The sequence below is a fragment of the Pistacia vera genome, unplaced genomic scaffold, assembly GCF_008641045.1.
Source record: "Pistacia vera cultivar Batoury unplaced genomic scaffold, PisVer_v2 Contig487, whole genome shotgun sequence".
Classification (NCBI taxonomy): Eukaryota; Viridiplantae; Streptophyta; class Magnoliopsida; order Sapindales; family Anacardiaceae; genus Pistacia; species Pistacia vera.
This window is the reverse complement of record NW_022196320.1, coordinates 1,108,753-1,180,428: the sequence shown is the minus strand read 5'-3', so window position 1 is coordinate 1,180,428 and position 71,676 is coordinate 1,108,753. Positions and strand designations below refer to the sequence as shown.

The 71,676-nt window shown below is 34.8% G+C and overlaps 4 protein-coding genes and 2 long non-coding RNA genes across 13 annotated transcripts; 1 reads left to right on the top strand and 5 right to left on the bottom strand.

Annotated features, from left to right (window-relative positions):
- Positions 1-2,025: 2,025 nt before the first annotated feature.
- Positions 2,026-5,722, bottom strand: LOC116104898 (E3 ubiquitin-protein ligase At3g02290-like). Of its 4 annotated transcripts, none has more exons than XM_031391337.1 (6): positions 5,473-5,720; positions 5,330-5,392; positions 4,718-4,950; positions 2,841-3,279; positions 2,522-2,631; positions 2,026-2,354 (listed from the first exon to the last, which is right to left on the bottom strand). In XM_031391337.1, exons 3-6 carry the CDS (start codon positions 4,835-4,837, stop codon positions 2,328-2,330), a joined length of 696 nt encoding a protein of 231 aa, XP_031247197.1. In that variant the 5' UTR covers positions 4,838-4,950; positions 5,330-5,392; positions 5,473-5,720; the 3' UTR covers positions 2,026-2,327. The 4 variants fall into 4 exon arrangements, with proteins under 4 accessions (XP_031247197.1, XP_031247195.1, XP_031247199.1 ...); XM_031391335.1 differs by having other exon boundaries at positions 4,718-4,871; XM_031391339.1 differs by lacking the exon at positions 5,330-5,392 and having other exon boundaries at positions 4,718-4,871; positions 5,473-5,722.
- Positions 5,723-27,627: 21,905 nt separating this feature from the next.
- LOC116147007 lies at positions 27,628-32,882 on the bottom strand. 5 transcript variants are annotated; one of them, XR_004130604.1, is made up of 5 exons: positions 32,378-32,882; positions 32,213-32,281; positions 31,996-32,125; positions 31,499-31,571; positions 27,803-27,999 (listed from the first exon to the last, which is right to left on the bottom strand). It is a non-coding gene; the product is annotated as an uncharacterized LOC116147007 (long non-coding RNA). The 5 variants fall into 5 exon arrangements; XR_004130607.1 differs by lacking the exons at positions 27,803-27,999; positions 31,499-31,571 and adding an exon at positions 27,628-27,780 and having other exon boundaries at positions 32,004-32,125; XR_004130603.1 differs by lacking the exons at positions 27,803-27,999; positions 31,499-31,571 and adding an exon at positions 27,632-27,780.
- A 1,299-nt stretch (positions 32,883-34,181) lies between these two features.
- Positions 34,182-35,410, bottom strand: LOC116104891 (uncharacterized protein At4g14100-like). The gene is made up of 2 exons (XM_031391332.1): positions 34,895-35,410; positions 34,182-34,409 (listed from the first exon to the last, which is right to left on the bottom strand). Exons 1-2 carry the CDS (start codon positions 35,364-35,366, stop codon positions 34,225-34,227), a joined length of 657 nt encoding a protein of 218 aa, XP_031247192.1. The 5' UTR covers positions 35,367-35,410; the 3' UTR covers positions 34,182-34,224.
- A 2,895-nt stretch (positions 35,411-38,305) lies between these two features.
- Positions 38,306-44,757, bottom strand: LOC116104897. Its single transcript, XR_004123971.1, has 3 exons — positions 44,734-44,757; positions 38,720-38,770; positions 38,306-38,338 (listed from the first exon to the last, which is right to left on the bottom strand). It is a non-coding gene; the product is annotated as an uncharacterized LOC116104897 (long non-coding RNA).
- A 13,441-nt stretch (positions 44,758-58,198) lies between these two features.
- On the bottom strand, positions 58,199-65,882 carry LOC116147018 (DNA-directed RNA polymerase II subunit RPB2). The gene is made up of 25 exons (XM_031432449.1): positions 65,527-65,882; positions 65,073-65,294; positions 64,704-64,994; positions 64,352-64,549; positions 63,699-63,763; positions 63,510-63,596; positions 63,314-63,434; positions 63,163-63,207; positions 62,949-63,086; positions 62,752-62,824; positions 62,487-62,563; positions 62,282-62,389; positions 62,081-62,197; positions 61,282-61,437; positions 61,087-61,191; positions 60,844-60,969; positions 60,681-60,758; positions 60,485-60,580; positions 60,290-60,405; positions 60,123-60,192; positions 59,989-60,042; positions 59,744-59,887; positions 59,236-59,535; positions 58,712-59,134; positions 58,199-58,618 (listed from the first exon to the last, which is right to left on the bottom strand). The coding sequence occupies exons 1-25, from the start codon at positions 65,773-65,775 to the stop codon at positions 58,496-58,498; spliced, it is 3,582 nt and encodes a 1,193-aa protein (XP_031288309.1). The 5' UTR covers positions 65,776-65,882; the 3' UTR covers positions 58,199-58,495.
- A 4,525-nt stretch (positions 65,883-70,407) lies between these two features.
- LOC116104900 (CASP-like protein 1C3) lies at positions 70,408-71,394 on the top strand. The gene is made up of 3 exons (XM_031391340.1): positions 70,408-70,733; positions 70,820-70,922; positions 71,023-71,394. Exons 1-3 carry the CDS (start codon positions 70,576-70,578, stop codon positions 71,254-71,256), a joined length of 495 nt encoding a protein of 164 aa, XP_031247200.1. The 5' UTR covers positions 70,408-70,575; the 3' UTR covers positions 71,257-71,394.
- Positions 71,395-71,676: the final 282 nt, after the last annotated feature.

Sequence of the window (71,676 nt, the reverse complement as noted above, 5' to 3'; positions counted from 1 at the left end):
TCAATATGGTTTAATTGTTGTCGATTTGGTAAATGATTATATGATTATATGTCTAATATAATATCACATTATATGATTGTATGTCTAAAATAATATCACGTTATTTGAAGTGCAAGACTTAGAACATGAATTTAGAATGAGTAATACTACACTTACAAAGAAATCTTCATACAAAGTGATGTGGCAAAAAATGAATGGAAGAGTAAATTTAATGAGTTTGATTTTTTGTTTCACTCTTCCATTTATTTTTTGTCATCTCACTTTGTATGAAAATCTTTATAAGATTTCTTTGTAAGTATAATATTATTGATTTAGAATGTACATTACTTACTCGTTTGCAAAAGCTTGTCAAATGAGTCAATTAGTACCATTTTTTTTTTTCCTTTTATTTTTTTAAGAAGCCAGTCATTAAATAAAATCTACCAACTCGATAAATTTATTGAAAATAAAATTACTTTAGATTGGGACCATAGGGTTGATGAATTTGGTTTGAATCTGACAAAAAAAAAAAAAATTGCTGCTTCATGTGGAGTTTTAAAAGTAACCCCACATAGAAGAGTTGTAAATTCAATTGCATGCTTCAATAGCAGAGAAATCTGCAAGCTTCAACTGCCATTGACTCGTACTCCTTTCATGTGTTTTATATTAAACAATTCCACATAGTATATAATTGATATAAACCCCTAAAATTTATATTCAAATTAAAAAAAAAAAAAAGAATTTCTATTTACTGCTCAAATCTAGTTAACTTGTTAGCAAATAGGTGGAAAATATCCAATTTGGCAAAAGAGCAAAAGTACAAGGCTGAGCAATCACCTTCATAGTTTCTTTCACCTCCATAATTTTAGGAAGAAAAGTCTTAAATAGGACAATGAATACTCATTTTCATGGAGGTTAGAAGTCACACTTAGCTGCCAAGTACACAACTTGATAAAAGTGATTAAAATCAATCTATATGTGACATTGAAGTTATATTCAATTTTTTCATATAAGATAAAGATAGAGGAAACGAAATATTATGTCACTTGAGTAACTTTATCTCTATTTGGTCCCCTGGTAAGATGACTGTAATACTTTGAATTAGGAGGAATCTATTATGTTATTGGTTGTGTATAGTTCTTGATCCAATATCCATTTTTTGAACCAAGAGGAATATACTATGTTATTGGTTTGGTATAATTATCAACTCTTTGAACAAAGAGGAATATACTATGTTACTAGTTCGATATAATATCCTATTCAATATCAACTCTTTAAAAGAAGAATCTATTATTTTACTGGTTGAGTATACTTGTTGGATTAATCTTGGATATTATGCATAGTTTCTTTTGCTTAAACTTATTAAGGTTGATTAATCTTTCCCTAAAATTGAAAATGAAGGGCATTACTATCCCTATAACAATATCGAGTAGGTAAGATTTAGACAATAATCCAAAATAACATAAAAGATGGTAACCTTATCTCTATTGGTTGCCCGGTGACGTAGTTCAAGGGTATTTAATGACCTAATAACTAGTTGATAAGATAGTCCAGATCTAAGCGTATTTAGCATAGGAAAATGACAGATTTCTGCTACGGATAAACATTAAAGAGGCGGTTACAGTTATTGTCAATGAAAGCATTTATTGAAAAGGGCCAATGGGGTCTAATTGCCATCCAAAGAAGGTAAGGAAAGCCAACTCTCTTCATTTTCTTGTCAGGTTGCTATCTAAGTCTAACTAGCTCAATGCAGCACCAAGAAATTAAAATTCAGAAGCATAAAGATAAACCCATATTAGTTAATCTCATGCACGAGGATAAAACCTAAAACACCCCTTATCATTCAAACATAAAATTCTCTACAAGATAAAATCTACTAGTGAGGTTTGAATTTGATTCGTACTTTCTTCCTCACATTGAGTTCGATTTCCATACTATCTGTTACAAGATCAATGCATTTAACTCAATCTTTCTTATAAACGCGTAGATCCTTGTACACTTTCCAATATGAGACTCAAGGGTAGATAGCATAGAAACAAAATGAACTGCAAACTTGAAAGACTACTGTTTTCGAGCATCATCAATATGATTCCAATGCGATTACGTTACAATCAGTTGATATAGGATGACCTTCATTGATAAGTTCTAAACTAAAAGATAGGATGTACATAAAACCACTACATACAGAACAGAGGAATAATTATTAAGAAGTAGGAGCTAGTACAAAGAAAAATTGCTTTCCTCTGCACGAGTATGTTTAGAACGAGAACCGACTTTTTATTTACAGATTCTACTGGCCTCTCTATATATGTAGTAGCTCCATAGCTTTGAAATCACGTAAACAAAGGTTAAGGGCTTTCGCAGAACTCCATTTCCTGACATTTTTATAAAAAGCAGCTCAAGTGAGATGCATATCATGAAGCCTAATATTAATAAATAAAAGAAAAACACGGATGCAAAGCCAAGTAATATGTGCAGCAAAGATCTATAAAGTTAAGCAAAAACAGATTTTTCGGAAGTGGGAGGAGCAATCATTTCCTACCTTGCCACATATTGGACAGCTTTCACTCCTTTCCAGCCACTCGTATATACAACCCAGATGAAAATGGTGGGAACACCTTGTTGTGATTTTAGGATTTTCAGGAGTATATTCTGCAGGATTTAAATGACCCACATCAAGATAACTTAAACCATGGGTGCACACTGCCTTCCACCATTTAGCTCTTTTGCTACTAATGTAAATTTATCGTAATAAAGATTGCTTGAAGAAATTATCGAGCAAATGAGTATAAGGATAGATAAAAAAAAATTGTTCATGTAAGCTAATCAGAATGTTTTTTTATATAAGCACATCAAATTACCATCAAGACAAGTAGGACAGACATCTTCATCTTCAGCAGATGTTTGTAGATAATCGCCAAACACAAATTTAGTTGCTAAAGCTTTCTCTGAGGACTCAGAATGGATAAGTTTAGAATCTTCTTCAAAATCAACTCCATTCTGTTTCTTCCCAAAACCCAACGATTCTGTACCAGAACTGCTCATATTTCTTCTTGGTGGTTGTGTATCTTCTTGAAAATGAATCATTGACTTGTCACGCCTAGAGACCAAGCCATCACGCTGCAAGCGAGTGTATCTCTGTTCACTATCATAGGGAATTGATCTTGACAATGAGAGCTGAGAATCATTGGGAGAATTATCAGGTAAAGCGGCTGCAATCCCTGATGACGCCAAAGATGTAGCTCCTTGGTTTGATGATGGTATAGATCGACCTTCAAGTCTATGAAACACTGCACCATACTGCACATGCATGGGAAAAGATAAACAAAGAATGGATTAAATTTGAAAATACAGAGAGTAAACTGTAGCAAACAGTATGGGGGTTACTGTTACAGGGAACAAAGAACCCATAGAGGGTAAGGAATCAGCTAAAATTCTGCAGGGACCTTTGTAATTAGCCCGTCTATATGATCAAGTATAAGGTGACCGACAATCCATGACCATAAAAACCATCCAAGGCATAGAGTTATCACGAAAAATACACTAAGATAACAAGTATATAAATGGTTGAAAAGTAAGCATGAACTCCATTTCTCTTGGATCACAAAAGCAGAAGTAAAGATACAACCTCACAAATTGAAAGGTTGACATTATCAATTTTATGTTCTAGATTGTTAAAATTCGTTACCTTAAACAATACCCTTCCTGTTTATGGAAAAACCTTGCTTTCTATTTTCAAATTACTTTCTATATCATGTCCTTTCCTTGAAGATTCTTTGCAACGTAGTAGGATATTCAATCAACAGTATGGCTATTTTGTTAATTAACTTCACTTGAAAAAGAGGACCACATAAAATGTTCTTGCATTATAATTCATGATAAGAAAAAAAGAACAAAAAATAATGGAGTTATTAATGACAAATGAGGCAGTGATTTAGATTTGGTTCAATAAATTTATCATGCTCAATTATAATTCAAACATCAAAGCTTAACATGGTCCCCTATTCAAACCAAGAATTGGCGGAAATTAGTTACGAAGTTAGAAAGGGAAGTGAATAAGTTCATATTTAACAATGACATTTGTAATTAGCCTCTCTATATGTTCAAGCATGGGAAGATTAACAATTCATGACTATATAACCATCTATTGCACATAGTTATTTAAGAAATACAAGTATATCAGATGGTCTGAAACTATGAATCACTATTCATCTCTCTTGGATCACAAACCAGAAGACACACGTCCTTGCAAATTGAAAGGCACAATAATTACATCAGCACTTACAAATAAAACAAGAAAGAACATAATTCTTTTTTTTTTTTTTTAAGGCAATAAGCCATCTAAGGAATCTGATTTAATTATAATCAGATTCAGTTTTAGAAAGTATTAACTAAGAAAAATATTTTACATTCCCCATTTAGTGTTCACTGAAGACTTTATTGGGAAAATTTTGAGAATGCTTCTATATTTTTTTAACCAAAATGTAGTATTTATGGTGTTTATTGTTTACTTGGGTGAAAACCTTGGTAAGATAGGGCATTGAAGCCCGGTCGCACCCATATGCCTAGGTGTCAAGAAACTGACAATTTGAACTCGAGGTCCGGAACTCACGTTATAAACAAGAACCACCAGCACCAACACAGAAACTAACGTGATTGAAACTAATGAAGACATTTCCGTGCTGATTATAAAGATAAGAGATGACTAAAAGTTGAAATGTGTAACTTCAAAACGTACCCCATTGAATAGCTGGTGGAAGAAAAACCTTAGGCATATGCAGTGACGATATAATGAACCGCTCGGAATAGTGTACTCTTCTAATTCATCAATACATGGACAGCAGCAAAAAGAACCCATCTTTGTACTTTCAAATATCTCCAGAAAAATCGGTCTTCAAGCAACCAAACAGCACCAGACAAAAACTTTAGATTATCAGAAACAGATCCTCCTCTAAATGTGAAATCAAACCTCTGATGAAATGCCACATAAAACCACAAATGAGGTCGAAATTGCAGCAAAATCAAATCCAACAAGCAGCCTAACTGATCGAAGATTAATTCATCAAACAAGTCTAATCCTTCATTACCAAGTCAATGTCAATATGTTGAGTTATTCCTAAAGTTCTAATTTTTCAAGCAAACTTATACTTAACAAATCACAATTTGACAAAATCAAGACAAAAGTCAGAAGAAAAGAAAAAACCCTAAAAATCAAACACAAAAACACCAACATTAACTCATGAACTTGAAACTAAGCATCATAAACTGAAGAATTAAGACACAAAGTCAAAATTAAAAAAATGAAAACCAAAGAAAAACACATAAAAATTGAAGAATCGTGAGAACCCACCTCAATTTTTTTCTAGAAGATGAAATTCAACAAGTTTCATGATCATTTCCACACCACAACAGGCTGAAAAATCAAGTCTTCAACACATAAACAAGCAACAAGTAATCAAAACTGAAAAAAGAACAAAACTTTCATCTGCGTACCTGAACTTTGAGAGTAAAATCAAAGTAGATCCACTCAGAATCCAAGCTAAACCATGAAAAACAAGGACTTAAAGAGTCTGAAGAAAAAACCAAAGTGGGAACAGCAAAGAAAGAAGAGTTGAGTTGAAAGAAAGAAGAGAATAATAACACAAAAATATGAATTTGGTAAGGGTGTGGCCCAGCTTACAGGAATCATATTATATAATTAATGATTAATTGATTAAATTAATTATCTTATCTACATTATTAGAAATGAGAATCTGTGTATCTGGTAATGTGTTGGGTTCTTGGGAATCATGATTAAGGTAAATAATTAATATAAATATTATAGGTTAATGGGCTAAGAACTTGGATGTCACACGTACAAAAACGTTGTTTTTTAAGATTTATATTATCTTATCTATGTGGGTTTCTAAAAATGCAATTGTGATTTTCAGAAAGTATAATATATTTCAATTAATAGAAATTTTTGGCTAATTGGATGATTTTAAATTTATGATAATTTAAATAAATTATAATGAATAATATGTCATTATTACATCAATTTGTAGAAAATAATTTGTGTAATTAGTTTGTATATGTAGCTTACTCTTTCTAATAATAAAGAGTAGATCGTCAAAAAAAAAAAAAAAAAAAAAAATTGAATCAAAGAGTCAAACCGAACCAAATCAAAACCTAAACGGTATGGTTTGGGTTTTAAGATACGAAAATATGAAGTTTTTGCGTATATATAATTTATAGATAATGGGTAAAAATGTGCAAATATATAAAGCCGAAAACTCAAACTGAACAAAAAAAAATTTTAATGGATTGGTTTGCGTTTATTCTTTTAACTCGAAAAAACTATATGAACCTTGTTATATACATGTTATATATTTTTTAAATAATTTTATCATAAAAAGTCTATCATTGTTTATATGTAAATTAAAGTCAAGGCTCAAGAAATGAATTATTAGGTATTATAATCAAAATTAGACAAATTTTTAATTAGAAAATTAATTGTAGTGAAAATAAAATTACTAAATGGTTTGTAATATAAGCATTACAAAGGAAAAAAAAAGTTATTTTATGTAAACTTAAATCGATTAATCCAAACCCAACCAACCCAACCCAATTTAAATTGGTTTGATTTGTCTGCATTTCTAATACATACAGTTTGGTTTGGGTTCGTCTTCTCAAACTCGAAAATATTTGGTTCTGTTTGGGCTTCGCAAAACCCAAACCAAGCTAGGCCATACACAACCCTAATAATAACTTAAATTTAGAATGCACTTACAATTATCATAAAATATAGTATAACTTTATTAGTAGGGATTTTTAGATATAATATTATTTTCTAATAATAATAGATACATTTCAAATTATAAGAGGGCACATAAGTATATAGAGATTATAACTTCAAAATTTGAAGTTAAAAGTCTCAAACATTTTCTTTTTTTATTTATAATTGTTATTGTATATCCCTGTAAAATAATAAAACTAGGTGGTAGGATATCGTAAATTTATAATTTCTTTTTTCCAAATATTTGTTTAACACTTTAAAATTTCGTATCAATAATATTTATGCTCAATGTTACCAATCTATTATCTATTATTTTAAAAGTTTCACGTCTGATATTATATATCTATGTTAAATTTTGGAGTTAAATCATTTTGTTCTATAAGGTATGGCCCAAAAAACAGGTCCCATTGAATCTGATAGTAACATTTAGGTCTTTGTTTGTTAGTGTTAGATATCAATTTTTTGAAATTATTTTGTTAATATCTAAAATACCCTTAATATGTTGAGTTTTATTTTCTTAATCAATGGAATTGTTCTAAATTTTTACTAGCATTCTCAGTTGGCAGCTGTCTATTTTTAATTTCATTTACATAAGAAAAGATTTACATTATTAATTTAAATTTAAAAATTTATTTCAGACTTTTACCCAAAAAAAAAAAAAAAGTTTTATGGTTAGATTCTATTGGACCTTATGTTACGTAGGCCAAACCTCAAGGACCAAAATGTATTTAACTTTTAAATTATGTGGATATTATGGATACTATATACCAAATACGCTTATTTGAGTAGTAAAAATCACAACTACTGAAATAAGAAAAAAGAAAAGCAACTGCCGACAACCCATTTGAGTAAAAAAAAAAAAAAAAACATAACTAATCTCTGCTTTTAGTGATAAATTAAGTAGAAGTGTGTTTAATTTAATTAAGTTGAGTTGGAGTCATCCAATTAACTCCTGTCTTAGGTGCTCCTTTTCGATCTATTTTAAGATTTGAAAGTGACTTCTCAACAATGGAGGAAACAATCAACCATCTACACACACTAGAATGTGAATGTGATATTACACAACCTTGTGCCACAAACATATGCCAAATTTTGCCCTAATTTTCGCATCACAACTTCAAAAGGGGGTTCTTTTATTGCTCTCAAAACTCAAAAGTATAAAATGATTAAGGAGTTATTACGTTGTAATAGTAATGATTTTTTTTGGTTCCGAAATGGATCAATAAAAGATTAAGGGAGTAGTTATATTGCTAATGTAACGTTTCTTTTTAAACAGGATCAACATATATGTTCAATGATTCAATGATTTATGTTAAAGATAATGTTAATTGTAACATTACAACTTTGTTGTTTCTTTTTTATTGTTCAAAGCACTGTTTTAAAAGTCGGACCAGACCGGCCGATCCAACCTGTTGGACTGTGAACCGGTCACGTGTCTGATTCGAGTCAACCTTAGACTCGGTATTATGCAATAAACCGCTTTAACCCGTAATGGATCGTGTGAACAATATTGGACCCCCGGTCCAACCAGACCGCAAGAAAAACCAGTCCAACTGAAAAATGAAAAAAACCCTAATTTCTCCCTTTGAGCTGCGCGGTTTCTTCTTCCTTAGTTCCTCTACGCGCAAAAAACTCTGAAAAAATTTGAATGAAGTCGCGAAAATCTGAAAAAGATCACAAATCAAAACTCAATCTTGACGATGGGTGCCAATCGCAACCATCCCTTGTTGAAACCGCAACTCCAGTCTCTGAAATCGCGACGACGCGTTCCTCCCTCGCCGGAAATCGACGACGTGTTCCTCCCTCGCAAGAAATCGACGCACTTGGCTAGATTTGTTTCCACTATTTTTGTTTTCAATATTTTCCTGTTATGTAGTTAACGTTCTCAAATACTCGAAAAGGGTCCTCAAAGTTTGCTGTTTACTTGTGAATTCACAAATCTAAGCCCTCTTTCTCTCTGTTGGAGCTTGAATGATCTTCAAGGTGACATCTTTTCTCTTCTTTATTTGTATCTCTACATGGGTTATTGATTCTAGTTGTGTTTTAAATTAGCAGCAATAAGTTTTTGTATTTTTATTTCTGTATTGCAACCCTAGATTTCGTTTCATTGTAAGCTCTAAAAGGACCAAGCTTTTTATTGCTTAATCAATTTCAAGACTTTCTTATGATGGATTGTAGAGGGTTTCATTTGTTAATCTGGGTTGTGTCAGTCTTGTGTTTAGCATGTTTTGGTTGTTGTCAATTTGCTCCTAGAGACAATTACCTCATAGACTGTGGATCACTCACCAATACTACAGTGGATGGTCGTGTGTTCATGGCTGATAAATTGGCTGATAAATTGCTTTCTTCTCCACAAGATATTACCGTCAATACTTCAAAACCCGTGACCTCCTCCAATGATTCGTCGTTGTATCAAACAGCTAGAATTTTTACTGGATCCTCGAAGTACACCTCTTCTATTAGCCAAACTGGTACGCACCGGATTCGGCTTTACTTCAATCCATTTGATTAGGGGAATTTCATTATGAGCAAGGCTACGTTTTTAGTTTCCAGCCAAAAGTATGGCCTCCTTAGCAATTTCACTACAAACTCTAAAGTAGTTAAAGAGTTTTCAGTGAATGTAACCACTGATAACCTTGTTATCACTTTCAGTCCATCAAACAATTCATTCGCATTCATAAATGCCATTGAAGTTGTTTCAGTTCCTGACCAGCTCATCACTGATGATGCTATCCTCATTAGCCCATAAGAGAAATTCCAAGGCCTGATGTGGCAGGCGTTGGAGACAGTTTATAGAGTAAACATGGGTGGACCGACAGTTACCCCTCTGAATGATACCCTTAGGCGGACTTGGGTTCTTGATCAAAGTTTCCTTCTTCAAGCAAATGTTGCCAAAGTTGTATCTAAGATTTCTGCTGTCAAGTATGTTTCAGGTGGGGCTACTCGTCAAATTGCTCCAGAATCTGTCACTACCACCTGCATGAACTCGAATAACAATCCTACAGCAATTTCAATACTTAAATTATGTTAGGATTGTTGTTGAATTTGAACTTTGAATCATGTTAGACAGTAATTAAGTTGTTATTATCTTATTAAAAAATAGAAATCTTAAAAAAAAAAAGGTTTTTTTTTTTTAAATGGGCTGATGTCATCATGACGTGTGATAACATCATCGATCCAACCGATTGTACCTTTTGAACCATGACCCAGGCAGCAGAGCGGGTTGCCTTCCGATCCGACTTTTAAAACAATGGTTCAAAGGATAGACCAATCCCGTTCTATTTTCATGGTTCTAACTTCTCAATTCTCATTGTAAAAAAAAATTGAAAATTAAGAAATCAATCAATAAATTTCTTCATCTAGTTATTTTCCAATATTGGTAGTTTGGTACAAAATCATGTGAGAGAATTAACATCATTTGATAATTACTTATTCCCCATCCAATGTTTCACATAGATAAGCGATATTTAAAAATTTTCAACAATTTTTTTGTTGGAATTTATGATGATTGTCATAAATCTCTTTTAAAATTGGGTTAATGAATTAATCCCCAAAGAAATAATAAAATAAGAAAAATCTCTTTAAAGTTTCAAAAATGATATGAATCCTACTGCCGTTAAGTTCCAACCATAAATTCCAACTATTACAATAAACAGTAAGAAGACAATTTTAATAATATTTATTAACTTATGATAGAGTAAATTTTAATGATTCACTAACAATTTGTTAATAGTATAAGAATTTTTGTTATTTCAGTTTGATAATATCGTAACTCGAATGGGTCTATGTCTTTCACTCTTTAAAATTTATCAAAAATCTTCCCCAAGTTTTACAAAATTTGTTAAAGTTTTACAAAATATGTTAAAATCTCTTTAATAGGAAGTATTAACAAACTAAAAACCATTGTTTTAAAAGCCGGACCGGACCAACTGGTCCAACCGGTTGGACCAGAACCCGATCATGTGTCCAGTTCGAGCCAACATAAAACCCGACATTAATAAATAAACCGTTAATAAACCGCATGAACAGTGTAAACCGCCGGTCGGACCGAACCGATTGAAAAACTGGTCCAGCGTCTGAAAAGGGGAAAAAATCCCTAATTTCTCAGTTTCTCTGATATCTCCTTTCTCTACGCAAAATCCTCTAAAAAAATGTTAACACAAATATGAAAATCTGAAATCCCACACAAATCGCCACTCAATCTCAACGAAATCCATTCTCAAAGTCTGAAATCGTTGCTGAAATCGATTGCAACTCAAGCCTCTAAAATCGCGATGACGCCTTTCTCCCTCGCCCAGAAATCGATCAACACAATACACAAACGATTTTAAGATTTCTCTTACCTAGGGCAGTTGAATCAGTGATTGACTGGACTGAAGTGGAGTCGTGCTTAGTTACTGCATAATATTGAATCGAAAATAAATAGGGAATTGGAGAGTAGAGACAAAGGATTTAAACGGAATTTGAAATGTCATGGTGGTGATTAGGCCAGAAAATGGAGTTATGGAGATGCCGAGATAGATCAGACGGTGTCACGGTGGTGTTTCAGCCTTTGGGAGTTGGAGACGGAGAGGATTCAAAGCAAACGGGATTTGAAATGTCGATAGATTTTACATTTAGGATTTTTAGAGATATTAAGGTTTTTACTTTTAGGAAAACTTGTTTACAAAATCGGTTTGGTTAATTGGTTTAAAATTACCTTTGAACCATTACCCGAACTAGTTATCCGGTTTGGTTAATTTTGAAAATTGAAACTGAACCAATTACTTTGAAAAATCGGTTTTTGGGATTGGTTTACGTTCAGTTTGGTTCGATTTTTTATTTTACTTCTGGGGCTGCTATTTGGGTTTTATTGCGTTTTGAATTTGTATTGAAGTGGTTAAGTTCCTGGTTTTCGTATGGGTTTTATTTATTCTTTTGGGTTGAATGATGTTTGTTGTTTCTAGGATTTAGCAATTTGTAGGGTTAATTGAGTTTGTGATTTGTGGGGTTTAGAATAAGTTTCGATTCTATTGATTATTAAAGTATCGACAAAACTGAAGGTTAGATAGTTGACGATGAATAAGAGGTCAATGAACTTAATTATAAGGAGTTGGAACAAATGTTATATGGAGAATGATTTATTCTTACTGGAGTTTCTAATCACCCTTCTTATTATGATTCAACCGATGGTTCAAAAGATTGGTTTCAAATATTTACGTAACTTAATATCTATTTAAATTAAATTACAAGTTTTAGCTTATGATTTCTATTTTTTACTGAAATTTACATAGATGATGGTGATGAATTTTGATGTTAGTGTGTGAAGCTCAATCAACATGGAGACGGATCAAAGAAAAAACACTCGCACAAAATGTTTTGTTATTAATTATTATGTATTTTATCATTTAATATGTAATGGATGAATACAACATCATATTTGGATTTGGACTTTGAATTGTTGTTAAATATTTAAATTATGTTAGGATTGTTATTGAATTTGAACTTTGAATCATGTTAGACAATAATTAAGTTGTTATTGTCTTATTAAAAAATGGAAATCTTAAAAAAAAAAAAAGGTTTTTTTTAATGTGCTGACATCATCATGCGATGTGATGACATCACTGGTCCAACCAATTGGACCGATTGAACCATGACCCAAGCAGCAAAGTGGGTCGCCCTCTGGTCCGGGTTTTAAAACAATGCTAAAAACTACATCAAATTAGTAAAATGAAACAAATATTTTTTTAAGAAAACTCTTTTGAGTACCTTTTTAGAATACTTTTTAAATTGTTTCTTTTAAATTTTATTTTATTTTTTGCTCAAAAACAGTGTTTTGAAAACCAGACCGAACCGACCGATCGGACCGTTCGGATTGGTGACCGACACCCTCTCCAATCCGGTTTAAATTGTAAGGGTATTTTTGTTAAATTTCAAACATGTAGGGACTAATTGAAATTTTAAGGGTGTTCTGTGAAATTCAAACCTACAAGAAGTAATTGTAAACTTGGCAAAACAGACGGTTGGGCTGGGTACAGGTCCAAAACTAGTCAAGAATATTGGATCCGAACCTTACCCTATGCGGGTACAGGTAGACCCGTGGATACATGTATTGTTCACTCTAATTTCCACTTTTTACAGTTACACCCCCAAAATTCTTACGGTTTTCATTTTTTACAATTATTCCCGTTACTAGTCACTACAATTCTCTATTAAAATCACACGATGTGTCCTTCCCCTTGGATGCATCTTCAGAGCAAATTGCGTATATGAAATAAGCAATTAAATCTCTGATCTCAATAATGGAAATGTCAATATACATAAAGATATATCAGAACTAATCATCAAAAGGACAAAAGTATATCTAATTTAAAACACCTATGAGCATCTGTTGAACTAATTAAATAATCATCAACAAAATTTAAACATGAATCCATTTACCAACTAGAATCAGCTAGAATCAACTCATATTCATTCCACATATCTCAATTTACTATAAATCCACAAACACCACTGAATTGAGAAGTGTAACAAATAAAAAGTTAGGATAACCGAAATGAGCAATTAATCCTCTAATCTTGGTTATGGAAAATATGTACAGACAGATATAGAACCGATTAAAGCATATAAGTAAAGTTAATTTGAAACACTAGTGAACATCTATTTAATTAATTAAATAATTATAAAAAAAAAACACAAATCTACCCACTAAATTAAAATCAATTCATATTCATTCCACATTTATGTCAAAATAAATGAAAAATCTAACAAATAAGTAAATAAAGTTAAGATAACTAAAAGCTCACACAAATGAAACTGTTCTCCTGAGTTTGGTTGCCGTCCTCCAACATTGTAACAAAATGAAAAAGTAGTTTCAAAAAACATTTCACAGAAACAAAAACAAGCTGAGTTCGAGATAGAAAGGAGAACCTTCAGATGCGTCGACGTCAATGGAAGGAACAATAGGAGGGATGAGCATGAACAAGAATCTACAGATAGCGTAAGCGAAAGCGAGGACGATCAACGGCCACCAAAACGCCCTCGTCTGGATGGTTCTTGTCAAGGACGATCTGTGCTCTTAATTTCCTCAGAAGCATTAGATCCAGATCCATCTCTTTTTACTTCATACAGCGAAATAATTTGCCTAAAGAGTTTTATATCTATCATTTGTCTCTCTCAAAAGATATGTAGCTATTGGAGACAAAAGAAAGGCATTGTTGTGGGCACGTGTTTTACAACCATGTTTGGGGTTTTGTAGTTAAAAAGAAACGAGGGAAATTCTTTACAATTTAGGAGAAATAATTTTCATCTTTATGGGAATAAAGTATATAATTCCTCAGAGTTCAAAGAAGTTCTCCTTTTCCTTTATTCATCAAACTTGGAAGCTTCAATAGCCTAGTCAAGGGCCTTTTTCAGATTTTCCAACTTGGGGACTTCTCTTGCATATAGATTCAGAGCTAATTTGTCTTTTTGAATCAGCTTTGGCACCCTAAAAGGTTTTTATGACAGCTTGTCTTTTTTCTTTTTTCTTTTTTCCTGGTGGGCATCATGTTGTTTCTCTAATAATTTCCTTGTAGTTTACTGCATGGACTCTTCTTTGTTTCTTAGCATACAAGAGGATGGAAGAACTCAGAAGCATGGGCATAAGATGTAGACGTCTTTCCACCCAACATGAAGACCATAAATGAAAAATAAATACTACAGTAAACTAAAACAAATAAATCCATCTGCTTTCCCTGTTTAAAGCAAAAATGCATTGCTTTCCTTCATACAAAGGATTCATAGTAAAGCAGCTTTCCATTTGTTTCAATAAACATTACTGATGTTAAAAACAATGCTAGAGATGTGACAACTTCAAATAAAAGTTTGAGGAATGCCTATAAATCATTTCATCATGCCAAAACTGTAGCCTTTGCAATGAGAAAAGGATGAGAACTTCTTAAAATGCATGAAAAGAATTGGTTCTAAACCCCACCTTATGTCACTTCCAAGTAGTCAACCACTATAATCTTCTAGATGAACATGGTTCACAAAAATTCTTTTATTTATTTTTCTTATAAAAATTCATGTGTATGCACCCACACACATGGATCATATCCTGTTCCTCGACGCTCCTAGTAAAACTCCTTTGCTCACAAGAAAGTTGAAATAAAATAATAATGGTAGTGAAAATAATTAAAAACAAAAAATTTGTTCTCTAGAAATAATAAGAATAATAATTATAAACTGAAAAGAGACAAAAGAACCTAAGGAAATTTCAATCCTTTGGGTGCTTCAATGAATTACCTTGCCATCCATTGCATCCTTATTAACATTGCCTCCATCATCCTTCTTAACATTATCGCAGCATATATACATTTTGGACAAAATTAATATTATGCCACCTACATAGTAAAAACAAATTGTGAAAAACTATCAAAGTTGGAAAGTTTCTTCCAATTTAAAATAATTACAACAGAACCAACAGGAACATTAGCAAGAAATAAATCTCGAAAGATTGCCAAGGCTCTCCCTTCCTATTAAAAACATCAAGATAGATAATGTTTGATAAATCCTATTTTCATTTAATTTTTTACAGGATTTATCGTTTAAGTCTTTCAATTTTACATAAATTGGATATTTATTTGAGATTTTCCTTTTTTTTTGGCAAGATTAAAAGGAGAAGAAAAAAAAAAAAAGAATTTCTCTAGGAGAGACGTCCAAGATGAATAGGAGATTAAAAGGGGAGCACTTTTGGAAGATAAGAAAAATCTCCTATTTTTGTGTAAAGGAAAAAATCNACACGAAATCAAACTCTTTACCAATGAAACAAAACAACCAAGCAAAAACCCTTCTGCGTAACCCTCTGTAATCCATTCTTCAAACGGTGTTCAGAACTTAAGGAACGTCTTTGAAAATAGATCTAGGGAGGCCCCAATCATTCGCCAACTTCCTATTGCTGTTGGATGTTGTGACATTCCTAAGGTCCATAGCTTTATCTCTCACAACACTTTTGATAGCATCAATTATGGTGAAAGAATCCTTATGGTCACCCCTAAAACTTCGCGAATTCTATTTTCTTGTGAATTCTTTGAATACAAGTGAGGCAAAGAGTTCTGGTGGGGTGTTTAAGAGGCAGCAAGTTGGGGATTGAAGAATGATTGATAAGGTTGGCGTCGAAATTTGTGATGGGAATTTGCTAGTTGATTCAAAGGTGCCTCCAATTATGATGCATGGCGAGAAAGCAGTGAGTGGAGGTGGGACTTTTGGGGAAAAGGTGAATGTGAAATTAAAGCCAGTCGGTATTGCATCCTGGAGAAAACTTTTTTTTTCGAAATCCAGTGCTTCAATGGAATATTTTGCACCGGAAGTCCTTGATGATGGGAGGAGGATAAGGGTTATACCTCCTAAATAGGTTGCTGATTTGGGGAAGGATAAATGGGGAAATTTTCTCATTGGTTTCGTCCTTGGTAGAAGGTTGCCATTCTCTCTTGTGAAGGGTTTTATCGATAGGAATCGGAAGTGCTTCGGCAAGGCTGGTGTTGTCTCAAATGGGGTTGGGGGCATTATTCTGAAATTTGATAATGATAGCTCCAGGAATGAGGCCTTGGAAGGGGGCCCTTGGCATATTGGGGGCCAGCCGCTTTTCCTCAAAAAATGGCGTCCGAATTTAAAAATGGCAGGTGAAGGCATCTGTAGTGTGCCGATTTGGGTAAAATTTAGTGGAGTTCCATTGGAGTTTTAGACTGCTAAAGGGTTGAGCTATGTTGCGAGCGCTATTGGAAAACCTCTCTTCATGGATAACATCACGGATGCAGGAGATAGGTTGGAGTATGCAAGAGGTTGTGTTGAAATTGACACAGCTTCTTCATTCCCGAATTCAGTGGAACTAGGCCTCCCGAATGGTGATTATGTGAACATAGGGGTTGAGTATTCTTGGAAACCGAGGGCCTGCCCTTTGTGTAGAACTTTTGGGCAAAATTGAGGAATGTCACCTAGCCCTTAGAATTGAGAAGGAAAGTGCCGAGAACAAGAACTTGAATCTCACTCAAGAATGGCAAATGGTGACTAAGAAGAAGGATAATGTGTTAAAGGACGGGTTGTGCAAGGGAGAAGTGGGTGAGAGCTCTAGCCGCAAAAAAGAACAGCCCATTAATGAGTCGAGAGACACGGTTAGTAAAACAAAAACCCTCCACTAATCCTTTGTGGTTCTTAGTTCGAGAAATAGGCTGGATATGGGGAACTGATGGCAAAGGGTAGTGAAAATGTTGAAGATAGGTTTGGGAAAGATAAGGATGAAATGAGTGGGGTAAATGTCCCTAGCGGGTGATCTAACAGGGTTTATAATCGAGGTGCGTGTGATGATAGGGATAAGTGTGTTAAGGGGAATGAATATGGGGTGAGTGTTCCTAACATAGAAGAGAGAGATTGGAAGTGAGCAAAAGGTTGAATGCTTTGACATCTGGTGACAATAGCGGAGAAGTAACCCCACCTAGGGTCCTTTGGTGGAAACCATGAGGGATGTGAAATGGGGTCTACTTCACCGGCTATTGTGAGGTTCGAAAATTTGATTCGAGTAGATAAAAAGGATGGTCTTACGGAGGGGGACAGAAGTCTTTCTAAAAGCCAAATAAGGAGATTAGCCAAGAAGGCGGAGAGAAGTTCCTAACGCCCAACCGTCCTATGATTAAGCTTGCTTCGTGGAAGTAAGGGGTTAATTCCCCTTTGAAACAAAAAGAGGTTAGACATCTAATCTCTTCCAGTAAAATTGAATTTGTGGTATTTTGGAAACTAGAGTTCGTGAACCAAATTTGAGGTTACTAAGTCCTTGACGTTTGGGGGATAGGATGTAATCCAAACTATGTGTGCTGCCCTAATGGAGAATTTGGGTTGCTGGAATCCTAGTTTAGGTGAGTTTGAAATCATACAATCTACGAATCAAGCCATCCATGGTAAGGTTGTTATTTGGAGTCTAATTACTCATTTGTTTGCTCATTTGTCTATGGCTCTAATGGTCCGCTGGAAAGGAAAGAATGGAGAGACTTAATGGGTAAAGCTCAAGTTTTGAAGAAATACCATGGGTGATATGGGTGATTTTAATGCGTTGAGATTTGGGCATGAGAAAATAAGGGGTCTTATAGGTGGAGAAAATACATTTCAGACTTGAATAATATGTTTATGAGACTAGGCTTGAGGACCTTCGGTTTATGGGGACTTTTTCAATTGGAGTAATATGAAAGAAGGAGAACAAGGATTACCACTAAGATTGATGAGCTCTTGTGAATGAAAATGGGGCAGTGTGTTTGGTAATTCCATAGCCAATTTCCTTCCCCGAGCATCTCGGATCATTCTTCTTGTATTGTGAATGTGGGGTATGTCTTCCTTTAGGAAAATCTCATTTCGGTCTTCAACTTTTGGGCTCACCATGAAATTTTATTAGCATTGTTAGTAAGGCTTGGGAAGAAGAAGTTATCAATTGGTTACTAAACTGAAGAGAGTCAAAGAAGCATTAAAAGTGTTTAACAAGAGGGAGTTTGGGAATATCTCGGCAAGAGTTATTGAAGCTAGAGAAAACCTTCTAAGGGTCCAGCATGCTCTTGCTTCTAATCCTTGAAGAGAACCTTATTCTTGAGGAAAAAGCCAGCTTTTAATTTAATTCTTTAAGTCGAGCTGAGGAGGTCGCTAGGCAAAAATCTAGGAGTGCAATGGCTTAGAGAGGGTGACCAGACAACAAGCTATTTCAAGTGTGTGAATGGCCGAAAGAATAGAAATAGAATCCACAAGCTAAGTGTGATAACGGCATGGTTATTGAAGACCCTTTGAGCATTAAGGAGGAAATTGTCAGCCACTTTAAAAGAGTTTTAAAGAGCCGAGGGGTGTGAGAGACTTTCGGGGTTTAGAGGAAATTATTGAACCTTGCATCACTAGTGATATGGCTAATGGGATGATTGCCTAAGTGTCGGATGAGGAAATCAAGAGCACTTGTTTTTTTGTTGGGAAACAACAAAGGTCCTGGACCAGATGGTTGGTGTTTTTCTTCAAGAAAGCTTGGGATGTGGGGGGAAAAGATGATTATGGCTTTTAAAGACTTTCCAGAGGGCAGCTTTTCAGGGAGGTAAATTGTACTTCAATTGCTCTTATTCCAAGTGTGATAATGCTTCTTTGTGTAAGGACTATCGGCTCATTTCTTTGCTGCAACATAATTTATAAAGTTATCACCAAGTCATTGCAAATAGAATCAAGAGTGTTTTACCTCTCTTCATTGACTCGGCACAAGAGCCTTTGTAGGTGATAGGAGAATAGGAGATAATATCCTCTATGCCAAGGTTGGTGCACAACTATAATCGAGCTACGGCAAAGAAAAAGGTGTGCCTTGAAAGTGATTTAATGAAGGCTTAGATTCGGTTAATTGGGAGTTTCTCTTACAAGTCTAAAGAATTTTGGTTTCCCTAGTGTTCTTATCAATTGGATATCCAAATGCATCACACTCTAGGTTCTCGGTGGTTATCAATGGGGAGTTGGTGGGTTTCTTTGGGAGCTCAGAGGGCTGAGACAAGGGGATCTTATCCCTACTTATTTGTTATTGCTATGGAGGTTCTCTCTCGGCTCCTGAATAGAGGGGCGGCTAATCCGAACTTTAGTTTTCATTGGAGATGCAAGAAAATGGAGCTAACTCATCTTTGTTTCGCGGACGATCTCATGCTTTTTGTAAAGCCGAAGGTACTCTCTGTCTCTCTAAGAATGCTTTAATACTTTTAAAAGTTGTCAGGATTGAGTGCAAATCCGATAAGAGCAATATCTTCCTTTCTGGTGTGAGTGACAATGAAAAGATGGAGCTCTTAAGTTGATCGATTTGCGAGGGTAGTTTTCCATCAAATACTTAGGTGTACCCCTTATTACTTAAGCTTACCTTTGGAGATTGTCGACCTTTCTTAGATAAAATTGGCTCGGGTTGCCTCTTGGAGAAGTAGGTTTTTATCCTATGCGGGGAGGATTATTTTGATTAAATCCATTCTTGGAGTGTGCAAATTTATTGGTCGTCCTCTTTACTCTTCCTTCCAAAATTCAAAGAAATTTATGCTAATTTGAGAGCTTTTCTTGGTCGGAGTTGATATGAATAGACACAAAGCTAGATAGCTTGGGAGGAGGTTGTGACCCAAAATGAGGGGGGCTTGGGTTTATGAAATCTAAGGAGTGAAACCTCGAGCTTCTTTAAGACTATTTGGAACCTATGCAATCACAAAAACCATACTTATGGGTCTCTGGTCCGAATTTATCTTTTGAGAAATGAAGCATTTGGGACATATGCATTCCAAAATTGTCATGGCATGGAGACATATCCTCAAAATGGGGGACAAGGGTAGAAAGAATATCAAATAACATTAGCAATGGTAACACCACCTCTCTTGGTTTGATAATGGCACCCGAACGGTCCTGTTGCACCTATGGGGAAAGGATTATTTATGATTGGGGATTGCTAAGGATGCTAAAGTGAGTTCTGTGATTGATGGATGCAACGGAAGTGGCCAACTGCCAATTCTTGGGCTCTTATTAACATGAGGAATTTGTGAATTTACCTTCTAATGTTGATGACAAGATTTGTTGGACACCCTCAACTTGGGGGATTTCTCTACCAAATCGGCTTGGGAGGCAATTAGAGGAAGGAGAGCAAAAGTTGAGTGGTGTGACTTGGTGTGGTTCTCAAAGCATTCAAAATACTCTATGATCTTATGGATGACTATAAGGAGAGATTACCTACAAAGGACAGGTTGATGAGGTATGGGGCTACTACTAATGCTAATTGTTGCTTTTGTAACTCATCCATGGAATCTCTTGACCACTTATTTTTTGCATGCCCTTTTTCTAGTCTATTTGGAGCAAGATCCTTAGTCTTGTTAACCTGGGTTATGTGGTTAGACCTGGCATGATTACATCCCCATTTGGCAAGGATATGGAAAGGTAAGAGTCTAAAATTCACTTTGGGTAGGCTTTGTTAGGGGCTACGGTTTATTGGATTTGGAGGGAACGAAATTCGCGAAGTTTAGGGGTGACCATAAGGATTCTTTCACCATAATCGTGCTATCAAAAGTGTTGTGAGAGATAAAGCTATGGAATATAGGAATGTCACAACATCCTACAGCAATAGGAAGTTGGCGATGATTGGGCCTCTAGATCTATTTTCAAAGACGTTTCTCAATTTCTCAACAACATTTGAAGATTGGATTACAGAGGGTTACGCAGAAGGGTTTTGCTTGGTTGTTTTGTTCTCATTGGTAAAGAGTTGATTTGTGTTTTTCTTTAATGATCCTAACCTAGGGAGGTGTCCTATGGTAGGTGGATTTTTTGGGTTCCCTTTGCTTCTTCTTGGTGTTTATCTCACTTTGTGGTTTTAGATAAACCCTAGAGCGGATGTCTGTTTGTAGGCTTGTTTCTTTGTTTCCTATTTTCGGGGCATGTCCAAAATAGGCTAGTCGCCTTTTATTAGGCTTTGTACATTCTTCTATTTTTTTTAATATGATTACTTATTATCAAAAAAAAAAAAAAAAAAAATCATTTTTTCCTCTTTCCGTTTTATAAGAAACACCTTTCGATATTTGGGGCATAACTTTTGCTACAAATATCCAAATCACGCGATTCTGATGGGGATGGAAAGCTAATTTAAAGGGCTACAATGCTTGTTTTGGAGACTTTTTGGAAATCAGAAAGCAAAGGGGAGAAAATCGCACTTCAAGTCGACGGCTTGGAGGAGAACTCAAAATCATTGAAGATTTCTCTTGCACCATTCATTTGGGAGAAGTTGGAGCAGGAAGTTTTCTTGAGATTGAATCTTCAAGAATCTAGTTTCTTCACTTTTACTTTTTTTGGGTAAGCTTGCTTTATAAACGACAAGAAGGTTACAAAGTAATGCAAACGACAAAGGCACACACGCCCCTGTCTCAAGAGCACGCATGCTCAAATAAAAAAGGCACAGACTCCTACACAGGACCACGCAGGCTCGGAAACAAAAATACAAAAAGAGGCACAAACGCCTAAAGAGAGCATGCAGGCTCTACAATAAAGAAAAGGAACAAGAAGCTAGGATCATCATCCTTTCTTCTTACTCTTCTTAACCTTCGGCGCCAACAGATCCTATGGACGAAAGGACTGGGACTGAAGCATGGGCCACTCTATGTCAGAGTGGAGGTCCACCTTGACGTCTTCGACGAGGATAGCAGGAAACATGGCTAACAACCCTTCGCGGCCGTCAACAAAAGACTCGTCACTCGATTGGTTTCTCGTTGCCCTTGTAAGGGCTTTGTGGGCCAAAAGATCACGAGCCCCAATAAACGAGTCTCCACCTAGGAGGACATCCTCTCGGTTAGGAAGGGTGCTCCCCACGGGGGGAATCTCTGATGGCATCCGACTGATTAGGGAGTGGGTGCTCATAGGGGGAATTTTTGAGACCCCAGGAGATCTCAGTATCGAGTCACCACCTGGGAGGTCACCCTTCCACTCAAGGGGGTTAGTGCTGACAGGGGGAATCTTTGAGGCCCCGAGAGGTCTCAGATGAGGGACACTTGGAATGGCTTCCTCAAGGCCTTTAATTGGGTGAAGTCTTATAAGATTCATATGGGCAGTCTAAGTTTATGCAAGCAAGGAACTTAACCGTCAAGAAATTCCATAAACTTTATGCATCTTAATTTTTCTTGAACTTGGATAAGAGTATTTAACAGTTTTGGGAATTTCGCCTTCTCATGATTAATAATTTCCTGAATCTAAAATTTATCTTGAAGTTCTTATCAATATGGGTTTAGGTAGAATTAATCCCTTAACTCTTTTGCGTTGTGATAACTATTTCTATTAGTTGATTATTTTATTTATAATATTTACAGTGTTCTTATTCTTACATTTTCACATCACCATTTTCGACATCTCAAATAATGTTTAAGATTAGTCATTTTAATTGTTTGTTTTACGTTCGGTCTTCGTGGGATATGATACTCTATTTATCACTTTTATTGCTTGTTGACTAGTGCGCTTGCTAGCGTACGATAAAGTCACAACAATGTTAAACTCCTAAAAGCAAATCCAAAGCTCAGAACCTAAAAGAAAGAAATTTTGGTTTGTCCTGATTACAAGATATTACTAAATGGAGTTGTTGTGAATCCTGGTTGTTTGAGATTGGGACGCTGTTGTGTTTGCTTGGGTTGTTTGGTGTTGAGATTGTTGTGAATCTGTGGAGTTGGGAGTTATTTGCCAGACAGTATGGCAGAGGACGGTAAGAAGATGATGATTGAAATTGTCACTTCCTCCACCAAAATTACTGATCGAAAATTATTGGGAAAAAGAAATTATATTCAATGGAAGCGGATTATCCGACGATATGTGTCCAGCATTGATATGGGAGACCATTTAATCGAGGATTCACCTGAGGAAACAGAAAATGATAATAAAACTCGGAAAAAATGGCTCATGGAAGATGATAAGCTCTTCAATCAGATTCAGAACACTCTCAATTTGTCCGTGGATGATGTGATTGGTCATTGTGATACAATCAAAGAGTTATGGGAGTATCTAGAGTTCTTATATGCTGATAAACAAGACCTGTCTCATGCCCATGAATTGTTATTGAAGATCTATCAAGCAAATATGCAAGAGAAGACATTGCCCGAATATTATACAAAGATAAAATAAGCCTTTGAAGAAAAAAGGGCTATGTTTCCTGTCCCTACTGATGTGAAGATGATGCAAGCACAAAAAGAACAAATGGTAATGCAATGTTTTCTGGCTGGGTTGAGACCGGACTATGAGATAGTTCGTACACAATTTCTTACCGGTGAGACACTTCCCTTTCTTACGGATGTCTTTACTCGACTTCTTAGAGTTAGTAAGGGGGAAGATCGAGGAGTATCTAAAGACAAAAAAACCCTTAACGATCCTAATGTTGATCATGCGGCCCTAGCTAACATGAAGTCTGGTGATGGTAAAGGTAACAAAGGGACAAGTCATGATACCGGGAACAATCGTGGTAATGGCCCTCGTACTTGCTTTCATTGTAGTGCTGAGGGTCACGTAAAAAAAAATTGTTGGAAGCTCCATGGCAAGCCCCTGAATATGCAAGGCACTCAGAAGTTTGCTTATGTTGTAACTCAAGATGGTCTCTTATCCACCCCATCGCAGGTTACTATCTCTGTAGCAGAATATGCTCATCTCACTCAAAATTCTTGCTCCTAGTTATCCATCCCATCGACTACCACTACATTAACCCAGTTAGGTAATCCTACAACCTGTTTGTCCACTTCTAGTAGTGCTGGGTCATTGATTCTGGTGCTACCCACCATATGACAGGCGATGCAAGTATTCTCTCCTCATTTACACCTTCTCCCAATTTGTCTTCGGTTACCTTAGCTAACAGGTCTACTACACCTATTATTGGATGTGGTACTGCCCATCTCAACAAATCTCTGTCTCTTTCCTCTGTCTTGTGCCTTCCTCATTTTCCTTTTAATCTTTTATCAATTAGTCAAATTATTTATGCATTCAATTGTGGTTTTTACTTTTTTCCTACTCATTGTATATTTCAAGATCTTGGGACGAGGCGGATTATTGGTAGGGGCTGTGTATCAGGTGGCCTATATATGCTCGATGATGTCTCCACTCCTGTCTCTCAACCTGTTGCGTGTACCAATTATTCATCTCTATCCGTACTGCATGGTCGCCTTGGTCATCCTCCCCTTCCCATTTTGAAAAGGTTGTATCCTAGTGTAGGGTCAATGTCACACTTTGAGTGTAAGGCATGTCAGTTTGGAAAACACCATAGAGTGTCCTATATCCCTAGGATAAAAGAGCCACAGCCCCTTTTGATGTTATACACACTGATGTTTGGGGTCTTTGCCCTGTGTTGTCTAAGTCTGGATATCGATACTTTGTTATTTTTATGGATGATTTTTCACGTGTAACTTGGTTGTACTTTATGAAAAATCGTTCTGAATTATTCTCCATAATTTGTACCTTTTATGCTAAAATACAAAATCAATTTACTTCATCTATTAAAATTCTCAGAAGTGATAATGCCAAATAATACTTTTTTGCCCCTTTCTCCTCCTTTCTGTCTACTAAAGGTATTATTCATCAGTCATTATGTGTTTATACACCTCAGCAAAATGGAGTTGCTAAACGCAAAAATCGTCATTTATTAGAAGTCACTCGCACTCTCCTTTTTCACATGAAAGTCTCTACAGAATTTTGGGCAGATGCAATCTCTACAACATGTCACTTGATCAATCGCATTTCTTCTTCTGTTTTGGGTGATCAAATCTCGTTCTTCATCATTTTTCCATCACAGCCTTTATTCTCTCTTCCTCCTAAAGTGTTTGGGTGCACGTGCTTTGTTCAAGATGTTAGACCTCATGTCTCCAAATTTGAACCTAGGTCCCTCAAGTGCATATTCTTGGGTTATCCCTGATATCAGAAGGGTTATCGTTGCTTTTCTCCTGTCCTAGGTAAGTACCTTATCTCAACTGATGTTTCCTTTTTTGAAACCACTCCATATGTTGAGACCTCCACTTCATCTACTTCTCTTGAAGCACCCCCTAATGATCTTCTTGTTTACAACATTATCCATCATAGTCCTCTACCATCTCGTCCTCCTATCACCTAAGTATACTCAAGCAGGGTTCACCAGCACCATGAGACACCTGTAGCAACATCTGATCCATTGCCTCTATGACTGCCTCGCCCTCGGATCCGGTTCCTCCTTCCTCTTACCATGATCATGATCTTCCCATTGCTCTTCGTAAAGGTAAGCGCTCTTTTACCTATCATATCTCCTCATTTGTTTCCTATCACTCTTTGTCTTCATCTTCCAAGTCTTTTATTGCCTCTTTAGACTCCGTGTCTGTTCCCAATTCTGTGTCTGAAGCAATTACTCATTATGGGTGGCGAAGGGCTATGGAAGAAGAGATGTTGGCTTTAGGACATAATGATACATGAGTTCTAATGGAGTTGCTTGAAAATAAAAAGGCTATTCGACGCAAATGGGTTTTCACAGTGAAGGCTAATCCCGATGGGACTGTGGCTCAGTTGAAAGCCCAGACGTATGGTATTGATTATTCTGAGACATTCTCCCCAATGGCTAAAATGACCTCTGTCCGACTATTCATCTCTCTTGCAGCTTCATATTTTTGGCCTCTTCACCAACTTGATGTAAAAAATGTATTTTTACATGGTGATCTTCTTGAAGAGGTTTACATGGAATAACCTCCGGGGTTTGTTGCTTAGGGGGAGTCAAGAAAGGTATGCAAACTGAGGAAATCTTTATATGGCTTAAAGCAATCTCCACGAGCGTGGTTTGGGAGGTTTAGCGAAGTGGTGACTCAGTTTGGTTTACATAGGAGTGCTTATGATCATTCTGTCTTTTATAAGCAATCTAATTTTGGCATCATTCTTTTGGTTGTTTATGTTGATAACATTGTAATCACTGACAATGATGATGTTGGCATTCAAAGTTTGAAAAACTTTTTGGCTTCCAGATTTCACACAAAAGACTTGGGCACTTTAAGGTATTTTCTGGGAGTCGAAGTTTCTCGGAGCAAGAAAGAGATTTTTCTCTCTCAACGCAAGTATATGTTAGATGTGTTGACCAAAATGGGTCTAAGTGAGGCTAAGCCTTGTGACACTCCTATGGTTCCTAATGTGAGATTGAATGATGAGGATGTAGAGACGTTTGGTGATCCAGAAAGATACAGAAGGATAGTTGAAAAGTTAAACTACCTTACAGTAACCCGTCCAGATATTGATTTTTCAGTGTGTGGTGTGTCAATTTATGTCATTTCCTAGAACATCTCATTGGGATGCGGTCTTCCATATTTTGCAGTATCTAAAGGGAACCCCTGGACGTGGGATTCTTTACAGTGATCATAGTCATAATAAGGTAGAAGGTTTTTCAGATGCAGATTGGGCAAGATCCTCTGTGGATAGACAGTCTATGACTGGGTTTTGTGTTTTTGTTAAAGGAAATCTTATTTCTTGGAAAAGTAAAAAGCAACCGGTTGTAGCTAGGTCAAGCGCAGAAGTCTGAGTATCAGGCTATGGCACAAGTTACGTGTGAGCTCATATGGACAAGACATCTTAGAGAAATTGGGTTTGGTGACCCAAGAACTATGGACTTGTGGTGTGATGACCAAGCAAACATACATATAGCAAACAATCCAGTCTTTCACAAGAGGACTAAACATATAGAAGTGGATTGTCACTTTGTACGAGAGAAACTTGAACAAAAGCTAATTGCTACTAATCATGTTAGAACTGGGGAACAACTAGCTGACATCTTCACGAAGTCTCTAGTTGGTAAAAGGATAACCTATATTTGTAACAAGCTGGGCATGATAGATATATATGCTCCAGCTTGAGAGGGAGATTTGGAAACTATGTATATACAGTGTAAAGGGTATATTTGTAATTACTAAGTCTGTGTATATATTTTAGTTAGGTTGTACTGTTGAGATACAAGAAATATAGAAAGTGAACAAAACTGAAGCACTAATAGAAACAAAAAGTCTAACTTGGTCTAATAGCCAATCATTATTATCATCTCATGTCTCAAAAAAAAAAAATATATGATTATTTTCTTCTTGTCATATAACCCAAAGAAAAGCAAATACTACACACCTCCAAAGAGATTTAGACTTCCTTCCTTCTCAAAAAGCAAAACAAATCTCCGTAAGTAACTGGATTCTGTACAAACTCTAGCCCATAACTTTGAAGCCATAGAACAATGAAGAGGTGATTGTCTCCAAAAAATTCTTTTGTTGGAATATGAAGATTTGTGAAGTAAACATTAACTTTTTTCAATTTTGATAATCAGTGGACTTTAAAAAAAGGATGTTGAAAGTAGTTCTCTGGGTGAATATAACCCCCTCCATTTAGTATATATACTACAAGCATTCACAATAAACATCAAGTCCAAGACCAGTTACCTCAATCGAAGGCAAAAGTAAGGCACTAAATCAAGGATCTCTTCCAACCATTTATACAACTTCTTGATCACTTTCCATTCCCAATGCCTTCATGATAACTATTATAGGAATCTACAAAAAGAAACAATAAAATGAAAAACCCTACCCATATATATTTTGAAAAGAGATATATGCAAAAATGATAAGAAAGGAAAATCAAAACTATATGTATAGGACTACAAACCTTTTTCACAAACTAATTTGAGGATCAAATACATTCTCTCCTTCTCCATCTGAATAAATATTTTGCTTTTTACTGTCTCAGTACTACTTGTAACAAATGCATTTATACTAAAAACAGCTGATGACAAACCAAAACACATAAATGACATCATGAGAAATATTAAGGACTAAGAATATTTGCGATCTATAACAGGAGATTTCTCAAAGTCAAAATTTAAAGTCCGTGAAATAAGCGCATTCACTGAACAAAGATATCAAGAAAACACAAGAAAACTCCATCTAAGAACAAAAGCTTATCCTACTAACATTGAAATAGAAAAAAATGTCATATTTTTAAAAGGAATCTAGCGGTCCATATGGCCCCGTATAACTCAAACGTCAGACAATAAAGAAACCTTGAAGCCAAAACCAACTCCGAAACCTAAACAGATTTCACCATTCTTCCAAACTCTGTCCTTGAAAACCAAGTTCCTAAGTTCAATCCACAAGTACAGTAACAATAATTATAGCCCAGATCCAACAAATTAAAAGAACACAAAGACACTATTTTTCCTAAAATTGGAGAAGACTGATGTAACAAAAACTTAGATAACTTTCTGAATAGGCCTAAAACCACGCTAGAAAACCGGCTTAAAAAAGCTCATAACAAATGTGGGCCAGAATTTTGATTTCAATTGTCCTAAATCTTACTTATCCTTTAATATTTTAGTTATCTACATTAGAAGAGTGTGGGGCCACAAGGGAGTGAAAGAGAGAGTACTTCCCTATACTAGCTTCTTGAATTAATAAACTTAATTTGATCTTGGTGTTCAAATGAAGACTATTTTCCTATATGATGATAAATTTAGTGCTAACTAGAAAATACAAGTCAAAGAAACATGGACAAACATTCCACCAAAATCTCAAACTAAAATATAAAACAACATTGATGTTAAAATAAAATGTCCCAAATTTCCATCGGCGACACCAAATTAAATTGGTAGATAACATCTAGCCATTTGATAATAGACTATGAGCAAATATTCTCACTGATAAAATTTTATGTGATAAACTTGACATGAGATAAGCAATTTTGAACAAGCTTTCCCAAATCCAAGCTACTTCTTTCAACCACTAAGCATCTACGACTGCTAGTAAAAGAACACCAACAATCGAAACACAAACAAAAGCATCCCAATCTAAATAGTGTTTTTTCTTCAATGGGGGAAGATTGGCTCTGTTAAAGATTTAGATTATTGTTATATGTCGCTGCCATTAAAACTTGGCCACTTTAATAGTTTGACATCAAAAAAGCTATTTGTATTAAAATAACACAAGCAAAATGAAATAAGAAATAAACGAAAATAATAGAGGGAGAGGGAGAATGTTAGGATCCCACATTGAAAAGGAAAAGGGTGGGCATGTAGGTTATAAAGGCTTGGGCACCCTCCCTTGGCAAGCCGGTTTTCCAAGGAGAGTTCTACCCAAGCCCATGAAAGACCCATGGCCCAACCCAAATTGTTAAGTTATTAGAGTGGGTTCCTATCAATTGGTATCAGATCATGATCCTGCACAAGCGTGGCAGGCTGACCTTGGGCTCGGGCTGCTATCCCAAGGAAAGGGGATCTGCGAAGTCACCCAAAGGGTAAAGAGGCCGACGTGGAGCCCATGCAGCAGGGCCCAGTGGGCCCCTCGAGGGGTTGAGAAGGAGAGTTGTTGACAGGCTTCTAGGCGAAGTAAGACCCAAAGGGAGGACAACAAAGGCCTATGAGGGCGGGCGCTCTCTGAAAAGAAGACCAACGAGGGCGTTGGGTCTCGAAGCGTGAGGGAATGTTAGGATCCCACATTGAAAGGGAAAAGGGTGGGCATGTGGGTTTTAAAGGCTTGAACACCCTCGTTTGGCAAGCAGGTATTCCAAGGAGAGTTCTACCCAAACCCATGAAAGACTCATGGCCCAGCCTAAATTGTTGAGTTATTGGAGTGGGTTCCTATCAGAGAAGAATACAATTCTCAATAGAAATGGGATGAATGGATAATTTTTTTATAAGAAACAAGAAACAACTTCACATTAAAATGGATAAACATATAATGAATAGCAATTAATATCAAAAAATTAAACAAACAAAAGAAAAACTCAACTAAATCACTTAAAATTGAGCCAAGAAAGCCTCATAACTTGTATATATAACTTTATCCTACATAAAAAGATCAAGGAAGAATCAAACACTGTATAAGGAAAAAGCATACAAAACCATACAAACTACTCACTTCCCCTTCTTGTCAATATCAATAATTATTCTATTCTTTGAAAGTTGCTCTTGCATTAATATCACCTTTAAAAGATATGTGATGTCATTAAATCCTAATAACCAAATACCAAAGTAAAGGACAATAAGTTAAGCTAAATAAAACACTTTAGAGAAAAACTATGGATGAAACAAAACTTCCCAAGCCAAGTAAAATTCACAAACTGCATGAAATGATAAAATACATGAACAATAAAATCCATTCGAGAAATGCAAACCAAAAAGATGACTAACTCAAGGCTGACACAGTAATATCTAACATCTTTTAATCAATAAAATATTTCATATTCAAGTTGATTGAATATTCACATATACACTTAAAGCAACATATTTGAATATAAATGCTAGTGCTAGTGATCAGTTTTAAGTCTTCAGGTTTAACGGTCAATAGAATGTTTCATCTATCTTATTATGTCAATTTCACTATCATTTATCCTTTATGTCAATTACATTTTACATGTTTATGCTTCCTTCTTGACAAACTCTCAGTGCTTCCCGCCAGCATTTTGTATGACTAAGAAAGATATCAGAGTATAAAGGGACTTTAAATGTATGCTAACTAGAATGTTCCTACTAGAACTTAAATTTTTTTTCATGTCCCATCAAAATAAATATAGTTGATTCTTTCTCTCTCACCTTACAAGATTAAAATAGTTTAGATTATATCCTCCAATTCAAAGCACATTTTAATTGCATCAACAAAAGATTAGAACCCTTTAAAAAATAGTTCACACAGTAGCAAAATCAATAAGAGTGGCCATCATTGCAAATGGTATCAACCAAGATTCTAGTTATTGTGCCGTTAATAATTGTTTCCTCCACTTTTATCTTTACCTATTCTAGGAATAGCAAAAGGAATAGCAAAACTTGGCATCTAACATTGCATAGAATTCCAAACCCCTTGATCATATGTTCACACATATGTACATGGTTAGTTTAACATACCAACACTTTCTCTTGTATTAATATTCCAAAGCATGATCAGAGTATTAACTTCTAAGTTCCTTTAACGATAAAATATCCTCCAGGATCTAGAGGGCACTCACCTAAGTCAAAGGCAAAAGAGATAATAATTATTATGCAGCTTAAAGAAGCATGGACCCAAAATAAATACACGTCATAAATTTTAATGCTCATGCAAACAAACCAAGTCTCGAAAGTTCAGTCACATCTTTTCCATGTAAAACACAGAAGCAACTCTGCAGCATTACAGGCATTCTTCCAATAATAATATCGTTCTGCAAGAAGGAAAAAAAAAACGCAGACACACACATAGTGTCGTTGTCCATACCAAATAAAATTACCACAACATCACTAGTTACCTTCTCCATAATAGTCTTTTCAGCATGACTTCATTGAATATATTCAATATTAACCAATATCAGTGCGGCACACCTAAAATTAAAGCATATTCATGGGATAGTAAATGAGATGTATACATGCAATTTACACATTAGTTAAGCATATAAATTAGAAATTGATTACATATGTCATATCATAGCAGACACATGTGAGGATTAAGCTTTTCACTCAAACCATCCTCAGTCACAGAAGGCTGACCAATTCTAACATATTTTACACCTATATATATATATATATATATATATATAGTCATCCGGAGCAATTGAAAAATTGAAACAATAAATTTAACAAGTAGTACCGTAAATAAATTTCTTAACAAATAACATCTGTTGAAATCAAGCAATCAAACATTGAAACTACGAAATTCATGACAGCAAATGCCCTAAAATAGCATTGTTCTACTGCATACCGATCCTAAACAATCATTACACGAAATACAACAAAGCAAGGTACATACATTTTTACCTAAGGAAGATACTTGGATCAATTCCCGACACAATGCGATCATTGGCACGAACAATCTTCTTTACACCAATATTAACAAAGTAACTAAACGAGTCCAAATGTTGTTTCACCAATCCTCTCACCTATAAGAATAATATAAAATTGTAAGAGTAAATTCGAAAAAATAAATAAATTAATAAATACAATAAAATAAAATACATTTAGTTTACCTTCAAAACTCAGGAAGAAGCTGAAACTTATCGACAGTAGATTTCAGAAGAGCAGCAAGCTTTTGCTTGCTATTAAAACAATTTTCAATTTAAAATCATAATGTAATCCAAATAAAAATTAAAATTAAAAATTCATGTAAGTACATCAGAGAGAGAAGAACATACTACTGTTATTCTGTTTGCATTATGGTCATTATTGATCCAAAGCGTTTCGAGACGTTGAAATTCTAGCGACTCAGTGAGTCAGTAGGTTTTCTTCTCGTCTAGCGACTCAGTGAGCAATAGGTTTTCTCGTCTCTCTCTTATAGTTTTCGGTAGGGGCAAGATGGTAATTTCAGCTACTGAAACTTTCAGAAGATGTAGAAGGATCTAGAAAATGAAGAAAAAGAAATCAGCAAATAAAGAACACCAACTGAACACTTGAATCGGATAGTTTACGAGTGGTGGCTCTGGCATCGTCGGCAACAGCGATTGAAGGAGGGACTGATTCTTGTCAAGGACGAAGATCGGAAAGGAGTTGGAGCTCGTCGATGAGGATGGTTGGCTAGGGATGGCGGCATGTTGATGACGGCGTTGGAGAGTGGCTAGGGCTTCGACGACGGTTGGAGAGGGGTGACGTTAGGCGATAAAAAAAAGTTTTTTAATTGTAATAAAGATTCAAATTATTGTAATAAAGACTCAAATTGTGTTTTAAATTTCTAAAATAACTGATTTTTAATATATCAGTTAGAATATGTTGAAATAATTTATTAAAATAATTTTGCTCATTTTCTAGATAGTTATAAATAATTTTGAAAATTAATTAATTAAATCGATTCAAGCATTATTAATTTAATTTTAAATATAGCCGTTAGAATTTTTAGCAATAATTTATTATTTAGACCTTTCATTTTCAAAATAATTTTATTATTTATTATTGAGTTAATGGTATTAATTTTTTGAGGTATGATATAATAATAAAAATTCCGCTAAACTTTAAGAAATAACAAAAAAAATCTTTTTAGTTAAATTTTAGGTATTAAAATTAATGGTTGGAGGGCAATTCGTAATCTTTACTAGCTCATAACAATATAAATTATAACATTTAATAATAGTAAAGGAATTTCTATCATTTTGGAAATCTCAAAAAAACTTTTATTATTATATCATTCGTCAAAGGACTTTTCTTATTAACTCTTTGTTATTTTACTCCTTATCTTATAAGGATTAAAATTATATTATAATTCCAAAAAATAATTAGTTAAATAAATTTAAACATTATCAATTTAATTTTTAAATAAAGCCATTAGAATTTTGAGAAATAGTATTTTATTTAGCTCTCATTTTCAAGATAATTTTATATTCTTTTTTTTTAACTCTTTGTCTTATAAGGACTCTAAAATTGGATTCTAACTTTAAAAATTAATGAGTATAATTAATTTAAACATTATGTATAAGTTAATAACATTAATCTCTTGAGGTATGATATAATAACAAAAATCTCTCTTCATTAAATTTTAATTATTAAAATAAATAGTAAAAAAGTAATTTGATAATATTTACTGACTCATGATAATGTAAATTTTAATGGCTTATAATAGTTTATTAACAGCAAATAAATTTTTGTTATTTCAAAAACCTTCAAAGATTTTTGTTATTATATCATTCCTCAAAGGGGATTAATGTGTTAACTCTTTTATCTTATAAGTACTCTAAAATTACATTCTAATTTTTAGACATAATTAATAAATTAATTATAACATTATTTATTTTTTAGGGTTGATTATTAGAATTTATAGAGATAATTTATTATTTAGACCTGCTCATTTAAAAAGTAACTTTTATATTAATTTATACTAGTTTTGATTTACATACATAGCTCCAAGTAGTTTGAGTTTTTTTTTTTTTTTTAATTAATCTCTATTTAATATAAATAATAACACATTAACATATATGTACTAATTAACAATAATACACATATTATTCATCATAAAAGTGGAGAAGCATGATAAACACAATTACATTTGAGTCCCTCAAAGAAACATAAAGGGAGCCCCATCAATCAATCTTTTTTCAAAAGCACCCTTGATGAAATTGGGCTGCTCTTGTTTCAATTCTTCACTAGTTTGTTGCTTTGAAAAGCAGTAAACAGGGGCCTGCCATTTCTCATCGTCAAGCACTGCCCCCACTTTAAATGTCATCACATGAGCTTCTCTCCCTGCAAATTATTAAAATAAATTAATTAATTAATTAATTAATAATATAATGTAATATTTAATATAGAATTTAAATAGGGGTTTTTACATTTTTAAGAATAAGAAATACAAAACATTTTTTAGTAATAATGAGTCAAAAATGTTTTTTAAAACAGTTTACGATACAATCTTAAAAATCAATGTAAAATAAAAAAGCTATTAAAAGTTGTTTTCATATTTTTCAATAGTTTTAATCTAAAAACAGTTTTTGAATGCCTTTACTGATACAAAACAATGTTAACTTGTTAAGAACTATTGTAAAATCAAAGTCGTTTTCACAATTTTCTATAGCTTTCAATATATATAAATATCGTATTTGTAAATATTAAAATTCAACTTAAAAAATTAAAATCATACATTAATTTTTAAAAATTATTTTTGATAAAAAGTAAAACACACCCTAAATTAAATCTTAATTTAATTGAAAAGAAATTGGTTGAATACATACCAGTGTAGAATACCCAACAAACGGGTCTCTTAGTGACAACATCTTCATAATACCAAAGAAACCCAACTTTTTGCCAAACATTACAAACAAACCCATTCAGGTGTCGCTGTCCCAGATACTCAGCCCCCTCAAGCCAGTTTGGCCGCAGAATCCCCACCTCCAGCTGCACACTTCGACACTCCTTCTTCCCTTCGAACGAATAAAAAAACGACGTCCCATTGTTCCATTCAAGGTCGTAAAGGAGGCCGCCCAATTGGCTCCGAATTATGTTGAAGTTCCGGCCGTTGGGCCAGTCGTACCAGAGATCGATCATCTGGAGAGTTCCGGTGAAGTTCATGAAAAGGACCGCGTGGAATTGCGGCGGCCATGGCGACGGAGTTGGGGTGGAGGAGGAAAGAGTAGAGGAGGAGGTGAAGATGATGAGGAGAGTGGAGAAGAAGAAGATGGATAAGGGTTTAGTCAGTGACGCCATTGTTACTTACTGTTTGAGTATTTCTTTTTGACTGGTTTTGATTACGAGAGAAAGAGACGCGCGGTATGGGGATTAAATAATAAGAAGTGTGGGACCTGTCGGTAATTTTATATTGAATTTTAAATTACATTGGAGCCCACGTTTTTAAGAATTTTAAATACAATTGTTTTTATTTTTTACTTCGGGGTTTACGAGGATAATTTTAAACGCACTCTACAAAATCATTTAGGTCCGTTTGGTTTACTCTTAGGAATACTATTATTAGTATTTCTAATAAAGTTAAACAGTAAAATTAACTTATTCTCAAAATATTATTTAATTTTTTTAAACCTCCTTAAATTTATTAATTTAACTAAACACCCCTAAATATATTTTTTAGCCCAACAACCCTTCGGAGGTGGTGGCCGACTGTCTATATTTAATGGGTAGATTGGGGGTGTTTTTATTAATTTTTAATATTTTATTATAGGGGTGTTTAGTAAATAAACAAATACATGAAATATTTTTATTAATTTCTAAATCCTACATCGTAATACTCGCCCAAGTTAACCTTTTTCAAAATATTATTCTAAAAAGTATCAGAATAATTAACCAAATAGACCCTTAATTTTAAGCGCATTCAAAGTTTTTAGAAACTATTAAAAAGACCTTTTATAACTATTGATAATTCACCTGAAGCAGGGGGATTTTTAATAGTTTAAGAAAGTATTCAATAATTATAAGGGATTATTGATGATTTTCAAAAAGCTTAAGAATGTTATATTAAACAATCTCATAAAAGAGTATATGAAATAAACTCAGAGGTTGATAATTAAACTCATATGTGAAGGGTTTTTATTTTTTTTAAATTAAGCAATGTTTTCGAGGTAAATAAATAATCTTATAAGTACCCTTTCAAATTCCCCTATTTTATTTTTCTTCTTCTATAATTTATAGTACATTCGATACCACCTATGGGTTTTATCGGTGATCAATAACTTGCTGTCGGTTAAACGGTTATTAATAGAAAAATTACAGATTCCTCTTGTAAGTCCTATCGGTGATTGAGATTCTCTATCAGTCACTTTTGGTCTTCACCTTTTTTTTCCACAATGTTTTTTTTTTTGAAAGATCTCAATTAAACTAACATATCTTCTGTCAATCTTTTAATTATCCAAGATCTTAATAAAATCACACATTCAAAATATAATAATACTATACTTACAAAGATTTGCATACAAAGTGAGGTAGCAAAAAATGAATAGAAGAGTGAAATAAAAAGTCAAATTCATTATATTCACTTTTTCATTCATTTGTTGTCACATTACTTTGTATGGAGATTTTTATAAGATTTTTTTGTAAATGTAGTATTGTTCTTCAAAATATTACCTCTAGATAATAAAAAAAAAAAAAAATGTAGTGATTTGGTAGGAACTATAGTGATGGAAAATGTGTTAAATGCATTTTGAAGAAGAAGCTAAAGAAATATGAATGAGGGTAATTTCGTCCTTCAAAATTAGGAANAAGAACCCTAACAATTTTAGACTAAAAAACCTGATAGCTGTACACCTTTTAGCTATGGTTTGCCTTTAGATTGAAAAAGTTAAAGGGTGTTAACTTAAATGTAAGGGAGCGAGGAATGGCGTACTTGGATCGAGGAATGGAGCTATCGTCAACAAATGAAGCTATCACCGTCGATTTCCAGCGAGGAACGGAGCTGCCGTCGTCGATTTCCGGCGAAGGAGGAAGACGTCGTCGATTTCACAGAGTTCAAACGCGATTTGGGTGGGATTTCAGAGAGAACAGAAGACAGAGCCGAAACCGTTACAATTTTCGCAAAGAACAGAGAGTTAGCTTAGAAATTTTCGTGAGGAAAACGGAGAAAGAGAAGAACTGAAGATTGAAGATTGAAGAAGACGAGAAAGGGGCGTGAGAATGATTGCATCGCGTTTAGGATTTAGGTTGTTAATATGGACCGGTTTTTCTGCCGGTCCGGTTAGACCGGCGGTTTAGTAATATTATCCGGTTTTTAACCGGTTTAAAACGGTTTAATGCTTATAATGGTTTTGAGAGTGAACCCAACCGGACACGTGACCCGTTCACGGTCCAACCGGTTGGATCGGCCAGTCCGGTCCGATTTTTAAAATAGTGCTCTTTGTTGCTTGGGTTTGTTTTGCTTGGTTAGCCCACTAGCTTCAATTTATTTGTAGCTCTTTCTCTCTACAGATAGATAAATGTACTTGCTAATATTTTTAATTTCTATATGTTGGCTGCAATTGGATGCAACCCTACATGCATGACATATCTAATGGAGAAAGATCTTTGATTTCAATTTTTCATAATTCTTTGGCATCAAATTCAGCATCTTCTTTTCCTTTAATGTTAAGAACATAAGAAAAAAGAAAATCTTATCCTGCTTTTGGTTTCTTCAGGTTCAAGTGTTGCATAGAAACCTCAAATGGAAGCAATCCAGAAAACCGGTAAACTAGAAAATGTAGACCTATTTACCACCTAGTTTGATAAAATTGTTCCCATCGTGAACCCAACAAATCCAAGCACCACTTCGAATACTCATATTTATTGTTTTAAAAACCGGACCAGAGGGCAACCCGTTCTGATGGTCTGGTCACGGTTCAACCGGTCCAACCTGTTGGACCGATGACATCATCACACATCAAAACATTTTTAAAAAAACTTCCTTTTTTAGATTTCTATTTTTTAATAACAACTTAATTAATATCCAACATGATTCAAAGTTTAAATTCAACAATAATCCTAACATAATTTAAGTATGTAACAACAATTCAAAGTCCAAATCCAAACATAATGTTGTATTTACATATTAAATGACAAAACAAAATACATAATAATTAATAACAAAACATTTGATGCAAGTGTTTTTTTCTTTGATCTGTCTCCATTTTGATTGAGCTTCACACACTAACATCAAAATTCATCACCATTATCACTATCATCATCATCATAACCATCATCTACACAAATTTCAGTAAAAAATAGAAATCATAAGTTAAAACTTTTAAGTTACTAAACATGCACTAAGCAATGAAAAGTGGTGGGGTGCTCATGTAAACCAGCTGCTTTGCTATCTTAAGAAAAGAGAACAGTCTCCTAACGTAAAATGTATCCCATGCACAAGATTTAGTTACTGAAGCACAGGCCATATCAACTTTGGCAAGGACTAGATCAAAAAAAAAAAAAAAAAACACTTCATTATGTATCATATGTCATTCCGGATAAAAAATATAAGACTAACTACCAAGAAAAGCTTCTGATAATGGCAAACCACAACAATTATTATAAGCAAATGTAAACAGGAAACCAGGCAAGTGTCGGTGTCTGCATTAGAAACTTACCCAGTACCACGATTTATCACAGCAGAGCTCGCTGGACGACCTGATCCTGGCCTGCATAATATCAATCATCAGTACAGACTACAAGTATAACATTCAAATCAACTAGAAATAGAATTACATTACATATGAAATTATAAGAAAGCACCTTACAAGCTATACTTTGAAGGGTATAAACCAAAATATATAGTAAACTAGAGTTATATAGTTCATCTGGGTGATAAAAACAGAAGCAACTTTCAAAATTTAATATGATTCTCCACATTAGGAGCCACAGTTTTTTATTCTAAATATAAACTTTTGATATGTTCACATCAAGCATAAAAAAACACCATACAATTTGGTAAAAAATAGTATAGTCAAGACCAACAATACTAGATATTTCCCAAAGAAAAACACAGTTCAATTAATTATATATGTGTATCAGAAAGATATTGTTTCAATAAGAAAAAAGTGAACTTTTAAAGGAAGGGAAGAAGGAATATAGTAAAGAAAAAAAAAATTACACAAATGTGAACAGCCTAGTGTTGGAAAAATGGCCATTTAGCAAATCACATGGGGTTAGAAGTGATAATAGAAAAAGGTTTAGGGACTTATATGTAATAGGCCAAAATGTTAGTTGTCCCACATTACTTAGGAATGAAAAGTGAGAAACTTTTGGGGCCTATATAAGGACCAAATCATTGTTATTTGGTATCCCAAGTGTAATTCCATTATACTTCTTTTATTTAGGGTTCTTTCTTTAAGGACCCTTTAGTTTGCAAGTTTTGTTGTATCTCCCCTTGTGTTGGGTATTTGTGTTGCCAAAAGTTTGTAATATTGTTGGAGATAGTGGAGTTTCCTTTTGCAGTGCCGAGGACATAGGTTTCAATACCGAACCTTGTTAATTCTGGTATTCTTTATTTTTGCATTTAATTTTGGCTATTTATTTATGCTTTACTACTTGTTTTATATATTCAATAGCTAGCGTTAGGTTTATGTTTTCGTTGCATAACAAGTGGTATCAGAGCCTAGGTTTAGGACAGTGAGTAGCTATTTGTATGGTTATATGCATGTCTAGGGAAATTCTGTCAAAAGATGATAAAAGTCTAAGGGACTGGATTTTAAGTGGGACCATTTGTGACCCCTCCATTGTTTCCTGGAATTTTTCTGGTGCGTATTTAATCATTAGCACTTACTACTACCTAGGGCTATTGTTGATTTGTTGGTTAGCTATTGAATATAATAATTTGTGGAGCTTGGTTATTGTGAATTTTGTTTACCAAGCCAATTGAGTAAGGCATAAATGGCATCATCGTCGAGGTATCACCGTCTGCGGCACCACCATCCGCACCAGTAAGAGATGATAGTTGCAAATGCAAAAATTGATGTTGAAAAATTTGATAGCCAAAATAATTTTGGCTTGTGGCAGGTGAGGTAATGGATAATTTGTATCAGCAGGATCTAGATATCGTCTGGAAGAGGAAAAACCAGAAGATGTCAATGAGAAAGACTGGGTGAGGGGAATGTAAAAGCGTGTGGGATGATTCGCTCATGCTTTGTAGAGAGCAGAAATATCCATTCATGAAAGAGACATTTACTAATAAGTTATGGAAGGCGCTGGAAAACAAATACATGAAGAGCAGTAATGAGAATCGGCTCTATTTGATTAAAAGACTGTTTTGTCTTCAGTTGAGACCTGTCCATTCATGAAAGAGACGTCTGCCAATAAGTTATGGAGGCGGGAAACAAATACATGAAGAGAAGTAATGAGAATCGGCTCTATGTATGAAAAGATGTTTGTCTTCAGTGGAGACCTGGTACGAATATCAGTAGCCATATTGATACATTTAACAGATTACTGGTGATTTGTTAAATTTGGATGAAAAATTCAAATATGAACATAAGGCTATGTGTGTAATTGGATCTCTTCGGATGAGTTGGACTATCTTCGTATTACAGTTTCTCATGGGAAAGAAAAATTGTCCTTTGAAGAAGTTTGTTCTGCTCTGTCCAATCATGAAATTCGGAAGAAGGATCAGAAGGAGAATAGAGAAAGTAAGCAGAAGCTCTTGTAGCAAGAGGGCGGAGTCAAAATCAGAGTCATAAGAAGGAGAGAAGAGGAAGATCTCGCTCAAAGGGAAAACCAATAGGGATCAATGTGCCTTTTGTCGTGAAAATGGGCATTGGAAGAAAGATTGTCCGAAGTTGCAAAAGAAAGAGGGCAAAGCTACTTCGATGCATGCGTTGTGAGCGTGAAGAGGATGAGTTAGATTTCTGTCTAGTAGCCTACATCCACCTCTGGATCAAATGAAGGATATGGATTCAGGTAGTACTATCATATGCGTCCTCACCAGGACTGGTTCTTTAATTTTGAAGAACGTGGTGGAGTTGTTTATAGGGCCTGATGATGCTTGTAAAACAAATGGGATAGGTTCATTCGGATCAGATGGTCAACTAGAACTGACAGATGTTCGGTATGTACCGAAGTTGAAAAAGATCTCATCTCTTTTGAAGCCTTGGAATCTAAAGGCTTCACGGTAAATATGCTAGAGGAATTCTAAAAGTTTCTTCAAGAGCTCTTGTGGTATGAAAGACAGAAGAGGAAACAAACTTGTATTACTATAATGGTAGTACAGTTATTGGAACGACGGCTGCAAGATACCGGAGGATGCAGATTTAGATATGCTCAAGCTGTGACATATGTGTGCGGAGTGGCGTGCTGTCGTAGGCACCCAGAATTAAAACCTAAAAATACACGTAGTAGTGTAAGTCAGGGTCGCCACGAAGTGTCTAGTGAATTTGCTGTTATGTGAACAAGGCTGGGGGGGTTCTGTGTAAAATAGGAAACATTCTTAGCAAAGACCAAAAATAAAAACAGTTCAATTCGAAATCAATTAATATACGAAAATGGTCTCCGTCAACACCACCATTGGAATCTTACAATGATCATTGATGCGAAGATAATCAATTCACACATTGAATATTCACCGTTGGAACTAATTTCCTATCTCTCCTAATTGTAATTAATCAGGAAACAAGCGATCCTAGTTAATCTACCCCTAAACAACCCTAGACAAGCGCTCAAGATTAATCTAGTGGCAGCCTTAAGAATTAGAGAGATCGATGAAGCTAAACAACACAAACACAAGCGGTTGTATTTAATTTAGTTGAATGTCTTCATAAGGTTATTAATTCCTGACGCAGCAAATTACTAACCTAATTGCTTCACAAGTTGGAGGGATCAAACAATTACGGATTTGATATCAAACTTAGCGGGTAGATTTCAACAAATAATACACTAGTAGGCCTCCTAGTAATTAAATGCATCAATCATGAAAATATGCACAGAATAACATTCAATACTCAAACACGAAAATTGAACACTAAATAATAGATTAGATCTCACAGTTGGTTGATTCCAAGGTCTCCGTTTCGACGACCAAGTCACAAAAGTTTTGCCGCTCATGGCCATCAACAAAAGCTCAAAAAAGAAAGAAAAATTCCAGAGAGGAAAGAAGAGAGAGGCGTGGTCCCCAAACCTAACTGATCCCCTTTAAAATCCAATTTTAGAATTCGAATCCACTCAATCTCCTAAAAGAAATATTCTCCTATCCTAAAATAACATTAATCCTAATTTAATTCTAACGGAAATAAAATAAAATAGATTCCTAATAAAATAGGAAAGGGGTGTTCCAGCTGTAATTTCGTACAGCATGTATGTCTTCAAAACGTGCAATAATAGACTGACTTGCCTAACAAGTCAGAACGCTCCAGGACGTCGGTAATGCAGGTGCGTCAACTTCAAGCTCGATTACAACCTTTATTCAGCCAGTATCTCTCAAAACTCAAAACATGAAAGTTGTATTCTCTTTCTTAGCGTTCCAAGATTTTGAATCATTCAATCGGAGCTTGGATGAGAGAATTATGCCCAGAATACGAAGCAGTGGCGAAACTATCCGAATTCCCTAATTAATTCCGTTTTTCAATTAACACCTCCATTTGCTTCCTAAACCAAAATAAAGTAATAATGAGACAATTAGGAAACAATACATATAAAAGACTAAACATAAGGGGCTTAAATATGACATTTTGCATTCCCATCACGGGCATACCCGACACAGGTGGAGTTTGAAACAACAGTTGAACCAGATAGTGTCCACAAGACAGAAAGTGATTTTGAAGTGTAATGTGGATACTATAGATGAAAAGGAGATTTTAACCCAAGAATCTCCTCAGCAACAGGAATCGATTGCACACAATAGGCCAAGATGAGAAATTCGCAAGCCTTCTCGTTTCGCTAATATGGTGGCTTATGCCTTCCAATCGTAGGTGGTGATATTCCTACTACTTATAAAGAGTAGGTAGGAGTTCAAATTGTGAATCATGGAAACCGACCATGAATGTGAAATGCGATCCCTACATAAGAGGCAATTGGGTGTAAATGGGTGAATGCAAAGAGAAGGGATTTTCTAATAGAGAAGATGTTCGGCACAAGGTTAGGTTGGTAGTAAAGGGATACGCTCAAATGGAAGGATTTGATTACAGTGAAGTGTTTTCTCCTGTGGTAAAGTATTTCCATTCTAATTTTGCTAACCTGGTGGCATAGTTTGATTTTGAACTAGTTCAATTGGATGTGAAAATCACGTTTCACATGATAGTGTGAAGAGGAAATCTACAAAACTCAGCCAGATGATTATAGGGTTGCTGGAAAGAAAAATTGGGGGTGCAGATTGAAGAAATTGTTATATAGTTTGAAGCAGTCACCAAGACAGTGGTACAAACGATTTGATCAATGTATGACGGGCCATAGGTACACAAGGCCTGATATTTCACAAGCAGTTAGTATGGTGAGCAGGCATATGCATGATCCTGGTAAAGGACATTTGCAAGTTGTGAAATGGTTTCTACAGTATATTTTATGTACTATAGATATTGGTTTAGTTTTTGTGTGGGATTATATTGAAAATGGGAAAATGATTCTCCAGAAGATTGGCACAGAAGATAATCCTACAGACAAGTTGACTTCAGTAGTGACAAGGGTCAAGTTCATTTATTGTTTGAACTTGATCAACACCCTACGAGCTTGACTGTGCCTTTTGGCGCATTTGAAGGTGTTGCAAAATTTGACAGAAGAATACAAAACTTTGAAGGTTTGCTAATTCGCCAAGGTGGAGATTTGTTGGAAAAATGGCTCATTTAGCAAATCACATGGGGTTAGAAGTGATAATGGAAAAAGGTTTAGGGACTTATATGTAATCGGCCAAAATGTTAGTTTGTCTCACATTGCTTAGGAATGAAAAGTGGGAAACTTTTGGGGCCTATATATAAGGACCTAAATCATTGTTATTTGGTATCCCAAGTTGTAATTCCGTTATACTTCTTTTATTTAGGGTTCTTTCTTTAAGGACCCTTTAGTTTGCAAGCTTTGTTGTATCTCCCCTTTGTTTTGGGTATTTGTTGTATTGCTCAAAAGTTTATAATATTGTTTGGAGATAGTGGAGTTTCTTTTGCAGCGCCCGAGGACGTAGGTTTCAATACCAAACCTCATTAATTCCTGTTATTCTTTATTTTTGCATTTAATTTTGGCTATTTATTTATGCTTTACTACTTATTATTATATTCAATAACTAGCGTTAGAGTTTATGTTTCCGTTGCATAACACCAAGCCCCTCCAATGCCAAACTAAAGTAAACGTGCAATAAATACATCAATTAATATCATAAATAAATTCAAGAATAATAGTTCCAGGAGAGGTATATATATGGGCAGTTCTCCTATTATCAGTAATTTCTATTCAAGTAATATTAGATTACTAATAGTTACTGATCCTGGTTCAATCAACAGGCACATATAAATCTAAGCAAATCAAACAACCATAATCATTGATTTTAAAAAGCATAACCAGCCCCTGAAACCCTTGAATCACCAGACACAAATCCAGTAAACACAATAGATAATGTCAATTAGCTTAACATCACAACATCAGTAAATCATAAGTACTTTCTATAATAAACAAATAAATAATATCCACATACGTCATAACCACAGTCCTCTTCCGCTCACATTCACACGAGCTGAGATAGGCACAGTGGCGGATTTACTTAATGACGAGTGGGGACCACGACCCCCACTCAAACTTTAAAAAACTTCGGATTGTATAAATATTTATATTTAGTTGCATTTTACCCCCTATAAGACTTTGACATTTTGCCCCCACAAGAGTTTGACATTTTGCCCACTATATAACTTTGACATTTTGGGAAAAGAAAAGCTTTTTTGGTTTTTGAACTCTTACAGTACCAGAACAAAACACACGCGGAAACCTCTCTTTCCCTTTTTCTCTTCCCTTTTTCTCTTTGGAAAAATTTTTTTTTGTTTATTTTTTGCCCCCATCGAGTGAAATTCCTGGATCCGCCACTGGATAGGCACTTCCGCATTGGGGCCCACAATTTCAATTTTCATGAGCTTTCCATCAAGCAATACATTGTTATACCGCTTAAGAGCCGCAAATGCATCACTTCTTCTGGTATACACAACTTCAGCTGAACCCTGTAACATGTAACTAGCATATTTACTCAGAAATACAACATCACTAATAATGCCAAACCATCAAAGTAATAGGCCAAAACAACAACTACAAAAACCAATCAGATATTCTTGGTCAATATCTAGAAAAGAGATCAATCTCATGTAAACAATTAATTGTTTATTACCTGGATCGAGGAACGGAGCTGTCGTCAACGAATGGAGCTGTTGCCGTCGATTTCCAGCGAGAACAGAGTGTCGTCGTCGTCGGCAAGGGAGGAAGACGTCTTCGATTCCACGAGGGAGGAAGACATCGTCGATTTCCACAAGGGAGGAAGACGCGTTCGTCGATTTCAGAGAGCTCAGATGCGATTTGGGTGGGATTTAGAGAGAAATTTTCGCGAGAACAACACAAGAGAAGCTGATAAATTTCGCAAAGAGAGAGAAAATGAGAAAATTTTCGTAAGAAATTGAGAAAGAGTGAAAGAGAAGAACTGAACGGATGAGAAAGGGCCTTTCGTGTATTAGGGGTTTTTAGATTTGGACGGTTTTTCCGCCGGTCAATATCTGGGTTGCAAACATCCGTTTAAAGCAGGTTCATTACATATAACGGTTTTAAGGTTGACTCGAACCGGACACATGACCGGTTCCCGTTCAACCGGTTGGACCGGCCGGTCCGGTCCGGTTTTAAAAACAGCTCATATTGTCAATCAACAACTCGCGCACACTGCCAACAACCACTATGAAAACCAAATCACAAACCCAACTCCAATTAATTCAACGAGACAGTAAATAAAAACTCTTCAAATATATCCATAAGTTATATTTCTTAACTATAGTTTACAATCTAACCAAGAACAGGAGTATTGAATAATTATAATTTATAAATTGGACAAAATTATATAGTCGGAAATCGTAATGATTCTCTTATTCCAGTAACCCTTTAAATGGACAAAGAATTAAGATGTTGACAGAAAAACTCTATGATTTCAGATCAAGAGAAAGCTGAGACAATGGTGATACAATAATGGCCAAGGTGGCAATAAATGAGCTTGGTCAAAGGCTTTTTGCAGCTCCTGCCCGTGAAAAATGTGGAAAGCAAGATATATCCTACAATAAGCAAGGAGATAATCGCACCTTGTTGCGTCCTGTGATAAAATGAAAAATTACCAAGATGAGAAAAGGAAAAAAAAAAAAAAAAAAAGCAACAATTTCATGATTCCCACACAAACTACTATTGCCTTCGGTTATGACTACATAAGAGTCACAAGAAGCAAGAGAATGCTGTGAATGGTAACTCACTAACTCAAGCTCACCTATACAAATAAAGACAAATATAGCAACTGTAAGGGGACTGCAAACACAACCTTTAAATTTTGCCATTGTTATGAATCAAATTACAAAATCCAATCCTAAAATTTAAGAGAGTACAGTCTCAATTGTGAGATAATATAGCAGGACATCACCGTCCAGTCCACGAAAAGTTAAAAATCTTCAGTCCAGATTTAGACAACTAAAATCATCGTCCTTCCAGATTACAGCACTATTTTTCAGCTTTTTTTCCCAGACTAGATTAAAGATGACAAATTTATGGGCACAAGTAACAAAAATATTTCCTACATCAATAAACATTAAAACAAAAAATGAAAATGGAATCACACATGCTATAATCTAATACAATTTATCACACGAAAATGGAAAATAACAACAAATATCCCGAAAATGGCTACTTTATCCAAGAGATGATACTTGCTGGTGAATTGAGAGCACATACCGGAACAAGAAACAATTTCTAAATAGCTGCGCCTTTCGTAAGCATCAAAACACTACACAATTAATTCATATCTCATCAAAACGCACTTCATGAACAAACCAAACCATATTAATCAATAAAGTTGATATAAGCTATAAATTCTGTGAATCAAGAGAGAATAATACGCTGAAAAAATGGTAGAGATCCACTGAAGATTACGATTCGTTAGAGGTGCAGTTAATCCTCTTCTCTTCTTCGCCATCACGACCACCGTTTCGTTATAATTGACCGAATATCTACAACAACAAAAAATGTCGTTCTCCCTATTGGAAAGAGCGAGAGCGCATGTGAAAGAGACAACATCTTCGTCTTGGTGATGTTGTTGTATGTATGGTGTCGTTTTTGGCCGGAGTTAATGATGGAATGCGAAGACAAGAGATAGCCGGCGATGCTGGTCGTCTTTTATGTCAGACGACGACGGCAGCGGCGGGGGTGCGCCTGGGTGGCGGTGCGAATGATTTTCCAATTTCAGGGGACTGGGTTCTTAATTTAGGGTTTGTTTTTTGTGTCTAGGGGTTGAAATATTTGGGAGGCAATTTGGGATTTCGGGTTTAATTATTTTATCTTAAATCGTGGGAAACTGACGTGGCAGATGGTGGCATTTGCCACATGGGCCACCACGTCAGTTTGTAGGATTGTTAGTAAGAATGGTTTAAAATAAGAATAATGTTATATCTATTAATCAAATTATTCTAATCTAACTATTAATAATTAAAATTTTTTTTTATTTTTTTTTTACTTTTAGAGGGACTAACGTAATAATAAGAGAGATCTATCATGTCAGTTTGTACTTAAATTAATATAATTTTAGTTAATACACATAACATTATTCTTAAAATAATACTGCATCAATTAACACTTTCACTAACACTCTTATCCTGACTTATGTGGCAGTTGATGTAAATGATGTCACATCATCAACCACATCCAATCTTGCCGCATTAGTCCCCTTCCAAACCAAAAAAAAAAAAAATTTGTCAAAATAGTAATGTTACACTTTCATCACTCTTTTACACAATTTTCATTACATCATGATATGACATATGTTACAACCACACAAATTTTTAATTATTTTAAATTTTTAATATTATAATAGAATTTGTGTGGTTGTAGCATATACCACATCATGATGTTTATAAAATTGTGTAAAAAAATAGTGTAAATATAGCATTACTCTTGCCAAAAACCCATTTACCACATCATGATGTTTATAAAATTGTGTAAAAAAAATAGTGTAAATATAGCATTACTCTTGTCAAAAACCCATTTTGAAGTTGTTTCAGTCCCATCTCAACTTCATTACACCAAAACCAGTCGTTCTCCAAATCAACCACATCCAATCTTGCCACATCAGTCCCCTTCCAAACCAAAAAAAAAAAAAAAAAAGGGTTTGCCAAAACCCATTTTGAAATTGTTTCCAATCATATCTCAACTTCATTACACGCCAAAACCAGTCCTTCTCCAAAATCGTCGTAATCAATATGATCCAAAAAAGTCAAATCAATACATGATCGGCAAGATCTAATTAATCATATGTCATTTCGATAGATTTCAACCATTTTTTAATATTGGTAGCAAACTCTCAATAATATGTGGATAAATAAAAGTGTTTTAATCAATTTATAAGCTTTTATTGTAAAAATATTTAGTTAAATTAATAAACTTAAGGGATTAAAATAATCTAAATATTTTTAAAAAATGCTATTAAAAGATGTACTAAAATCTTCTCATAATTTTATCATATTTTTCAAAAATGCTATTCTACAAAATTTATCAAACAGAGCTGTTATCAGGTGTATGTTACCCTCTTCAAGATTGGTTAATATCTATTTCATCCATTTTATTATAAATATATAAAAAACACTCACAACGTTAGTGATATGTCAAGCCTTCATCCAATTTTAAAATTAAAAATTTATTTTACCCCCTTATATTACTTACCAATTCAACAAATTTTTTAAATCCTTCACTCAATAAATATCCAAATCTACCAAATTAACTTACAATTATACTATCCCAAGCAAAGTTACACATTTAGTTGAATTTAAAAATAATAAAACATATCATAATTGTGTTTTTAAAGAGATAAAATAGCTAAATAATAAATTATAATTATAAGAAATGAGATTAGTATAAATGAAATAATTTAAACATGATTAAATAAATAATAGACGTTGAAATATTGCTTTATCAATTTTAGAAATAATTATATTTTAGTTAAGACATTAAAAATTTATTAAAGCTAGCCATTTAAAAAAAAGGACATAACTAGATAGTCCGCAATAATTATTTTAAAATTATAGGGTATTCAATAGATCCTGAAAATTAATTAAGATGCATGCAAATTGATCCGAACACTCCGATTACCAAAAAAAAAAAAAATTATTTAAAACAAATTTTATTGTAATCAAACATTTTGAAATTTGTATTATGAGACAAACAAAGGCTAGATATTTTGTAAAACCTTCAAGTAATTTTAGTTTGAGACAAAATCAAAATACTGGTATTTTAGTTAAATTTTTTTTTATTAATAAAAAGAAGTAATATAAAAAAATATTGTTAAAGCTGGTAAGTCATGGAAAGGGCATTTTATTAAAAGGCCAAATCAAGTTCAAATTTAATTAAAATGTCATATAGTTTGAAAGTGTTAAGTAAATAGCCTTATTATTGATTAAGGTTAATTAAGATTAATGAAGTATTGTGTAATCTTTTAAAAATTACAATATGTCCTCAAAGAGCCGAAATTCTTGTAAACAAACCCAAACATCTTTTTCTTCTTCCTCCTGCCATTAACGCATCCCTTCCATGGTTGTTGTTTCTTCTAAGCTTCATCTACATCTTCTTCTTTTTCTGCATCTTCTTCTTCGTCTACATCTTCTTCTTTCTGTACATCTTCTTCTTCCTCCTTCCTGTACATCTTCTTGTTCCCGCCATTAACACTATCTACTTCCTTCGCCATTAACATCTTCTCCACCATAGATCCTCCTCCTCCTCCTCCTCCTCCTCCTTCTTCTGACATTTCGTCCAGGTATGTGTATCTCCCATTTCCATTTTATATTTTGATTTACAAAGATTTAATGATAGATTAGGTTTGAGTTATGATTTTGATTTAGTTGTTGGGTTGTATTTGATGTAATATAAGTTGAAACGAGTGAAATTTGTTGAATATTTTCTTGCATTGTGGGTAGCTATGGGTGGTAGTACCGATTGTGGGTGGAGATTGTTAGGAAACGGTCCATATACGTAGCGGAAAACAAAATCATAATAACAAGGATCGTTCTCATTGAGCCAAGATCAAAGGTACAATTTTACAGTTTATGTTAAAATAGAAATCTACAAAAATTAATCATGAGTTTAGAAAAACATACGCACATTTGGAGGCTCCTCCAAATTTGTCAATGAACGTTTTCTACCGACCCAAGTGTAGGATCAAACTTATGAAGTCTACACGAAAACAATCACAAAGAACTAAGGAAGGATTTGCTAGATCCTCTTTAGCTTTAAGATCAAGAAGAAAAATCAATGAAATTGATTTTAGGCAAAATGGATTCTGCCGTGGGAGAGGAAATGGGGCTGCCGTGTTTGTGTTTTTCAAAGAAAAATAAACTAATGAATTAACACCCATATTTTACAAGTAACATTTTTCTTTTATAGTACTTTTAATGCCATATTCCCATATGGAATAGGTTTGGGCTCCAACCCAAACACCTCATGTTACCAAATACTCTCAATTAGATATTTTATTTTTATTTCATCATTATCTCAATTAAAATTTATATATATATATATATATATATATATTATATATATATATATATATACATTTAACAATAATGATTGTTTTAATTAAATATATGCGAACACATATTTAAACGTAATTACTCTTATTTAATTTTTTCTAATAAATTAAATAAAGGCTACGACCTCAGAAAATTTAATTGCACTGTGAAATTACCAAAATACCCTTTCACCTAAAAAGACGAAAACACCCTTCTTTCTTCCTGATCTTAATTATCTTCTATGTGTGTGACCCATAGGCTCTCATCATACCGGCAGTGTATAGTATCGCGAACACCAATTAATCGTCTCACTGATACAAGACCAAGATTGGCCCTTCGCAAGGCATCATGACTACCCGATAAATTCAGATTCAGCAAAGTAGCTACCTGTCAACGATATGATTACCGTACAATTCAACTTTTTTATCATCCGTTATCTCGACGAGACGAAGGCATAAAATGTGTCAACCTTCGGTTACCTCGATATTATTGTCAGTTTCTAACCAATGACCTGTATATAATCTGGATAGAGCAACAATTCAATCCCACTATGGCCACAGTTTAGTGTCATTGTCATACTGAATTGCGCCGTGAGATAACTTCTCCCTACCCGAAGTGATGAATCCTCTGTCAATCCACCATAGTCTTGATACACTCCTTGATGTAGACAATCACCACCGTATTGACAGCTCTGAAAAGAACTACGTAGCGAGTGGTCAACTGCACAATCGGTGCACAAGGCGCTCCAGTATCTCAAGTCTAAGGATCACATGCCCCACCATTTGTTAGAGAATTTGTTCCATAGACACTGGGGTTACCACCCTATGGACCTCTGGTAGGTCAGTCTAGTGAACTTGTTGCGGTGTATTCGCCTACAGCAAGCACTCATGTGTTGCACTCCAGGTTGTCACCAAACAACCTTGACAAGTGAGATCAGTCACTGCCTTTCGACAGGGTCGTTCAACACTATGATAGCCTTACCGTATTATCTGTGCCCTTACTTCAGAATAATACTAGGGCTACGGACGTTTCTAGAATGGCCACCATATGTGCTCATAGGGTTCTCACTATCAAGATTTGAAACACTTGATACCCTCGTCACGGTTCTACCATTCTAAGGACATATATCAATATATATTGCAATAATAATGATTTACGCGATATAGAATAAAATGTCTTTTACTGATTAATGAACATTATTACAAAGAGTCAATTCTACAATAATTGATTGGCTCTAGGGCATCTACTCTAACAGAGATGACTGAAAATATGTTCTGGATATGATGGATCGCTTAAGCGATCTGGTGTATTACTTAAGCGATCTGGTATGTCTGGTATAATGCAGCAGATCGTAGATCGCTTAAGCAATCATGTATATGGCAAAAGATCGCTTAAGCAATCTGCTATAAGTCTAGTATATGACAGCAGATTGCTTAAGCGATCAGGTAAATGGAAAAAGATCACCTAAGCGATCTACTATAAGTCTAGTGTATGATAACAGATCGCTTAAGCGATCAGGTAAATGGCAAAAGATCACATAAGTGATCTACTATAAGTCTAGTGTATGGTAACAGATCGCTTAAGCGATCAGGTAAATGGCATAAGATTGCTTAAGCGATCAGTCTTATTTATACCAGATCGCTTAAGCGATCCATTATATCGCTTAAGTGATTTGGTATACGATATACCAGATCGCTCAAGCGACTCTGCACATGCTTTTTAAAATCTTTCAACCCTTAATACATCAGTTAATAATATTTTTTTTCTTGTATTATAGGTACTTGGCTATTATTAAACATGAGACAAGTTATTTTGGGTGTTGAATATTTTGGTGAGTGTGTGGAGGAAGAAAGTTGCTTGAAGTGGATTGGGAAGAGCAAAGAAGTTATACCAATTGCTATGAGCACATAGGTTAGTTTTGAAGAGTTGATTGATGAAATAATTAGAAGAGGTGATTTGAGTTGCTTATGTAGTGATATAGTTATGAAATATGTTTTAAGCAGAATTCCTGAACATTATAAGGTACCTCCTACTATATTAAAGTCGGATGAAGGTGTGAAGTTATATATGATTGATGTGGGCGATAATGGTTCCATGCCGATTTTAAGGGTTTCTTTTGTAAATAAATTGTTGGAAGTTGGTTCAAATGAAGGGGATAACAAGGAAGCTGGCGGAGAGAATGTTGCTTTTAATTTGAACTACGAGGGCTTTGATTTCTTAGTTGAAAAATCAAGAGTAGGCGGTGATTTGGGTGGTGAGGAGGACATTGTAGAAGATGTTGGTCATGTGTGGCAGAATGAAAATGTTGAGGAGGAGGACCCCGAACATGTTCCCGCAGATATAGAGATTCCTTTGAATATAGATTATTTAGAAGGTATATTTTGTGAGGAAGAGAACACTATGGTCCTTTATGCAGGTTTAGAGGGGGCAATTGCAGGTAGTAGTAAATCAGCTCATGTTTTTACGCATGGATTAGAGTTGCATATAGGGTATTTATTTGACAACAAAGAGGAAGTGGTGAGGAAGCTAAAACTTGTTGCCGTGAGAGGTAATTTTGAGTTCATCACCAAAAAGTCTAATTCATCGGTTGTGATGGTTGCATGTCGTGACAGAAAGTGCAATTGGCGGGTTTATTGTAGAAGGTTGGCGGAGTCCAAAAAATTTATTGTTAGCACATAGACCCCTGAGTAGACATGTGGTTTGAGACATATTTTAGATGAGCATCGACAAGCCTCCGCTGATGTTATTGGACAATTTATCAAAAGTCAGTTCGTTGATGGGAAATGTCCATCTCCTAAAGATATTCAGAGACTTGTGCGCACAGAGTTTGGATGTGTGTTCGGTTTCGGGTACCTTACATTTTTTGAAGGAACCAGAACTAACGGTTCCTTGAAATTTGGAACTGGAACTGGAATCGACGGTTTCGATTCCTAGGTACCTAGGTACCTAGAACCGAAATGTTATTGCTAGTCAAAGTCATCAAAGTATTTGTCAGCTATCACAAAAATTCACTTGCTGTTGGTAAATTGAGAGAAAGACAACTTGATTTGATGAAGATGCTCTGATTGGTCTTTTATAACTCTTTGGATTTTGTTTGAAATTCTTAGAACTATTCGACATTGTGTTGATAAATTATTATCTTTAGAGAGTATTTTTTTTTTAGTCTCTTTAGGGTAAGCTAAGCTTCATTTTGAAGTATATGAGTTCTTCAACTCATATATATTCATAAGACATATGCTCTTATTTTTTTGATGATTCTCAAAGAAAAGTTGACAAAATACTTATTTATCTCAACAAAGGAGTGATCGGACTTGTACTTTGACTGAACTTAAATATTATTACTAATCAAAGTCATATCAAAGTATTTGTCAGCTGTCACAAAAATTCACTTGTTTTTGGTAAATTGAGAGTAAGACAACCTGATTTGATGAAGATAGTCTGATTGGTCTTTTATAACTCTTTGGATTTTGTTTGAAATTCTTAGAATTAACTGACATCCTGCTAATAAATTATTATCTTTCGAGAGTATTTTTTGAGTCTCTTTAGGGAAAGCTAAGCTTCATTTTGAAGCACATGAGTCCATCAACTCATATATATCCATAAGACATTTGCTCTTATTTTTTTGATGAAGTGAAATTGAAAATATGTATTTTGACATTATGCGCTTTATGTGCCAGTTTCTTGCTCTCCTAAACATTTTATCACTAAATATCAACCATTTTGTCGCTATGCATAGAGGATTACGATGAAGGTAGTATAAATAATACTCCTCGGTGGGTGGCTTGGGTTGTTGTGCAATCATATAATCCAAGGCATAAAGTCCTCAGAGTGATATATATCTTTCCTGACCTGGAATGTTGATTCTAGTTAGTTGTTGCGCACTTGGTTTAGTCCGACTTGAGTTGAGTATGTTTTAACTTTTAATGACAGATTAGGTGGACTAGTTTCTTTATGTTATGTGAACCAAACTAGAGTCTTGGTTTTAATATTTAGTCTTAATGTTGAATTTTTACTGATAATTAGATTCACACCAGATATCTCTCATTTCTTTTTAGGGCTATTTCAGTAATTTTATGATAACATTTAATCCATTTCTTTTTAAATCTACAAGTAACTAAGTATATGATCTCTTGTCTCACTAGACTTGATATGATATGTCTTTTCTTCTACAATAATTTGTTCTTTTAACGTTTGTAAGAGGGCCTTCTTTTATCGTCTTAGGCTATGGTAGATTTTCCCTTATTTGTAAAGCACCCGTCTTTCATTTTTTAATATAGTGCAGGAGATGGGTTGGTTAGAGGAACAAGATAGACTCACCAATTAGGCTGTTGCAGACTTAAGTAGCTAGATTGTAAAGAAGTTTACTCAATTTAGAGTCAAATTATTTGTCAACAGAATTTTAATTTGTTAAATTATTTTTGCTCTTGTGGCTACTCCTTATTGCATAACAGTAGTCTAGAAAGTAAGCCGCTAATTTTAAAAGCTCCCTTCGCTATTGTGCTAAATTTCTTAACATTGTATCCAATTTTTTCACATATCCCTTTCTAGATATAGGAGGGCACACTTACAAGGACATATGAAATAGGATACTTCAAGTTGGTTGACAGAAAGGTTTTAATGTAAGTTAACCATTGAAATTATTTGTCTCCCCTTTTATTGTTTTTAATTATTTGGTAGTCAACTCTTTTTTGGTTGTATTGGTTGAAATTTATAAATTGATACTTGTTTTTTTCCAGCAATTTCTTTCATCCTTATAGAATGGTTATTGCGGATTTCTTCATAAAAATTGGGGATTCTTATTCATTTAAAATTTACTTAACTTTGCTAGTCGGACTTCTCTTGCATCGGTGATGATGTGTACTATGGTGCAAAGAGGTCTATGTGGCTGTTGCATTAAGGGTTCTCCTAGAAAACTACCTTGGTAGTGATGTAAGATGAATTCCGTTGTTGGCTTCCTGTGAGTGGAACTCAATACAGTGTAGGAATCACACACAAGATTTTATTGTGCTAGATATATGTGTTTGTTTCTGGATTGGAATTGAAAACTAGACAGACAAGACTTTAATTTGATATATTATACACTTAATTTGGATAATTGTAGCCCTACTGCAGAATCACACATATTTCGGTTTCCCTTGTTTCTCGATTTTCACTGAATAGTCAGTAGTAAATTGGTTATAACTTGCTCAATACAAATCCAATTGATGAACGGTTTGCATCTTTGGAAACTAGAAAAATAAGGTTTTAATTCGATATATTATATGATGAATTTAGATAACTATAGACATGTTGCCAAATCATTCATTTTATCATCACACACATAAAACAAATTCAATTTTAGTGATGACAAAGGAATACAAATATTAGTATGTCATTTTAATTGCATTTATTCTATCTCTTTTTGTTGATTTTTGGATTGATTTTGTTGTTTGATTTGTGAGATTTGTGGGTTTTACGATTATCGTCTTTCTTTAGGATGTTGTCATCAAATGCTTTTTTTGCTCTATGTGTTGATCAATTCTAATTGCAGCAAATGGATTTGTGTCGCACGACCTTTATCTGTATGGCTTCTTCAATGATTCAATTAAGTTGCCTTCAGATTATACTGCCGGAGTTGTTATTGATTTCTATGTGAATTCTCTTCTCAACATTCATAATTTTTTTTTTATTTCTAAAATAATAATCATAAAAATAATTCATTTTCTTTTCTCAACAATTAAAATCAGTTTTTTCCTTTGGCTCTGCAAGTCTCTTGCTTAAAAGTTCACATTTTTCAATAAGGTTTCTCTTTCTCTGATTGATTTATAAACTTATCAATAATACCCTGTGGGTTATCATGCAATTTTTTTTGCTTTGCTTGACAAAGTTTTAAACTTTGGTTGCAGATGTCAAATGGTGACGTATTTGAGAAAAACCATAATGATATAGGGTGCGTTTGGCTCCTTATTTCCACCCGTATTCCTAATCCTATTCTCCAAATATTGTTTGGCACATTATTCCAGAAATATTACTATATTTTTTAATTATATTTAGACCCCTTAAGTTTATTAATTTCATTAAATACCCCCAAAAAAGTTTTAAAATTAACAAAAACACCCCATTAGCGCAGAGTTGCCAGATTCTGTCAACCACTATCGGTGGTAGCCGGAATCTGTATGACGACCTACACCACGACCAGAACTGGCCGGTAGTTCACCGATCTAGTCGGAAAAGGCCAGATCTGGCCATCAGTGACGGCCAAAGAAATGGTCGTCGTTGACCAAAAACGACGGCCATATCTGGCCGTATATATGGCCTTTTTGGCCAGATCCGTGGTGGATCTGGCTGAAAAAGGCCATAGCGACGCGTTACCACACAGATCCGACCGGTCTGTATTGTAACGCAATTTTTTGACTAGACTCTGGCAGTGGTGGCCGGAATCTGGCACTGCGGGTGGTGAGGGTGTTCTTGTTCTTTGGCCTTTTCCGGCCGTCGACAGCCGCATCTGGCCGTAGATCTAGCCTTTTCCGGCCAGATCCACCATAGCGACGCGTTACAACACAGATCCGACCAGTCTGTGTCGTAACGCAATTTTTTGGCCAGATTCCGGCGGTGGTGGCCAGAACCTGGTACTGCGGGTGGTGGCTAGAACCTGGTACTGCGGGTGGTGGGGTTGTTTTTGTCATTTTATATGTTGGGGTGTTTAATTAAATTAGCAAACCTAGGGGTTTTTTGATAAATTTTTAAATTTTACCTCGTAATACTCTCCTATTCAACTACCCAATATTATTACTAAAATTCTATCCAAAATAATAAATCAAACGCACCCATAGACTTTGAGTTAAATTTGTGGATATTTTATTTATTGATTTTTTAATTATCAATTCAATATAAAATGAATTTTAACACAGAAAATATATATTTAAAACATAAAAAAACCAATAATAATATAAAAAATATATAATAAATATACTCGCAACGTGCGAACTTTCCGTCTAATTAATTATATATTTAGTTCAATACTGCACCAAACACGAGTACACGGCAACATTAAATTTAATCCAATATAATATTATCAAATTCACTCGAATTCAATACAAGATATTCAATTGCAGCCCATGCGACGTGCAGAATGCACCCATAGGAACTTTTCATTTCACTTCATGGAAGAATTGGAATAATAATAATGAAAATTTCCGAAAATAAAAGAATTAGATTTATTAATATTAAAATAACTTGGATTTTTTTTATCCAAAAAGAGATAATAACACTTTCACATTCTTAATTTTTTCATCAAATAAATACTAAATGTAACTGGTTAAATTAAAATTCTGGTTAAAATTTTAATTGTTTAAAATAAATAAAAAAGCTAAATATTTAAGTATTTAACCATTAACAACAAAATTAATTATAATTATGTGAAAAAAATAATTAGGATAACAGAATTTAAAACTGATAATGATACAAGTCATTACAATGGATGTATATGAGGGTGGGTTGGGGTCCAAACATATAAATCTCCAACCCCCTCCCTTGTCAGATTTTCAGAAGTGGGATAGGCTTTCCATGGATGAAACTATGTTTGGATTTTAATTTAAGCACTAGATGGCCTACATGGATGAAATTATGTTTGAGGTGAGATGAGACATGCCCAAACCCCATAAATTAGCCTTCATGGATCTCGAATCGCAAATCTTCCTGTCAAGCACCTTTCTTCTTCACGTCTTTGGATGTCTTTGGCGGCTCCTTCGTCAGCATTCTTGGTGCAATGGCCATGGCCATAAGCTCTTGGAAGAGCAACTTACATGCATAAGGAATGTGAACCTGCAAATACAATTATTATTGGTCCATTAAAGAAATATTGACATGCAACATTGGGCATTATGAATTATTACACAATACGGCCAAGAATTTTACCTGAACAATGTCAGTTTTGTTCTTGCAACTTCTGCACTCAAAAGAATTCTTCTTCAGATTTGCGATAGCTATCAACCCACATTTCTCACAGACATGGACCCTATATGCATCACTTTGGTCGAACAACCTCTCCTTGAGAAAGTGAGCGGCACCATGAGCAATCATACAATCTCGTTCCATTTCACCAAACCTGAGGCCACCATCACGAGACCGTCCCTCAGCAGGCTGCCTTGTCAGAATCTGTACAGGTCCCCGCCCACGAGAATGTATCTTATCATCAACCATGTGCTTCAATCTTTGGTAATAAGTGGGGCCTAGGAATATCATAGCAGTGAGCCGCCTGCCTGTGTGACCATTATACATTGTCTCAAACCCACGCATTTGATATCCACATTTGTGAAGAGCTTTACTGATATTGTCAACCTAAGACCAAAATCAGATGAGAATAAAAGACAGGAAAATTTTCAAACTGATCTGAAACGAAGCATAATAAATTAATAATATTAAGAGAGTTTAACACTTACGGTGACATCTGTAAAAGGTGTGGCATCACCTTCCTTTCCCATGTGAGCCGCAACCTTCCCCATAATACACTCGATCAGCTGACCAATGGTCATTCGAGAAGGAATAGCGTGTGGATTCACAATGATATCAGGGGTGATGCCTTCCACTGTCCATGGCATGTCTTCTTGTGTATAAGTCATGCCCACTGTTCCCTTCTGACCATGCCTACTGCTAAATTTGTCTCCAATCTGGGGTATTCGAACTGATCGCACCCTTACTTTCACAAACCTCAACCCATCTGCGTTTGTTGTCAGTAAAACCTACAAAAAAAAAGATAAATGGTCAGGCACACAACAAATTGGGGCACCAAACCTTATAAAGAACACACTTCAATCACGGCAGCAACTTTCCTCAGACAATGTTGTACTATTACAGAGATTTTTTTGATCAACCAGATCATGGAAAATACAGGAACAACCTTATATAAAACCAAAAATTAAATATAGTATGCACTTAATTAAAGCTCACTTGGTCCACTATCCCTGTTTCACTGTGACGTAAGCTTATGCTATGATCACGTCTTGTATAACGTGATGCCTGACCCTGAGCTTCATCCTGAGCAATAGGTGTTGTCTTTCCAATGATCACATCCTCACCAGAGACTCTTGTGCCCTAAGAAACAAAAATAAATTAATTTCAGGAAAATATCTTTCTCATTAGTTCTCCAGTATAGAAAGAGAGAACATAAGAATAACACAATACTGAATACTTACAGGAGGTGCAAGACCATCATCATCCAATTTATCATAAGAACCATGCCGCATGCCCTGTAAAAATGAGTTCCAATAAACATCCAATATTTTCATTAGCAGTGAATAGGAAGCAGTATCCTAAACTATGACCTTACCATGGTATTAGATCTATCTGGACGCCCAAAATCTTCTTTTACAAGAGTGCCCATCTTTTTCTCCTCATCTCTGTTAAAAAGTGAAAACCAAGAAAAAACAGAAAACAAGTTATGATAAAATGGATTAAATATATAGAGATAAATAAAGGTCTTAGCAATAAGCTTACCTATATGAACGGAAGAAAAGTGATCTAAAGAACCCACGATCAATGGATGATTGATTCATAATAACAGAATCTTCTTGGTTGTACCCAGAATAACAAGCAATTGCAACAATAGCATTCTAACAAAAAAGATAAATATGATAAAGTTGCTATGGTGGGGAGAAAAATGAAAAATAAAAAACTTAGTAATATACTCACAATGCCAGCAGGAAGCTGCCTAAAGTGGAGGTGTTCCATGGCTCGTGTAGTAACGAGTGGTTTTTGAGGATAATAGAGAACATAGGCCAAAGTATCCTGAGGTAAACAAAGAGAAATAATCAATCAAAATGGACCATTACCCATGAAATGGTGAAGATAGAAACTTACAGTCACAAAAAAAGGAACCAAATCATACCATACGAAATTGGTAGTTTGTGACATAGATTCCCATGGCTTGCTTACCCATAGCAGACTGATATGTATTACGAGGGGACTAAAGGCAGCAACAAAAAAAGTGAGACAGAATTAAAATATGAACACACTTGATCAAACAAAGCCCCAAGCTGGACAAAATTTACCTGATTATGATCAGGAAATGGTATAATTGAAGCACAAACACCCAAAATTAAGGATGGGTGGATCTCACAATGTGTGTATGTATCAGAATAGGCCTCTTCTGGATGAATTCTGGCTTGTACAAGATCCTGAAAATAGTTTTGTTGCAGTTAAACATCTTCAGAACTTCAAGGCATCCTTATGAGCTAGTTGGTTAATAAAATGCACCAAGATATGGTTCCCCAAATTAAAACTATGTTACTCACATTAATGGTCATAGAAATCATTGTGGTCTCTTCTTCTTCTGTGTCAATATATTCTATAAATCCCTTTGCTACAAGATCATGCCAACCACCATCTTCTGGGGTTTCCTGAAAGATACTTAGGATAGCTTTGATGTAAGTACAGGTAAAGATAACAGATCAGTAAAGAAAAAACATAAGAACTTCTAGCTCTCTCACCCTCTGCTGCAGTGCATGAATGTCTCGCTTCTTTATGAGAAGCCTTTGTTTTTCCACAATGAATAGTGGACGACTGCAACGTCCATAGTCAGTATATATACGCAACTCTTTCAAACGAATGTCTCTAACAACCCCAACTTCAGTATTGACATCAACCTGCACATGTGTGCACAAATCCCAGTTCAAGTTACATATCACAGTTATTCCTTCCAACATATTCTTAAAAAAAAAAATGCTCTTGGACCTCTATAAAAACACATATGATAAATAATCAAGCAAAAAAATTATGTAAATTATATGTAACAATCTCAGCACTACATGTCTGGATGAAGAAAATATTTAGCCCCTATATGCCAGGGCACCAACTATTAAAACTAACTGTTTTTAACAGATACTTGTGTGATAAACCTGAAAGACCTGAACATGTCAAACCTCATGTGTCAAGCTACGGCTAAGACACTAAAAGGAATACAAAATGCACTGATGTGTGTTGAGTTGTATAGAACTAATTCATTCTCCATTTAATTAGTATAACTACTTTGGGCATTACATGTTCCACTAAACAAAGAAAGGTAATGATTAGAGACAGAATAGTAGCTTTATCACAATTTTGATGTAATTACTAGATCACACTGCCAATGATTAGAGACAGAAGAGTACTTTTACATTCTAGATCACATCACTGTATTTTTTATATGTGCTCATATGAATCGATCTAATTAGTAGACTTCAACAATTAATTTTGCAGTTTGACCAATGATTTTTTCTTGCATAAAAATATCCAAAATGGTATACTGACCCGTCTCCTTAATCTTCTCAATGTTTTCACCAACATATCTGGATCACGGTGGATACCAACCCAGCAACCATTTACGAAAATTTTTGTAGCTTGAGGAATAACCGCTGGAGAAATTTCCTACAACCAAGAAAAATTTCCTACAGTCGAGAAATTTTGAATAAAGGAACACCATCCAGTGCCACAAAACTCAAAAGTATGAACCTCAAAATTCTCAGTTCCCCATTCTTCTAAAAACTCCAAAATAGGATAGGCAGCCGATCCAACTGTAATGTAAACCATTAATGCGAGGTTCTTTACCAGTCCACAAGCCTGAAGTAAAAACCAAATTACTATTGTAAGTACCACAGTGAAAAACAGAGAGGTCACTAGAACAACTTACACTCAGAATTCAGAGTAAAACACTCACTTGTCCTTCAGGTGTTTCAGCTGGACACATCATTCCCCATTGTGAATTGTGCAACTGCCTGGGTTTGGCCAATTTTCCTGATAAATTAAACTCCTTCATAAAAAGAGGGAAGGAAAAAAAAAAAAGAAAAAAAAAGAAAGAAATAGCAACAATCTGATGCAAAGGAGAAAAGATTCTCTCTAAAATGCAAGAACGCTAATTTATACACAACCCTGTCTCCAGTACCAAGAAAATCATTGACCATACATACAAGCAAGTAAATTACCTTCACGCCCTATTGGAGAATTTAATCTTCGCAAATGCGACAACGTAGAGGCATATGTTAGACGATTTAACACCTAAAAAGGATGCATATGATCATTCAACAAGGAAAATATTATTTGTAAAATTTCAAAAAGCAGAAACTCCGGAAGAAATGATAATCATCAGGTACTATATGTTTAAAGGAATATCATCTCAAACCTGTGACACTCCAGCCCTTGTACCAGCTGCATTTGCTTGACCCCAGTTGCCAGTTGCAAGTGAGTATTTCAGACCACTGGTAATGGTTTTTGCTTTGATAGCAAATTGCAGGTTAACATCCTTTCCGTTATCAACACACTACAACATGCATGAACATTATAAGAACAAAAGCCAAAAAAATGGTTAAAAAATAAAAAGGTTGACTTAAAAGAACCTTCTGGACGTAGCCTCTGACATCCCTGGTTAACTTTCTAAATAGCTGCATTTATACAAACAACAATCAAACTTTAAAAAGATGAAGAAAATTAAACTTCTCATCGTATTACAAGGAAATCCCAATAATACCACATAAAACTAAAACAAACCATTCTGAACAGGCCTCCAAGTAAAGGACCAGCAAGGTCCAGCCTTTTGTTGCCATAATGATCCCTATCATCTTCAGCCCTCCGGCCAAGTGCACAAAGTAGAAGCCGATTAATAATATATCTGGAAGAAGCAACAACAAATTATGGAACTCTACAACTAAATCAGAAAAAACCACAAAAGCAAATACAAACTTACCCAAAATAATAAGCTTTCTTTGTTTCACAATAATCTCCTGTACCAACATGAGGAAGCATTTCTTTTTGAAGGATCTCTTTGGCATACCTGCAAGGAGAATTCAGAGAAAATTTATCATGAAGACCTACAAAAGTTCACAAGAAGTTAGAACTTTTAAAACCCACATAAAATTTCCAAGACAGCACATACTTAATCCTCTTTTCCCTAGTTACACCGACAGTCGCTCCTCTTTTCCCTATGTAGTCTAGTGCAACCTGCAGCATACATGAGAGTAATTTCAAAATGTCAGCAAGTTCAACAGCTGTATAACCAAACAAAGAGCAGATTGACCTTAGGTAAGTGGGACAATGAAAAAGACAATTACAAGTAGACCAAGCAACATAATTATGACATATACCCCAACAAGTTTAATAAAAGAAAAACACGGAATATGTTACAAAGTATATAAATTGATAAGATATAAACTAAAGGACAAACAAGAAGATACCAAACCATTTCATGAACAATGAACTGAAAGTGTCAGAAAAATACGGTGTTGAATGTACAATTAAGGAAAAATGGTATTCACTTAAAAATCCAGCAAAAGAGACCTTAGCTGATTAGATTCTTAAAGGAAAACCTAAACCCTAAATTTATCAAATGCAACCACAGAACACTGAAAGTGGATTACCCAAGAAACAAGAAGAGAATTTTTAATATGTGCAAGAAATTATAGAAGAAAGTGGATGAAGGGAGAAACATGGGAGAAAGGCTTGTCTTACAGTAATTACAAGAACCTCGAAGCAATGATATAACTTCTCACACTCAACTAAAGAAAATTTTCATTCTAGCAAAAACGATACCTGTTGGTTTTGAATGACAAATGCTTCCTCCAGGGAAGGCCGGAGCAACTCCATCATTTGAGTATCGGAGAAGTCATAGCATATGTGCTCTAATATATCTTTGTCAGCAACGTACCCCAAAGCCCGGAATACAATAATGATAGGAATTTCAGTTCGAATGTATGGAAGTGTAGCACGAATGTACTGCCCAGAGGAGCCCTGACATAATATCAATGGAAACAAAGTCAACTGACAGCCACTCATAAAACATGAAAAAAGTAATTACCTCTTCTAAAACAAAAATTAATTAATTAATTAATCAATCAAGTCTTGCGAAAAAAGCACATCAAAAGAACAAAATTGTTCTCATTACCCCTTTAGCACTAGTCCGAGAAAGCATCCGCACAAACATAGTGCTGGGCGGTCTATTTTGTGACTCTGCCATAGACCGAACTTCCGCCACATAGGCATACTTGTTAGGCTGCCTCTTTTTGAACACATAGACATGATTGGTGCTCATCTTCTCTTGAGCAATTAGAACCTTTTCACTACCATTGATAATAAAATATCCACCTTGATCATAAGGACACTCCCCAAGCTCTGTCAAATCCTTCTCTGAGTTCTGATATAATGTGCAATAACTTGACCGAAGCATTATAGGAACCTGACAATGTATCATCACTAGACAAGTCAATTTTCAGGAAAAATTCATCCATTAAACAACATAGTTCATATAACACACCTTCCCAATGAAAACTTTAGTGAAATCTTGAGTTTCGGTGACTTCTTCACCATCATGCCCTTTCTTTATAACTCTCTTAGTGACATCCACATACAACGGGGCAGAGTACGTCAGATTCCTCAATCTTGCAGCTTTGGGAAACAAAGTAGCTGTTTCTCCATCGGATTCAGTCATCATAGGCTTACTCAAATATATCTGTCCAAAGCTGATCTTATAGATGGTCTGCAGGAAAAACCCAATTGTATTCATGTAAACACTTCATTTCAACTTAAAATTCATCACATTAACCTACTAAGCTACTAAAATTCCATTTCCACACATTTACTTAAACCTAAACTCAGTATCTTCCAGAAAATTAATTATTCTTTTTCCCTTAAACCTTGAACTAACTAGCTCTAAACCCCTAAAAATTAATTAACAACTATATAAGCATTTTTTAATGAAATTTAATGACCTCAGCAAAATCAGACTGGTGGCCAGGGTTATGTTGTGATTCGGGGCGAATCTCGATGTCCGCCGATTCGTCGACAATTTCTTGCATAGTGTTCTGAATAAATTCATCGAAGGAATCGAGTTGTTGGCGAACCAAACCCTTCTCTTCGAAATAAGCTGAAATAACAGCCCACGCATCCTCCTGCGTGATCTCATCTTCATCTTCATTCTCCTCCTGTGGGTCGTGGTCGAACTCTTCTTCGCCATCCATCTTAATTGGAAACAAAAACCCTAGGGCAGAGAGGAAGAGAGTGTTCGGTTATGGAGGTTTTGCAGTTTTGGTGCAAAAGAGCGTTCAAAAAGAACGACTTTGGTTTCTAATTTTTATATTTGGGTCATTCAGATTTAGTATTTTGTGTATCGGAAAGGCGGTCTAGTGTTGCAAAGACACATCAATTTTGGGCCCGTGGGCTGAGTTAAAATGAGACGGCCGGTGGTGTAATTTAGGCCTAAAAATGATTGTTGCTAAATAACCCACTAGGCCCACTACTCTTTTTCGTGATGGCACTCATGAAACCATAAAAGCATTTTTTTAATATAAGCTACTTTAGTGACTATTTGAAAAATATTACTCTGAAAAAGTGTTTTAAGTTGGGTTGGGTTATATTAAATCAAACGGGATCAAATGTTGAAAATGTGTTTGATAAAATATCTGAAAAGTATATCAAATTTTGATAAAATATTAAATAGTTGTTTGATATATTTTTTTAAAAGGTTTTTAAGACTAGTTGTTTGATATATTTTTTAAAAAGGTTTTTAAGACGACATAATTGTTTGGTACATTTTTTAAAAATATTAAGATTATTTTTTTAACCCCCTACATTTGTTAATTTAGCTAAATACACTCACAAAAAAGTTTAAAAAATAACTAAAGCACTTCATCCATCCAAGAGGACAGTCGGCCATCGAATGACAGCCGATAGTGGTTTGAACGGTGTACGACCAGCCAGATCTGGTCGATCATGCACCGTTTTGGCAACGTCGAGTAGCAACAATGGCGGTGGATTAATTTTCAGAATGGAAAAAAAATAATGAGGAGAGAATGGTAGAGGAATGAGAGAAAGAAAAATGTTTTTAGTTGAATCAGGACCGTTTCAAGAACATTTGTGACCCTAGGCAAGAGTTACTTTGGTGGCTTTCTAATAATATAAGCATATATTAAAAAAAATTATTTCAAATTTATTTTTTTGCTTTTTGAAATGCAAAATCACTAGGAGAAGTGGATGACGATCGGCAGGCTAAAGGGTTCAGGTTTGTAGGGGGTTTTAGAGAGCAAATGTTGGAGAAGTGATGGGTGGTGAAATAGGTAATTTCCAATGTCTAGATTGGCCAGAAAAGACTTGAGAAATTGTAACCCAAAAGGTATCGGTAGTTGGTGATTGACGAAGTAAACAGATGAGGTATGATAGAGATTTTGGTGAGAGGGTTAGGGGGAGGAAGATGGTGATGTCGAGGAAGACCAACAACAATCGGTACATGCTGAAAAGGCCGAAATGGCTGTTGTGTGCGGTGGAGTTGGGTTATGAGATTTGTAAAAAAAAAGGTCAAATCGAGGACTATCAAGGTTAGAAAAACACTTGAGAAATGATAAAGTGATGATTCCGGTCAATTTAGATGAGAAAATTGATCGGAATCAGCTCCAAACGGCTGGCGGCAGAAGAGGGGTGGAGATGATTTATGTAAATGTCAAATTTTGGGATGGAATTGGGGTAGAGTAATTTGAGATATGTAAATGACTATTTTAGCCTTTTATTGTTAAAAGAAATTCAATGTGTTAATTTAGGGGTGTAAATTGGGATATATAAAACTAGAGGTATAAACTTGCTATTTTGTCAAACTTTGGGTGGAAATTCAATGTTTTTTTTTTTTTTTTTGCCCCTTGGACTGGATAAAAAATCATACACCATTTTTGTTTTTAAATATATTAAAAAACAATTATAAAAAATTTGGACCCCTATTTTTGGGGGGCCCTAGGCAGGTGCCTCACCTGCCTACCCCTTGAGCTAGGCCTGAGTTGAATAGAGTTGGATAATCTAAAAAAAAGTCTCGCCCTCTTTTCATTTTTAAACACAAGATCTTATTTGAGTTAGATTAATTTTCATATTGGATTGATCCAATAAGTAAACAAACACATGTCTTATTTTTTAATCCAAATAGGATAACAGAATAATGATTTAGAATAATGTAACAAACAGAAACTATATTTTTATAAATGGACCCTAAAGAATATTATGTACAATTATTTTTTTAAATAAAAATACTTTTACATACAAATGTTTTCTAACTATTTAATTTATTAGAAACAAAATTGTCGGCCTTTTTTTTTTTTTTTTTTTTTTTTACTTTAAAATAATTTTTATATAAGCTATCAAATGCTTTCAAGGATAATTTTTATTGAAACAACATAATATTATAAATAAGGAATGATGACTTTAAAAACCCCTAGGGTTAATAAATCCCCAAAGTATCAGTATTAACTTGAAACCCCCTGTCGTCAACAGTTTTTCGTTAGTTTTAACATAACAGTGTTAAATGACTAATACCTTTCTCCTCACCCAACAGGTCCCTGAAACGCAGCACGCTCCACACTCCATATCACCAAGCCCCATCACCACCATTGATCAAAGTGATCCACCATCCAACAAATTAATCCTTCAACCATAAATTTAACACTATCAAATTAAATTCAACAAATCGTTTAAAACGAATTCAAATTCACATGAGGTTCATGCAACTACCCTTCTATGCCCAGAACCCTCATCTCCCTCCTTCCCCGTATAAGCCATGGAACACCCTTTCCGCCCTAGCATTATTCCTCTAAAACACCAAACCCACCAAAAAGCCGCTCACAGCCACCATGATTACACAAACCAAACAAAAAAATCATCAAGCATTTCATCGAACATCTTCCATGCTATTTTACAACTTTCCCCTTGCCACATCCACACCTTCCTACCTTCCTCGTACCCACACAACATCATTGTCAAATAATAATAATAATAATAATAATAATAAAACAACCAGAAGAAGTTGATTTATCGTTTTTTCCCAATTAAGAATTTCGAAAGTTGGTTTACCAACTTTTTCAGCTACCTTTTTTATGTGTGCACTTGTCATGGTGCGGCGGATATATGAATTTGCCACATTTTGCTGTTAACTAAAGCTTGTAGATCTTTAGAAATTACTACAAATCCAAATATTGTGCACCCACATGATTTGATCTATGACATTTAATTGAATGATTCGAAACTTGAATGTATAGTGTGGCAATCTTAATGGTAATGCGACGTGGTTGAGGAGATTGGGCTGTGACGATCCAAGGAAGGGAGGAAACACGGAGAAGAGTGTACGTGGCTGTGGTTCGTTGGCGGGGTGCATCTGGCTGTGGACGCGGCGGCAAGTGTTTGTTGGTGGGGCTGTGATAGGGTTGCGTTAAGTAAAGTGATTTAACATTATTTATTTATTTATTATTTTACAATTTCATTAATTATACTAACTATAAAATCTATTAGCAATTTATTAATCTAAATGTGTTCAAATCAGTTTGCGTGCGTTCTCTTACTATTAATAATCGAGGAGAATCGAACTCTAGTAGAAACTATTCCTACTATTAGCAATTGAGGAGAATCGAATTTCAGTAGAGATTATTCATACTACTACTAGCAATCGAGGAGAATCGAACTTAAGATTTTTTTAGTAATACACCTAAGAGTTTTTATCGCCCCACCCGATCATTTAGGGATAATTTAATCAATTAAAAGTTGTGTTTCATTTAACCACCTAAGACAAGTTATAACATAATACAACTCAAATAGATTGTAAAAAATATAAGTCAAAGTTAATCCAATTTTAATATCAAAATCTAGAAAAGAATCTACTAACATGAAAAATGTGCATGATTTAATTCACACTGTAATTGTAAATGAGTTTGAATTGAATTGTTTTAGAGTGATGTTGTAGTTCTTATTTTCAATTATTAAGGTCACATTTTTTTTTTTTTTTTGGTTTGTTTAAAATCTATTTGGAATTCTTTGTTTCAAAAATATAAATTGAATTTACGTTTGATGTGAACTCAATTTCATTAATCAACTTAAAATTGTAAACTATTCATTTATTATAAATTCATATAATAGTCACTCTCCAAACTATACACTATAACTTAAATATTCATTAGATAATGTATATAACAGAATTTAAGCACAATATAATTTGTTGTAAGTAGTCTTAAGGTTTGAACCAAAAAACTCAATGAAGGAAGTAGACCTCCTTGACTACCAGACCAACCCCTTAAAGTTAATTTATGGTATATTCATCTCAAACAAGTTTTGTTACTGTCACAATAAAGGAATGTTCCCACGATATTTCTACATGATAGAAAATCAGCAACATGAAAATCATAAGCAAATGAGTCATGTTCAAATCACAAGATTGAAATTTTATTTTGCTTGCAAACTTGATGCATGTTTCCTTCACAGAATTCAATTTGGGTTGATTTTTCTGATCTAATTTACATGTATATAAACAATCAAAATGAAGTGGGTCTTATCAAATTCTAAACCAGAAAAATTAGTGTGAAAATGGAAATTGACATTTAACCAACTACTACCATCCTCTAGGCCTCTCTGTCTTACCCTACCAACCAATTTACCAATTCCCAGAAAAAGGTTTCAATTCCAGGTGGCCATTGATGATAGTAGCCGTACCAGTTCAAATACCTGAGTAGGTGAGCAGACCAGAGATAATTTATGCAACATGGTGTGCAAAAGAGATTAATAAATTTGCCTAATTTTAGGATTAGTAGCATTTGCATTGGTTTATCAGTGTTAAAAATTTCATGCATTAACAGGTTACCAAATCTGGTTCTTTTGAGTAACAAAAAAGGAGACAAGTTCACCATCCCCCATCTGCCTTCCTCACTAGGTAATTAACCAACACTATATATTTCTTGTTCCATTCATCTTTTTTTTTACCCATTTAAGTTTCTTCAATTGATTCCCTCAACACAAGCTCAATGACTACTAAGACAAAGAGAATCATCACCATTCTTCTAAGGCTTCTAGCCTTGGGAGCAACCATTGCTGCAATTGTTGTCATGGTCACAAGCCATGAATCAGCTCAAGTTTTGAACTTGACATTCACCGCCAAATATAGCAATGACCCTGTATTTAAGTAAGTTTTCACCACACATTATCTTATTATCTTTTTTTTTCCCCCTTCTTTTTTCTGGTTATTAAATGTTTGATAATTTGGTATAGGTACTTTGTGGTTGCAGAAGCAATTGCAGGCGGGTATAGCCTACTAGTTCTTGTTCTTTCTTCCAAGAGTTTGCTTTGGCGCCTAACAATCATCCTGGATGTGGTAATGAAGCAAGCAGATTTCATTTTTTGGTTTAGATGTTCTAGGTGATATTAAATTTCAACTGGGTTGATTATGGTGTTTGTGAAAATTCATTTCTCAGGTTGTAACCGCCCTGCTGACCTCAAGCATATCAGCGGCGTTGGCAATAGCTCATGTGGGGAAGAAAGGCAATAGTCATGCTGGTTGGTTACCTATTTGTGAGCAAGTTCCGAAGTTTTGTGACCGTGTCACTGGAGCTCTTGTTGCTGGTTTTGCTGCTGCGATAATCTACTCGGTGCTTCTTCTTTACAGTCTCCATGCTGTCCTCAGCCCCATTTTTGCTGTAAAAATTTAATTAAAAGGCTCCCTAATCCATATTATATATGTAGATTTTGTCCTTCTAAATGTTCTTTTACGTCCTTTTCCATCCAAGTGTTCTGGTGTTTATACTCCAAATGTACTAAGATATGTTAATGATCAAATATTAGAGCCATGCAATGTTTAGTTTATAAGATATTGAGAATAATAAAACTATCTTGATCAGACTCATCTCTTATAAGCATTTACCCAAAAATTTCCAATGAAAGATACCATTAATCCTAATCAAGAAAACCCAAAACCAATTGAGAATATATGCAAATAAAAAATGACCATAAATTAATTTTGTGAGGACAAGAATGAGCCACCACAAGTATTGGGCTTCACAATCTGTTGAGATTGTGAAGCCAAATTCAATCCAAATTAGAGTTGGATTAGGACATTAGTTTTCCTAATC

Coding starts and splice junctions, on each gene's coding strand:
- LOC116104898 (XM_031391339.1), bottom strand. CDS start 4,837: ATGGGTTCTTTTTGCTGCTGTCCATGTATTGATGAATTAGAAGAGTAC. Junction 2,632..2,840: donor CTGTCCTACTTGTCTTGATG/GTAATTTGATGT, acceptor TAAATCCTGCAG/AATATACTCCTGAAAATCCT. Junction 2,355..2,521: donor GCTGTCCAATATGTGGCAAG/GTAGGAAATGAT, acceptor TAAAAATGTCAG/GAAATGGAGTTCTGCGAAAG.
- LOC116104891 (XM_031391332.1), bottom strand. CDS start 35,366: ATGGCGTCACTGACTAAACCCTTATCCATCTTCTTCTTCTCCACTCTC. Junction 34,410..34,894: donor TTGTTGGGTATTCTACACTG/GTATGTATTCAA, acceptor AATAATTTGCAG/GGAGAGAAGCTCATGTGATG.
- LOC116147018 (XM_031432449.1), bottom strand. CDS start 65,775: ATGGATGGCGAAGAAGAGTTCGACCACGACCCACAGGAGGAGAATGAA. Junction 64,550..64,703: donor CTCGGACTAGTGCTAAAGGG/GTAATGAGAACA, acceptor ATATTATGTCAG/GGCTCCTCTGGGCAGTACAT. Junction 58,619..58,711: donor ACAAAACTGACATTGTTCAG/GTAAAATTCTTG, acceptor TTGTATTTGCAG/GTTCACATTCCTTATGCATG.
- LOC116104900 (XM_031391340.1), top strand. CDS start 70,576: ATGACTACTAAGACAAAGAGAATCATCACCATTCTTCTAAGGCTTCTA. Junction 70,734..70,819: donor AGCAATGACCCTGTATTTAA/GTAAGTTTTCAC, acceptor AATTTGGTATAG/GTACTTTGTGGTTGCAGAAG. Junction 70,923..71,022: donor TAACAATCATCCTGGATGTG/GTAATGAAGCAA, acceptor TTCATTTCTCAG/GTTGTAACCGCCCTGCTGAC.